Source organism: Tauraco erythrolophus, chromosome Z (assembly GCF_009769465.1).
Source record: "Tauraco erythrolophus isolate bTauEry1 chromosome Z, bTauEry1.pri, whole genome shotgun sequence".
Lineage (NCBI taxonomy): Eukaryota > Metazoa > Chordata > Aves > Musophagiformes > Musophagidae > Tauraco > Tauraco erythrolophus.
In genome coordinates, this window is record NC_141496.1 from 73,475,691 (window position 1) to 73,547,779 (window position 72,089).

Below are 72,089 nucleotides of genomic sequence, written 5' to 3' on the forward strand. Positions count from 1 at the left end.
TCAAGTGTCACATCTACATATCTTTTAAATATCTCCAGGGATGGTGGCTCAACCACTACCCTGTGTAGCCTGTTCCAAAGCTTGATAACCCTTTCGGTGAAGAAATTTTTCCTAACATCCAATTTAAACCTCCCCTGCCACAACTTGAGGTCATATACTCTTGTGCTGTCACTTGTTACTTGAGAGAAGAGACTGACACTCATCTCCCTACAACCTCCTTTTGAGTAGTCGTAGAGAGCAATAAAGTCTCTCCTCGGCCTCCTCTTCTCCAGACTAAACAACCCCAGTTGCCTCAGCCATTTCTCGTAAGCCTTGTTCTCTAGACCCTTCACCAGCTTCATTGCTCTTCCTTGGACATGCTCCAGCACCTCAATGTCATTCTTGTAGTGAAGGGCCCAAAACTGAACAGTATTCAAGGTGCAGCCTCACCAGTGCTGAGTACAGGGGGACGATCACTTCCTTAGTCCTGCTGGCCACATTATTGCTGATACAAGTCAGAATGCTACTGGCCTTCTTGGCCGCCTGGGCACACTGCTGGTCGTATTCAGCCAGCTATTGACCACTATCCCCAGGTCCTTTTCTGCCAGGCAGCTTTCCAGCCACTCTTCCCCAAGCCTGTAGCGTAGCATGGGGTTGTTTTGACCCAACTGTGTGTGACCCAACACTTAGCCTTGTTGAAACTCATACAGTTAGCCTCAGACCATTGATCCAGCCTATCCACATCTTCTGTTATAATTGATAAGAATAATAACAGATGATAGTTTTTATATTTATGTATATGTGTTATGTATATTTATAGTGCTGTAAAATTAATGAAGTTAACATATTAATGGTAAATAACAATAGTTTCTTGTACAATGTGACTTAGTTTCTGTCTGGTAATGGTAAATGAAGGGTTTTTTTGAATGATATTGAGTAAAGCAGTTATAACCCTTTCCCCAGGCACTCAGTCTTTGTGAGCCCTGTAATGATTTATGCCTAAGAGCTGCTGTAAAACCTGAATGGGGTTGTCCGCCCTTTAGAGAGTACAAGATAAATGGATACATTAAAAAATGAAGGACTGCACAGCTATGGGATTTTTTTTTATTTATTTTCAGGTGCAATGCAAGTAGCTTACATAATATTTGAATTTTTAAGGCCTTATGCTCATATGAATTTAAGTTTTTGACTACTTAAGATATCATTTCTCATCCTGCGAGCTGTAATTACCCTTGTAATAGCTGGGCTGTCTTTGTGGACTCTCAGTCCCATGTAAGTGTTGAAGAAAAGAGTAATCCTAGTTCTGAAATTCTGCTTCTTCATTGTTTTCACTGGTGTCTAAATGCTTAGCACAAAAAAACATTTATGCACAGTAATATATTGGCACCCATGAATAGCAGAGTTGAAATCAATGAGTGACTCTTCTGGTTAATGTCGTTCATCTACATTTATCAAGCCACAAGTTTCTTAACCTTCTTCCTTCACAGAGATTTCCTTCAGTATGCCTGAAGGACAATAGGTCAAACACAGTGCAGGGTTTAGTGTGGATATTGATCGGCAAATGGAAAGTCTGTTCTTAATATAGTAATTTATATCGACTATATTGTGTGATGGGTGCTTATACAAATTAATGAAGATGGAAATACTCTGTTTTGCTATGAAGGCTTCTTAATAGTTTAGAAATTCCACACAGTCTTCCTTATAAAATTAAATATTGTTTATGGATTTGTAACACTGCATAGTCACTTTCTCTGTATTTACAGTTCTGCATGACTAATTGACGTTGAATCGCTATATTATGTGTGCATGTGTTGGTGCATGATTTAGTGAGGTATATCTCTGGAGAAAAAGGGAAAAAAAAAATTAAACATGACACTTTTTAGCTCTTTACAACAAAGAGGTTTTGTTTTTTCTGTTCTTCTTTGTTTTTTATAAATGTTATCGGTGTATTTTTTTGAAACAATCATGTTAAATACTGAGCAGTGCTACACTCTCTTCCCATTTCACAGAAAATCAGGTTAAATGCAGTTAGCTACACATTTTCAGAGACAATAACACTCTCCCATGTGTACTGGGACAGACATTAGAGAATGGAGTCAATAGCCTCTCTTCTTCAATCACCTTTATGGTATCTGACATCCCAGAAGCTAGTGAGGATTAAACCCTGTCTTACTCTCCCTATAAATCAACAGCAAACCCCTGCTTGCTCAGAAGCAAGCCCTGGAGTTATGACCGTCATATAAACAATAAGCCAAAAATATTTTCTTAAGCCATTCCCTTCACCAGTAACCAAGTAAAAACTTGGAAACTTTTGGTTCAGAATAATAGAGCCCATAAAGGAAATTACAAGTCAAGAGGCTGTCCAAAGGCAACTGCACTCATATTGCAGGTTTGAGTGAGAAAGCCTGGGCTGAAATCCACTGAAATCTAAAGAGGAAAATCGTACTCTGTGGAATCGGACAATATTTTCTCCAAACTACCAATTCTATCTATAGTCTACAGGAGTGACATGCCTTGCAGTTTTGCTGGAGTAGCTGCTTTCTTTTACTGCAAGCTAAGAGTGAGGCAAAGTTTTATTACAACAATAATTTATTTTTTTAACGTATTTTTAACTTTTGTATGCAACACAATGATACCTTGCAAGGGATGCACTAAAAGACCACAGTTAGCAATACCAGTATTTCATCTATCTACCCACAGGGCCTGAAAATACTGCAGCATAACACGCCCCTCTCCAGGAGAACTGCAGTTTGAACTTTCTCCTCTTTTCACAGAGCAACTCTGGCTGTCGAATGAAGAAGCTTTACTGTTAAAACATATTAGATAAGAATTCGTCTTTCTAGTCCAAATTGAATCAAAAGATAGTCTGGAGTCACTTCAACATAAATGAGAACCTTAATTACACCTAGGAAGAATTTGGACCCCATTATCTCGTGGCATTGGTGAAGACCACTAACTGCCTGATACACTACGTATGAGTTTTAATCACATTTGCTTTATACCTAAGATGTAATTCTACCAGAGACAGACATGTGCTCCAGTGCATTGTAAATCAGCGATGATGCATTTTATCTTAATTGCAAAATTTCAGTAAATAACATGATTATTATATTTTCAAAATTATATGCAGTGGTGACTTGCTAGTTATCTACTGTTTTTGAGTTTTTCAGGTTCAAAGCAATGTGCAGACACTAAAAAGACTGTTAAAATATTGTGCTTCATTCACAAAATGACGGAAATTGCCTAAGACTCGAATGGAGTGCACAAATATAAAATATGTCTTTTATGATAACCTATCCTGTAGCTACAGTCAAATCATATTCACAGGGTAGGAATCTAGTTACTGAACCAAGTACAGGTCGTTAGCAGATACACTGCTGATCATCAGCTGTCCAGGAAAAACACTCTTGGCAATAATTTTTTTCTTCAGATTAATTTCTTCTTATTGGACAAAAACGTCAGGAAATCTTCCTGAAAAAACATTGTATGCCAAGATATTTTGTAATGTCTTACACACTGCTGATGAAGACAGCTCATTAGCTCGTTTTTGAGCACAACTCAGAAATACAGTATGGGAAGATAAAAAGGTATTATCAGAGATTTATGGTAACTATTAGTCGTTTTTAAGGATAGCTGTAAAGAAGAACTAGATTTCTTTAAGACATTGCATAGCTAAGACGGTAGTTTTCCAAGTATGCAAGAGAAGAGGGATATGTTTTAGCCAGGGTATGGTTTAGTGAAAGCGTTCCAGAGAAACAGAGGTTAACAGGAGGAAAACCACCCCAGAAGACAAAACTGAGGTTAGTCTTTGCTCTCTGCTGGCTGCTCTTTGTCAAGACTATGTTCTGCCTTGCAGACAGAAAAATCTTTACAAGTGAACGGCTGTTTTACATCTTTCTTTACAACTTTCACAGGGAAATGGAGGACTTTCTCATTTTTCCATGCTGCGCATGGGCCATGGATCGAATTTTGACTCAGAAGCTGTACTTTCAGCACACCTGCAGTTTTGTGCTAAATGTGCATTCAAGCTTTAGGCAGCTCATATTTTGCTAAGTAAGGAAGTTTCTTTTTCCTTAAATGCCCTCGCTAGCTCGGGACGCAGCGCAAAAACCTAACAATCACGTAGCTTGCCTAAGACCTTTCTTTGTGAGGGAAGCTTGTAACAGAAACGGTCTGGTGGGGCTTTGTGCCCTTTCCCTCTGCGCTTTCCCTTCCACTCAGCAACACGTGAGGCGCACCGATATGTATTTTGGAGTTGCAGAGCGGAGGTCCTTGGTGGCCCTGGGAGAAGGGCAATTCTCTGCGACAGACGCTGTCTGCTTTGCCCCGCATTAACCTCAGTGTTCAGAGCCATGCCACCTCCCTGCAGCTTAGGACAGGAAAGTCTTTACCCTGCTGTGCTGCTGCTGGCCGGCGTGGGACTGACCTGGGTTTAGGTCTGCGGGACCTGCTGCTGAGACCACGTGTGAATAATCTGTACTTACAATGAGGTGAGGCGTGCCTGGGATTTGCAAAGTCTGCCTTGTCTGGCACACCCAGACAACTCTGTTGAAAACATCAGCGTCACAAAACTGCCGCTGAGGGTAGGAACTGCCACGCCAGTTTTCAGCAGAGATAGTAAGGGAAATCCCACGCAAGTGTTCTTTACAGTGTATTACAGTGTGGTGAGCAAGTACCGTGCTTCTGCTCAGAAAAATCTCATGGTGATTTTGATGAGAGAGTGCCCAGGTGGAAGCTGTAGAACTGAACCTTATGTCTGTCAGTGCAGATATGTATCTGTGACCTGTAAATGAAAGATTTCAGTTATTTGGACAGGTAAGGAAAGAATTAGAACAGGCTATACTGATAGTAATTGAAGCAAATTCAGTTTTGGAAAGAATCAGGATTTTGAAAGGGTATGTTCTTAAAAGTTTAAATATCCATTCTGTTGAATAGGGTTCAAGAATTAAAATCTTCCAGACTTATAATGTAAACTGAGTAAGTAAAAGTTGTGGCAAATTAAAACTATAAAGCTCATTGTGTACTTCTTCAATTTTTAAGGAAAATTAAAAGCATATTCACAGTAAGGACACACTCACTGAGGACTAACATCTGTTACTTTTGAAAATTACTGAGCAGCTACATTGTTTGTAACTACAGAAGCACTTTGTAGACTCCTTCAACAAATGGGACCAGATTCTGCGCTCATGCTGTCATGGGGCAGTACCAGCAAAAAGCTCAGGCTAAATCCCTGTGTAGTATTACAAACTTTATAGATTAAGCTTTGCTGTGTTGGAGTAATTATAATATCTTGACTTTCTGGTCTTAGGATACTAATTAATCAGTTTTCCAAGCAGGCAGGATTCAGACATTGTGGAGAAGTAGTGGCAAAACCAGAGGCAGATCTTTGCTGCCAGGCTGTAGAAGCAGGCCTGTGACTGGGAGAGGCATGTGGTTTGATCCACAGCTTGCTGCCTTAGAGCCTGTAGAAGCAGGGGTTGGGATTAATCTGTACCAGAACTACACACTAGTGCAAATTGCTTCCATGGGGCATATTGTTCAGGTCATCACATATCCTAATACACTTGTACTTTTGTAAGAGACAAGTGTAGAGCAGAAACCTTTTTCATTTCTGTGTTCATCAAAATTGTTAACACAAGGAATGACTCTTTTGTGAAAACAAGCTAAAGCAAAGCCATCCTTTACTGAGAGGGGCATTTAACGAATCATACCAGCTGTTGGGAGCTAGCTGCTCGACCTGTGCTTCTCACAGCAGTCACAGCAAGCCTAAAAATTCTACACTTTTCATGCTGCTGTGCCGAGGTGCTGGGTGCCACCTGTCCGCTGCAGCCCAGTGCTCCTCAGGATGAGCACAGGGTCCTTTTATGTCATGACTCAACCCAGCTATGTTTTGAGAGCTTAGAGAAACTATGGTGTTACATAGCTCTGCTACTGTGTTATGATCCCCTCACATCTTCCCTGGGGATTCACAGAGATCCTCTGTACTCGGACTTCATTTCTGCAGTGAGTTCAAACATCTCCAGTGGACTTCGCTTCTAGTTGGAAAGAAAAGCCCTGAGTAGTTCTGGGAGTTGCTTTAGAAATAAACAGCTGAAGAAGACGTTAGATTTTGTCTTCGGATTTTTCACCCAAAAAAAATCACCATTAGAGGTGGAAAAAACAATGTACTTTCTTCACTGATGTTTGCCTATAATACTCAAGAATCCTATTTTACACTTCTGTCAGGAAAAAAAAAAAAAGAAAGTCTTGTCTCTTTCAAATGAGTGAAATTATGAGGATCTGTTTCAGACAAATCATATTTTTATGTCATGTTTTTCATATTAGATATCTACTGTGGTTTTGCTAATAAATATTAGACCTAAGGGTCAAATTTTTCAGTTGGTATAAATTGGCACAGCACCACTGATGTGAATAGGACTATGCTGGTTTATGCCCACCAGGGATTAGCCTCACCGAAGGCTTTGTGAGCTTCTTAAAGTTAAAGGAACAGGCTTGTTCCCTGTTCCTTTTCCACTGAAAGAAAGGGAGAATTATTAGCACAGGTTAATGGGAACTACAGCATTAAACGATAAACGACAGAATATTTGGAAAGCTTAAAGACTTAACTGCAAAAATCTACTACGTTTGTTGAGAAAGCCAGAAAATTGCGCCCTGCATACGTACACTTTTATAGAGATAAAGATATATTCCACAGTTATTCAGTAGGTGGCAGTTAAAAGCCTGGATGAGCTTTGCGGTCGCCATTTAGGCAGTAGCACCAGCAGAGGCTGGAGTCAGTCCATCCGTAAAAGCAGAGGGAAAGCAGAGAGGCTGCAAGCCAGCCCACCAGCGCATTAGCCCCGTCCCGGGCGCTGGGGAGGAGGCGGGAGCGGAGCCGGCAGAGCCGAGCCGGGCATCCAGCCGCCGGGCGAGCGGCGGGCGGCGGCCACCGGCCACCCCGGGGCGCAGGGGAAGGCAGCAGGAGACGGAGCTGCACCCCCAGCCCCCGCCGTGATTCGGACGGGAGCTCCTGGCTGGCCGGGGAAAGCCGGGGCACGGAACCCTCGGGGCTGGTGCGATGACAGGCGGGAACTGAGGAGCGTTTGGAGCTTTCTGATCCTACGCAGGTGAGTTTTGATCCCCGCTGTTTTTCTGCATCAGCACCTACAATAAGCGCGGCTCTGCGTTGAGATCAGAGGTCTTTATTTCCTTTGGCCGAAACCCACAGTCTGAGCTCACTCGGGCAAAATTTCCACTGAAGTCTGCGGAGTTTTGCGTGAGTTACAGCTGTAAGATTTGATCTAAGTGTATATCTTATGGAGAGAACGTGCCGTGCTACAAGCTGGGGCTGATAAGGAAGCCAGAAGCTGGTCATATGCATACCGACCGGTTAAACAACATCATTTTTGTGCGTGTGTGTGCTGGGATGCTAGCGATGGCTTCGTAACCTTTTTTTGTAAACTGTTTTTCAGTAGAACTTCATGTGCTGAATTTTGCCCTACTTTATACTGCTGCCACTGCAGTGGTTTAGGAGAGATTTTTTTTTTTTCTTTTTAAATGAAAGCTATCTTTTAACTTATGGGATGAAAGAATACAAAAATGTTGAGTCTGAATAAAATAACGTCAGCTGTTGCTTTCTTTGAAACAAATACAACTTTGCAGCATTCCACTGACAGGTGGGCAATATTTTATTTGTTTAGTAGATTGTGCCTCTCAATTGAAAGAAAGAAAATAAATCATGAAAGGCCGTTCTCAAATGCCTGTAAGTGACTGAATTCAGGTTTGATAATACTTCCTGTCTTGCTACTTTCCCTGTGAAAAGGTGGAATGCTCTGTATGCTGCAGCACTCAGTCACAGCTGGGTGAGCCCAGAATGGAGCAACAAGATTTAATTTTTTAATTTTTAAAAGCATTTCTGAATGTCTTGTATTCATGAGTACCTAGTCATACATGAATCCATATATGCCTGTTTATAAATGCACACATGTATAGTTATGTGGTGTGTGCATCCGCATACCTTTCCATCTAAATAAAGCTGTTGCAACTGATTGCTGTTATACCTTTGCCAGGGTTTATGGTTTACTGTACCTAGAATGTTTGCAGGTCTCACAATTCTTAATTCTGGGTCCAAGGGCTATTTTGACTTCCTCCACCCCCTCATCCTTTTACTTTTCTGACTGATGGACTTTGCTTGTGTTCAGAAGCTGCCCCCGAGGGTCCAGCTGTGCTTGCTAAATGTAGTAGTGCCTAATTGTCACAGAATGGCATCCGTGTCATCATTTGAGGGCTGTGAAATATGGTATCCCTCCAGGTATCATGCTGTCTCTCATGCAGCACACCACCTATCTGAGGCTTTTGCGTGAAGAACTGTCCAAACATGGAAAAAGTTCAAGCAGCTGCAAATCCATGGCCCCATGGAACTGGGGGAATGATTGCAATGTACAGCATTTATCTTCATCCCTGGGAAGAGAGAAGAACAAATGGGTATAAATGGGTTGTGCATACACTTAGGCTGGAAGGTTTCAAACCATTAGAGCAGCAAGGTTCTGAAATTACATTCTCATTGAAGTTAATAGAAAGAAAAGGCTTTAAATGCTTTTCGGTTGGAACTTGATGGAAGGGTTTATGTGAAATAGTTGCCTGCAATGGCAAAGAATTGGATTTGATAATCCAGGTCACTTTCAGTACTTAATACCATTCTTATTTTCACTGGAAGTTGCCTGCATTAAAAAGTCTCTTTGCAAATGGGTCAAGGTTTTTGGAAACACAGTTTTCCACCTATCTCACATCAAAGCCAAACGAAAGCATATTTCTCTTCTGGGTTGTGCTGCACTGTTTCTAACATCAGCAGAAACATAAGCCCTGATGGTCATCAGACTGAGTAATATCCCCTTCTCACAGTGCAGAGCAGAGCTCTTCGGAAGATGACTGGAGTTCAGAGGCATGCCTCCTTCTGGCCGAGTGGTCAAGATTATGTTACTCTGGCACTGCAGTCCCTGTAGTACCAACAAAAACAGTAGATAATGTACGAACTGGTAATGCTGTTCCTGAAGTTCTTACTAGTGCTGGTTCCAGTTCTCTTTGAGGTCCACCTGATAACTTTCTTTTGTGCAAACCAAAGCACTTGCCTATGCAAAGATACACCACTATCCTGTGTGAAAAAGCAAAGACTCAGACTTTCATTGTGACAGAATGTGTGCTATTGCCTCAAACTTAGCTTATTTTAAAAACCTACAATAAACAGTATTCTGATTCAAAGATGCTTCTACAGAATGACTGCACTCTATTCTGTATTTCCTTTTCCTCTACTGCTTTCTCTTTATAACCTGATCCTTTCCTTGCTTTTTTTTTTGTTTTTTTATATACATACTAACTTGGATTACTTTCAATTTGCAGTGTACCTCAGTAACTATTCTGTAATATACAATAAGCTGCATTTGAATGTTCTGGCTTCCTCACTGCATGTGAGCATCAGACATTGGTACACTTAAACTGAAACAGTATTCACTGTGGGAGTTTGGTATGTAGGGCGGATTCCAAATGTTTGTTACTTTCCCCTTAATACTTTGTATTATTAGGCCTGATTGAGCAATTACCAGTATTACATACAAGAAGAAAAATGTCAATTTTGTGAAACATGAATACATAATATTAGCAATGTTATTCTCCCTTTTAACTGAACAATTTTCTTAAATGTATCAGGAAAAAAAGTACTGAATTTTTTTTTCTGTTTGTTGTTTTTTACTTTCCACCCAAACAAAGGTTTTTAAGCATCAATGAACAGATACTCTCACTGCATTCTTATTGTTGCACCAGAACTAAATTGTGCATTAATTTGTCTTATCTTACTGCTGGAATGACAGTGGAAAAGACCCAGCGAGTGACAATGCAACTGTATGTATGAATAGAAACAGAATGTACTTTATTTTGTCTTTTTGAGAAAACAAATATTGATTTGTTTTCAACTGCAAAAAATTGATTACTATATAATTCTTGAAATGAGTATCAAAGGAAAACAAGAGCAAAATGTCAAATAGGGTGTGTCAACCCTGTAACAAACGCACTTTTCCACTCACACCGAGGTCAGGATTACCTCCTCTCTGGCAAATAAATTTGAGTTGAATGTTAGACTTCTGTGTCTGAGATGAAAATCAGTATTTGATTTCTCTGACTGTGCAGTGCTGCAGTATGCTGTGGCAGCAAAATGCAGTCCCCCTCACCCTGACTGCAGGTAATGGAATTGGGTTTAGTTGAATCTGAATAAGTGTCAATGAAGTTATGACAGCCTTCTAGCATCCTTATTTAAAAATACGTATGCAGTGAAGCATCTGTATGAAAAGAGCAAACCCATTCCTGGACTGCAGTTGTTTCCTTCCCAAAAATCTCTAGCAGTTTGACTTAAAATTAATGTGAAGGTAAGAAAAAGAAACTTACTCTCTTTTATTTATTTTTATTTATTTTTATTTATTTTTATTTATTTTTATTTATTTTTATTTATTTTTTTATTCTTCCCTGAAAATCTAGACTGATGGCTTTTATCTGTTCTGGAAAAGCTAGTAATTTAAATAATTGAATATTAACTATCATCAATAGCTAAAATATTGCTGTAAACTCAACTAAAAAACATTACAGTTTTCCCAATCTGTTCACTCAAAACTTAAAATGCTACCATGTGTTACTAAGAAAATATTTTTTAATGTTCAGAATATAGTTTTTATAATTTTGCCTACTGCTACAAGGGAAAGAAACATGAACTGAGAACAAATTACTCTGAAGCCTAAATTTACCTTTCTTACATCAGAATAGAAAGTACTGAAAGCTGGGGTAGTGATGAATATTAGTATGAAATTGCTTTTCTATTTAAAAATAAATAAAAAAATCAATAAGGAAAGCACTCAGCTTTGTGAAAGTCCTGAGATGCAGATTTACAAACTAATTCTTAAATAAAATAGAGTAAAAAGAAATGCAAATAAATTTTCCCTCTAAACTAGCTTATGATAAATTGCACACCATAGACGGCAAATAGCTTCTTGTGAACATTTAGAAACTCCTATCAGAAAACTGTCATTCCTGTGTCATACTCCACAGTTATACCCTGTTTGCTGGTTTTCAGCACTTCCTGATTCACAGAAAATTTTAAGTGGAAGCTTAGGTTTCTTACTAGTGCCTGGAAGCATATTGACAATGGGATTGCATTACTTAATTACTTTTCAGGGATACTTCTGGGCCCTGGAACCTGCTGCATTAACCTCTTCACTAGCTATTGCCCAGCAAACCAGTTTCAAAATGTATTATATTGGCTGGTGCTGTGTTTTGGAGGACTTGCCATGCACAGCTGGGACAGCAAGACAGTTACTGATAGTTTAAGCCACACAGTTTTGAATGGGTATTATTTGGGCTGTGGAAGAGCATCAGAACTGTTTCAGTGGTCAGGATAGCAATTAAGCTATCCTTTCCAGCCCAGCAAGGAAAAATAATGATAGGAATTATAGTCATAACTCAGAAGCCCTTAAACGTTTAATAATTCTGTTTCTATAGAAGTCTTGTGCAAATAGTCTAAAATTAACCTTAAGGAAATGAGGACTACAGTGGAAAGGCAAAAGGGACATTTGTACAGTTTCATCTGCTGAGTGGAAACCAATCTTCCATGGACGTGTGGTACTTCTCTGTAAATACACACGTATATATGGAACTAGGTTATTTCCTGTGCTGGGATTTTTATCATAAATCTCAGAATATACAGAGTTTAATCTCCAAAGTCTCTAAAGCCAAATGATTATTTGGGAAATTTTCTTTCTTGGTTTGGTATTTTTTAGTGTTTCACATGTTTTTAACCTTCTCCAGTCAGAAAAACTGAAAAGCTACACCTTTTTCCATGAAAGATAGAATAAAAAGTCACCTCTTTCAGCTAGCAGACATCTGAAGAAGTAGAAAATCACTACAGTATGTAAAGTCATAGCTAATTGCCAAAAGGAGTATTCTGCTATTAAAAAACAGAGGGACTGAAAGGTCAGACTGAGTCGCTGATTTATGACAGCGACAAATTCCAGTTCATAACCCTACTGCTCTGCCCAATGGCATAATGTCCTACCTGTTGGAAGGTGAACGTACAACATTGTAAGTTCACCTTTGTATCTTTGCTCAGGCAGATTAAACCTATTGAAAACTGAGCAAAAAACTGTAGTGTTTGGTCGGTTAAGATGGAGAGAAAACTCAAAAAAATCAGTCCAATAGGGAGTTGAATACAATGCGTTAAGTCTTGACATTTTTGTTTCTATATGTGAATTCACAAATACCTAACAACACATACGCAAAGACTTCTGAGTCGTTTCTCACTGAGTTTTGACCCTAGGCACTTTAAGATACTGGTTTACCAAAATGCTTAAATAGATAAATAAATATCAAAGTAGCTTTACTTTAGACTATGTCAATGAAGTATCTAACATACCTAAAGTAAAGCCTGGATTTAAACAGGAACTGAAACATTAAATTATCCCTTTTTTAATTTTATGATTAGCCAATCCTCTAAATAGGAAGTGGCAACCAGTAGGACACCTGTCCACGCTGGGTAAACTTAGCATATTATAGCTGTTTCTACATGAAAGGAAAGTTTTTCCATGTGGTAAGTATGTTCAATGATGCTGAATCTTGTTTTATGGTAATGGTTCATTAGTACATACCTGTTACTCAAGGGTTAGTTCTGAAAGCTCTTGGGCAACAACAGAACAAATGATTTAAGTGCCCTCCTAATTCTAAAGCTCTTTGTTGGATCAGGTCCAGCACCTTCTGCATTTTCTGCATATGAAACCTCAGTAGAGAAGGGAATGGACAGACCCTTCTGCATCATTCATTCTTCCATCACCAGTTTTGCCTTCTTCTTCAAAGCAATGCCACTTTGGTTAAACCGAGTTTCAGAAATCCATGCAACTTATTGACCCTGTAGAAAACACATCTAATTCTCTCCCCTTTCTTTTTCCAGTTCTTTCTTGCCTAGCAAAACTATTTCTTCCACAATCTCTACTGGCTGTATCTTAGCCTGAGCGCTAGTAAAGATTTTCTTACTGTGACAACTATGTGTTTGGTTTTTTCGTTTTAGCAAGGAATGGATTTGATATGATAATTTATAGGGCTTCGAACAATTTTGAAAAAACATTGTCTGGGAATGAGATTTTCAACATTGGTCTGATGAATTAGGACAATTTACTAAAGCATAGCAAAGCATCTGTGACTACAGAACAGTATGGGAGCTGGATTCTACCTCCTTTACATACAAACGTTCCTAGGACAATATCCTACTTTTATAAATACAGAACAAAACTGCAACAAATTGTTCTAAAAGACTCTTGTCCTTTCTACTACTCTTCCGTGTTAGGTCAGCAGAGAATCTGCAAAACCCCCCAGAGAACCTCTCTGAAAAAACTTTCTAAAATTGCTATGCTGACTTAATACCTCAACTGTGTCTGTGATGTAGCATTACTCATTTGTAATAGTGAAGAATCTACCCCAAAATGCAAGAAACACTTTAGCCAATGTTGAAAAAATGGAGCAATTTTTATTTTTCTTCCCTTTTTCTTTTTTAGATGTTTGAAAGCAAACGCTACTATCACCGGGACCAAACTGCCCCAAAGCACGCAGACTGTTTACTGGCATTCTGCTCAATTTTCTATGCAAACTCAAAGAACTCAAACATTGCAGAGAGTCTAGCTCTAAAATGGAAACTGTTTCAGACAAAAAAAAAAAAGAATTTTGGTTTGAATTTGTCCTTAGTATGAATATGTTGAATAAGAAGATTTTGTCTCTTACTTTCAGAAGACCAAGTAAATACTACAAGAAGGACAGTCAGAGAAAAATAGCAGGTTTATGACATGCAACTTTATTTCATTTTTTGTTTCCACAGTAGATGCCATTTTCTCTTAACTCAGTCTGGTCTGCTTCCTTCTCACTGATGATATAAAATATTAAGTTGACATTGCTTTTCTCTCAGACCATCGTTGAGAACAATTCTCTGTCATTTTCTGTCATGACCTATTATGCCATCCGTTATGGTTTTGTATTGGCTCTGAAAATAAATCTGGAACTTCAAAAACTCCTGTTCATTCTGATCTTTTTTGGAACAGACTTGTTAACTTCTACACAGATCTTTAAGTTAGATTATTAAGTTGCATTCAGTGTCCCACAGTTGAATGCTGTTTGGCTAAAATGACCTGTGGTATTGAAAAATCTCCATCTCATTTCTAACTGCTGCATCTACATTGACCTGCCAAAACCTGCTGATTTTCTTAATCTTTCCTCCACTGTAAACAGCCTTTATGCCACATGAGTGCTATATATGCAGACTTTAGAAACAATGTTCAATTAGACCACAATTAAGGCCAGATTAAAAAAAAAAAAAAAACAGATGAGAAGAACGTACACAATTTAAGCACTTTCTTTAGGAAGTAGGAAGTGCTGAACTGGGACCTCCATGTCACATGAACAGAGCCTGTCCTCCTTTTCACGATAACAGTACTTTACATGACACTAACTCAGCTTTCTTTCAGTAAACCAGTAAATTAGTGCTTGGCCATTCAGAGCTGGAAATCTTGAGGTAGATTCAATCTTCACTGATGATGCAATATTGCCATTATTTTGAAACATCATTCTTCACCATCCTCCAGCATTAGTTGAAATCGATGTTAACATTGGACAAGATTCAGTGACCAATTGTGTAAGCTTTGGCTGTGGAGGGACTCCTATCACAAGCTTTTAAACTAATGCAAAAACCAAGCTATTACTATGAAACAACAGAAAAACTGGTGCTGGAGTCTCAAAAGTCTCTGGAAGCAACTAATTTAACTAATTATCAGCATTTCATCAGCAGCAGCATAATCACCTTTCCTAAAGCAATGCTTTTCAGAGAGTTATCATTTGGTACAACAACTGTAGACAAAGAAATCTTTTTTAGGCATAAAACAAGATACTTTTGTTCAAACTGTTCTGGAGACAGTGAAAAAAAACCCAGAGAAATCTTAGGTCAAATGGCTTAATGATCTCTGACACTGCAGAAATACCTTGAGCAAAATACAGCCAATTGCTATCTTTAAATCCCACTTCACACTATTATGTGAAAGACTTTTTTACATGCCAAGACTTCCTGCATTTTCCTAGGGAGAAGTTGTGATCCAAAATATCTGACACACCTCTCTATATTTTTGGCTCGTAAAGGAATCTGAAGTTATGACAATTATGAATATGTAATATTTAGCTTAATATTTGTTATCCAACAGTCTCTGCAAAAGTATCAGAGACTTAAATTCAAGTGCAAGGAAATCACCAATATAGAGATATACAATAGTCACAATAGTCACAATAACTTATCAAACTGGAATTTTGATATTGCAAAGCAAATTCAGAATGCAATTTTAGTCTAAGTGCATAAAATAATTTTAATTAGTACAGTACATTAGTACTGTCAATCCATGCACAACTACTCATGTTGATGTAACTTGGCCAGTTGTCCTATTTTATGGAAATATTAAAAACAAACAGAGGAGATATTTTGAATGGATGCTTATGTCTGGCCAAGGCTTTGTTCAAATATCAATGACACAGGCATTCACAGTATGAGAATATTCTTCTCTGTTGACAAAGATGGTAAGAACGACGCCTGCATAAAAGCCAGAGCTGACATAAATCAAAAGTACTACAGCATTTATGTAGTGAAGGAGTCACAATTTACACTAGCTTATCATCAAGAAGCAGACTTTCAAAGAATATTTTGTTCAGCATGAGAATAAACACAGTGCTTTCTGCATGGACTAGAACCTTATGTTGCAAAAACCCAGTTGGTTTAACTGTTATCATTTTATCTTCAAACATGTCCAAATTTCCACTGATTTGAAAAGACCAAAGCAATGCAAGCAAAGAAAAAGGAAGAAAAAAAATAAAAAAGTGAGTCTTGTCATAAAAGGCGAAGACACGGGAAGTAGAAAAATCCTCATTCTTAAAGTCTGTGTTCATTGGCAGACATGGTGAAAATACTCCCTGAGAAATGCCTGTTTATATACCTGATGGACAAATAAAAACTCCTTGCAGAGCTCTCTTTCCCTCTTGAGTGTAAATAATGTGTACCTTTTTAACCTTTGATATGGTGAAATAGCCGTGGACCTTACAACCATGCTGAAATCCATTTTATCTATAACTACATTTGGTATTATTATTCGCCTTGCACCTTGTATTTTTGCATAGTGGTGTCATCGTCAGATAGCCTGATGAACTGTTAATCTAAATTCATGCAAGCTTTTGAACTAAATGCATTGCTTGTACTTTATTGGATTTTCCTCATAACAATGACAGTATAAACAGAGACATCTCCTTAGACTTTTAAAAAAAATAAAAATCAGGGGCTGACATGAGATAATTTTACCTGAGGAAAAAGAACTTCCAGGAAATTAATATACAGCATCTGACAATTACTGTATTGCATATTAGACTGACATCTCAGTAGGACATTGTAAAACATCAAGAAATGGATCAGTTAAGATGCAATCAAAGCCTCTGACTTGAGACAGCAAAGGTAGTATCAGATTGTTTTATAAAACAAATACTACCCTAAAAGACACCATCTAGACAGACAATTTCTAAGAAATTTTACAACCTGTAAAATTTCATGGAAGTCTAATAATGCAAACATGATGAAAATCCTTTGCAACAAAACCAAAATTGTGGAAAGACTGGAGAATGAGCAATTTTTTCTATACTCACTTTCAAGTATAAACTGGAAGGGCTCACCAACTGCGAGATTCTGATCTCATGTTACTCTAAGGGTAAGTATTCAAGTAGATTAATTTTCAAAAGTTACTTTTCAGCCTCCCTGTACATTTTGCGTATGTTATTCATGGCTTAAATGCAAATATAAGAGGTAAGTCATAAATACTATTGATGGAAAAGTTAGACCATAAAAAACAATTAAAGATAAGAGATAACTATGGAGATCCAACAGCTAAATACAGGATCAGTGACATCGATTTAGTAAATGCTAACACATTCACACATAATTAGTCACTCAAAGAACATTAAGAGTTTGAATGATCACATGCAAAATCTGTAATGCAGGGTACTTTGTTTAAACATTTTTAAATGCATCTTTTTGTTATCATTATATAACAAAATAACTGATTTTATATCAAAATGACTTAGTCTTTAAACTGAGTCCCATCAGAACAACCCTGCAGTTCTTTTACGTGGCACGTCAGAAAAAGCCAGAGAAAGAAGGCAGACCAACGTAAGGGTCTGTAGTTGAGTTGGAACTGGAGGCAGCCTTTTGTCCCAGTGAACAGCCCATTGAGATCACCCACAGCAGTTGAGCTAGAGCAACTCAAGCCTTGTGCTAGTGGAGCATCTGCGGAAAGCAGAGCTAAGTCAGCAGAGATATGTGGAAACACACTAACTTGCTGAACTTTGCAACCAAACAACTGAAAAACAAAGGGTATGGATGTATGTTATGAAAAGTGCTGTATGTTTTTAAGTGAAGTAGTTTCATTAAACATGATACTTGAGAGAATGATAGTGAATTTTCACTGATATAATTTGTGAAAGTAGCAAAGGCAGCAAATGAGGCTTTATTGCACATAGATTCCAGAATAAGTCAGTTTTAAAGTGTAAAAAGTGACTGCTGTTTTCTGTGTGCAGATTATGAAACAGAGAGGTTCTTGAAGTATGAATCAGAGAGGATATTGTACATCTGAATAGTCAGACTTCTTTCAAGTTAATTTTTCCATTGGCCAGAATACTGAATCCTGACGAATCAATGTGGCACTTTATTTTGTTCTGTTGTGTGTTTTAGTTAATGTATTTTAAGTCAAAGAAAAATCAATATATCAATAGGATGATATGAAAAACATTAACAAATGCTCAATTGCGTGCAAGCACGCCACAGTCACACGGAATGATTTTTCACTGCAGGAGAATCTCTGACCAGAAATACAGCGACATGGTAAAAATTATGTAGGGAAGCTTTTCTCGAGTGTCCTGGGCTGTATGAACGCAAGAATGGCCAATTGGTCAAGGGAGGTGATAATCTCCCTCTGTTCAGCACTCACAAGACAACTTCTGCATATTTTGTCCAGTTTTGACAGGACTAATAGAGGAGACACATCAATAAAACGGAGCAAGTTCAGCTGGGGGCACGAAGGTGCCCAGGGCTGCAATGTTGTCCTGCCCTGCAGGCTGAGGTACCAGGGCTGGTTCAGCCTGGAGAAGGCACAGGTTGGAGAGGAACCAAACAACAGTCCCCCAAAACCTACAGGAAAGCCACCAAGAAGATGGACTCAAACTCTTCATAGCAATGGATTGTGGGAGGAGGAGAGACAACCGGTATGAGTTGAAACACAATAGAATAGATATAAGGGGGAAAAAAATCACACTGAGGGTAATTTAGTCATGGAACAGGTTTCCCAGGGAGGCTGTGGAGGTTTTCAAACTCTAACAGGACAGAACAATGTTGTCTAGTCTCATGGCTGACCCTGCTGTGATCAGAAGGTTGGACCAGAGACCTCCTCAGGTGCCTTGCAGCCTGAATTAGCCTGTGATAATTATCCTATATGATTCTATGGTCATTTCTAAAGACAGTCTGAAAAATCTCACTTCTTGTTGTCCAACGTGAATCTATTCTACAATGCCAGTCCATTAATTCCACTTTTTTCAACTGCGGATGCACACTCTCCCTCTTGGAAACAACTTACTATGTATTTGAAGACTATTACCATGCCATTTCAGGCTCTCTTAGAAGCTTTTCAGGTGCTTAATACTTCATGCCATTAAGTGTCACATTTCAATTTGTTCTAACAAACAACAGAATTATGGTTTTGGGCAACCATATGTGCCAGTTTTCCTGGAAATTTCTGGCTATGCTTAAAGCATGAAGTTTAACATAGCAGGAGTACAGTCAGCTGGCTTTTAAAATTTTATTTCTCTGCTCTGTATTTCACCGGTTTTCATAGTAAAAAATTTCATAGTGCATTTTTTCTCATCATTCCATAATTCCTAGGCTACGAAGTATCTGATTTTGCAACGCTTAGAATGCTTCTGAGGCAAAATAGCCTTGTTCTTTTCTTGCCCTTTTGCTCATAAAAATCATTAAGCTATAATTCTTATGGTAGGTCGTTCTCTGCAGTCCCTCATGACTCTAAGCTCTATGACTGTTCTGAATTTACATGTTTGCTCTTAGGTACAAGTTTATTTTCAGTGAAACAGAATCCTGCTACCATCCTCTGTTCTCTTTTCTTGCCAGGTACTCTGATTTGGTTGTTTTCTCAACAGCATGAGCTGCTTGCCCATTTTCCTTGTTCCTCAGAGGTTTTTCCCTCTTGTATAAACACACACACCAGTGTTTTCTGAGACTACTCTTCTTTCCATTCCTTGAATTCTGCTGTCAGAGAGAAATAATTTTGCTTCAGTGCCTCAGGATGAACACCCTTAATTAGCAATCTTTCCTATATTTAAACAGATCTCTGAGAGTGACAGTGGCTGCAGCGTAGGAGAGATAGAAGGGATGAAGCTGCTTTCTGCCTGAAGCCAGGCTGGATAGGCAGAGCTGTGACAGCTCTCCACTTTGCCTCAGGATCAGTATCCACTATTGCTCTGGTTATATTGCCTACGGTGTGGCAGATGAGGAAGTACAACTCCTTCATCCAACACATTATGTAAAGACAGATGTTTTCAGCTTACTCAGACGTTAGAATTAGGACAGAATAACATGCCCTGGACAAGAAGGATAACAAAATCAGGGTATGCTTGAACAGCAAAATGAAGACATTAGTGCAGCATGGATAGCCATAGCTTTAATCTAACTGGCACAGCAAGCAACAGCATCAAAGATGTAGAAGCAAAAAATTCCGTGTGGGCTGGAATCTGGGATAAAGTCATGGGAGCTCCTCTTACATCCATAGCTCTATAGCGTCACTGCTATTCTCCCCTTGCTAGACAGGTAAAGGGTAACTTAAAATCCTGCCCCACAGTGCAATCACTCCTTCTGCTGCAGTGAAGAAATAACTTAGGATTTCCTTATTTAGTAAGAAATTCCTTTGTGTTGTTCTGGAATAGCTGCTACCCAGGTAACATCGCAACAGGCAAACTCAATAACGTGGCACGGTTAGGGCGCTTGGACAAGGTTCCCTATTGAATCAGCCTATTTTCCTAAGAACAAATGTAGGTGCAGCAAATTTTGCAGTTGGTTCCACATGCACTTTTTATATATCTAGCTTTGGTCTGAAAAGTGATAATGTCCTAGACTCTCTTCAACTCTTAGGGTTCGATTTTCTAGTGTTTATTTGCTTAAATCTCACTAAATATAAAAAGAGACTTGTACATGCTGTGTACCTAATTAGTGGCTACTGATGGGAGGACAAATTAATCCTCACATTTATTTCAATGAATTCTAAAACAACTGCAGCTTACAATGCTGTGAAAGCTTTGTCATTTCTGTTACTTAATGAAAAGGACAATATTTGTGGCCCTAATGTTTACAGACAGGTTTTGTCAAGGCGAACCGACTTCAGACATCACAGGGTTTTGTGACCTTTGACATAGACATTTGCCAGCCTTGACAATACAAGTCACTTCAAAATGTTGTGGAGATGCCTGCACAACATTTCTGTTAAGTGTTACTTGTCTCCAGTCAAATATCATCTGCTGTGAAATAAAGATTAGAATGAAAAGGCAGCTGTAACATGAACAATCTCAGTTTGCCAAAATGTGCTCTTTGACCCAAAATGCAAGTGGAAAAGCACCTCAAAGTGGGGCACATGCTCCCAGAGGATTAGAAACAGAGTATACTCAGTGTTGTTGCTGAATAAACTACAAATACGTCTTAAATGTCGCTCAGGAGTGTTGTCCAGTTTTAGTGGAGATAAATTCCCTAACTACTGAAGAGATGGCATGTTTAGAGCAATAGACTGTGATACGCATGTGTGTCAATAATGATTTGAGGAGACTTGTTTTAGAGACAGAAGAGTAATTCATTTTCTACAATATGTTTGGGCCTTGGACTGGCTGAAATATCATTTACCAAATGCCACATTTTATTTCCAGGGTTATTAGTCCAGTAGGAATAATAAGTAAACTCACAACATAAATTTAAAATAAGTCATGAATTGATGAAGATAGTCTTTTGTTAGCAGTCTAAGATGGATCGCAAATCCTAGATTTATTAATGAAATAAGTAATTCCGTAACCCACCACAAGTCTTCTGAAATTATTACAACTATTATGCCATCTATGCATACCAACTATGTGCCATTATGTCACACTGATTTATCTTATTGGGAAAGATAACACAAAGTCCACTCTCCACATGTACCTGTATTAATGTCTGTCTGGTTGTTTTTCTCATTTTCTTTCCTAGATCTTCCCCTCTAGCTGAGCAACAAATACACCGAGAAACATGCCTGAGCAAAGCAATGATTACAGGGTGGTTGTGTTCGGAGCTGGAGGAGTGGGTAAAAGTTCTTTGGTCTTGAGGTTTGTGAAGGGCACTTTCAGAGAGAGCTACATCCCTACCATTGAAGACACCTATCGGCAGGTGATCAGCTGTGATAAGAGCATATGCACTTTGCAGATAACCGACACTACAGGGAGCCATCAATTTCCAGCCATGCAACGTCTTTCTATTTCTAAAGGACATGCTTTCATTTTGGTTTACTCTATCACCAGCCGACAGTCCTTGGAGGAACTCAAACCGATCTACGAACAAATATGTCAGATTAAAGGCGACATAGAAAGCATTCCAATAATGCTGGTGGGGAACAAAAACGACGAGAATCAAAATCGAGAGGTAGACAGCAGTGAAGGAGAAGCCATGGCTAAGAAGTGGAAATGTGCCTTCATGGAGACCTCTGCCAAGCTGAACCACAACGTGAAAGAGTTATTCCAAGAATTGCTAAACCTAGAGAAACGCAGGACTGTGAGTTTACAAATCGATGGCAAAAAAAGCAAGCAGCAGAAAAGGAAAGAAAAGCTGAAAGGCAAATGCGTGGTGATGTGAAATTGTACTGTCAGGAGTCAATCACGCAGTCTCACCTGTCTGATGATACTCATGTGAAACCTGTAGACAGCAAACAACTATACAAGACCCTATCTATTAGTACCTGTTTTAAAAGAAATATGTGGAATTTGAAAAAATTAGTTCCTGTGGTTACTATGAAAAAAACCTCAACAATTAAAGAATCATGTACTCTAGCTATTAGCAAAAAAAAAAAAAAAAAAAAAAAAAAAATCAAGAAGTAAAAGAAAAATGGACCAGAACATCTAATTTCGTAGTTTACAGAAGAAAAGAAATTTCATCCTTAGTGTAATGTGAAAATCTGGGAAGTCACCTTCATATTATTTACACTGCATATAACTGCAAGAGAAGGCAATGTATAGTGTTAGAAGAAAAACAAAGAAATGGCTGTGAAGAAACCTAGAATGTAAAAACGCATGCTGGATGGCGTTACCACACCCTTTAAGAACGCTATGGACAAACAATTCTTTGCAATTTTTGTTACTGACTGGTGGGTCAGTGTGCATACAGTAGTCTTGGATCTGACAAATAAGTGAACTATTTCACACTGAAAGGAAGTGTGGGGGTAGCACAGTTAACAGGAATGGGTATTCTTTCTACCCTCCTAGCATGAGATTTCTTTCTAGCATGATGCAGTGTTTGAACCGAAGGATGAGGAAAACCCAGACCCTGTACGAGAGATGGAGGTCCTCTCCTTTTCTGGATGCATCGCTTCAAGAATGACCTGTGTTCCTGGCCCCAGTATATTTCAGAAGAGCAGATGTTTGCCTGTGGAGAATGTCAGACTGTTTAAAAATGGTGTAAATATACAAACAGAAAGCTTCCCCAGGAGGGACTAGCTGGGGAGTCCCCTACAAAAGCCCATATGGGAAGAGCTTAGCTCAAATGCTGCTGATGGTTAAATGAACATGCAGTGTGATTAGTGAATGAACGGAAAGTCTGTTGAACTGGTGGTACCCTTGGAGAGGGGTTGCTGTAGTATTCAAAGTTTTTATTCAAATTACCAGACTAGCTGACATTCTTTACATTGCTACGTTCGAATTAGAATGGTTTTGCATTCATGCACTACTAGATCTATTGCCTTTATATCGCCTGAAGGGTTTTATATTTACCATTTAAACTCATGATTTGAACTGCTGTGACTATTTATAGAACCAAATCCTGTATCTGGCGTTAGGGCCCACACAGCCTCTAAGACAAGATTTATGGGGATAAGTACTACAGGATTTGGCATATTAAGACTTGCAATCCATACCGCGTTACAATGCAATACAAAGTTCAGAATAGAAAAAAACTGGTTCAAACCACTCTGTCAGGGGAAACTGCTCTCGCAACCTTTGGAAGGGGAAAAAGTGTACAAAACGAGAGCTTTTCTGGATCTCTCCAAAGCTTTTTTAAAAACTAACATGAATGAGTAAAGTATGTATCCTATGGTAACAAAGACCATCTAAGATAAATGAAGCACATACATTTTTTAAAGGACACTTCAAAATTGTATAAGCTACAGTTTGCACTTTAGGAACTGCTTTGAAATAACAAAAACAAACCACCATATTTTTGGTAAATGTTTATGTCAAAATCATACTATGGGAAAATGCAGTCAAGTACTAGTAATATTAGTATGCATGCTGTTGCGTTATAAGTATCTTCTAGAAGCTGTTCAGATGCAGTATTTACACTAAAAAATTGTTACCTTGTTAATTTCAGAGCTATCGCTTGCTTACCTTCCACCTTCCAAACAAAAGTGCAGACATTTTTCAGGTAGGGTGATAGTATACATTTCTTTGAGAAATAATTGCTATCGTCAGTGTCTAGAAAGGAGCACAACTTTTGTCATTCACTCAGAAGAAATTCTGGCACCATTAAAATCAAGTGTAAAAATCCTACTGATTTCAAAGGAGACAGGATTTTTTGAGTTTACGTTCTTGCATTAGAGGAGAAAATGGGAGAGAACATGAAAAAAAGCTGAGGCTCTTCCTTAGCAATAAATTCCTGACTTTTATATGATGTTTTTTCTCCATAAACCTCAAAGCACTTTACAAAAAGGACAGCATCATCATCTTAACTTTGCTGGTGGTCAAACGGAGACAGGAAGAGAGGAAGCACCTGCACACAAGTTACCCAGCAGGCCAGCAGCAGACCCAGAAACAAAAGAAGATCTTCTCAGTCCCAGTCCAGTGCTCGCTCTGCGTTTGGTCAGACTGCCTCGTCAAGTTCTCAAAGAGTTTCTAAAACACATAAAGTAATCTGGTATGGTTTATACAGCTAAGTGCATCTTTTTCTTGTCAGTCTGTCAATAGATCAAACAGTATTTCCAGATCAGGGATGAAAAACATCTAAAAGCACTACGTTTAGTAAGACTTTTATACATGTTTATACATCTACTCTGTTTGTAAGCAAATAGTTGAAGATACTCACCTTCACATCATTGGATTCCAGTAACAAAACTGGAAAATCAGAAGATTGATTGCACTTCACGAGTAATGGATCACGTACAGAGGTCAACAGTACAAAGGTTTCCTGCTGATGCTGTCACGCCAGTGCCAAAGGTCATCATGCATGGCACACGGTTAAGCAGTCAGCATGGAATAATGGCAGAAACTCAAAGGAAAAAGGCCATATAAAGACAAAGATACTTTAAACATTATTACTTTAACTGGAGGAATTGTTTATGTAGTAAAGAATCTTGCAGGAGTAGAATATAGGGGATCTGACTTAGACTCAGAAGATTATGACTGCAAGGATATTACAGGCTGAAATTTGGCCCTGGACTTTTTCTGAATGTGCAATTTCTCATAGCAAGAGAAGAGTAGTTGTATGGCAAAGGTGGAAATAAAATAAGTAGCTTACAGTTGTTAGGATTGAGGATCATTTTCTTTAACTCCCAGCTGACTCCTCACCTGTCACATAATAAGCCATGAATTATTTCATGGACTTGCATGTATCAAAGCAAGGCCAGTACAGAAGCAATATTACTCATGGACCACAGACTCGAAAGAGAACGTATTTTATACCCTTGCATTGCCATCCTAGTTTATACTACTAGATTTTACATAACATACTTGTGAGCTGGTTTAAAACATTTGTTTTGCTATTACTTATACAATTTTTTTTTTTGATACATGGAAAAACTCTAAGGTAAATAAAGAAAATATACAGCTTTATTACATTTTGTGTTTTCTTTGGGAATGTGATATCAGTATAATAAACTCTTTAAAATGTAGAGGAAACATATGACATATTTTAAACATGTAATATCTACATTGAATTTTAGCACCCAGAAGAAATGATCTAGATAAAATAACTCCTTACAACGCATGACTTTTATATGTATATATGAAGTATTAAGATATATAGTTATCATGAAAATGTGTTGTTGCAATTTCATTAGCAAATATTTTATTCAAAAATTCTGGTTATGAAGTCATTTGTGCCTACGAGTTTCTATGTTTCTGGTGATGTTCTGAACATACAAAATAAAGTTTTAAATGGAAACACAAGTTTGGAAGAAGCCTTGTTGGTGCCTGCATTGCGCTTGTTTCATAAATATATTAAGTACGTATTTTTTAAAAGTTGTAAAGGCAATTCATAGATTCATAGATTCATAGATTTCTAGGTTGGAAAAGACCTTAGATATCATCGAGTCCAACCGTCCCTAATCCCCATTAAACCATATCGCTAAGTAGATCATCCACCCTATTCTTAAACACATCCAGGGATGGGGACTCAACCACCGCCCTGGGCAGCCTATTCCAGTGGCTGACAACCCTTTCAGAGAAGAAATACTTTCTAACATCCAACCTGAATCTCTCCTGACTAAGCTTATACCCATTTCCTCTTGTTCTATCACCCAACACTAATGTAAAGAGCCCTTCCCCTACCTCCTCACCATCTTTTCTCGAGTATTTGTAGGCTGTAATCAGGTCTCCCCTCCTCTTCTCCAGGCTAAACAGCCCCAACTCCCTCAGCCGCTCCCCATAAGTTTTATTTCCAGCCCCTTGACCAGTTTAGTCGCCCTTCTCTGGACTCGCTCCAGGAGCTCAATATCTCTCTTAAAGCGAGGGGCCCAAAACTGGACACAATATTCCAGGTGCGGCCTCACCAGTGCCGAGTACAGGGGCAGGATCACTTCCCTGCTCCTGCTGGTCACACTATTCTTGATACACGCCAGTATCCCGTTGGCCTTTTTGGCCACCTGGACACACTGCTGGCTCATATCAAGCCGGTAGTCAACCAACACCCCCAGGTCCTTCTCTGCCAGGCAGCTCTCCAGCCACTCTTCCCCGAGCCTATAGCGATGCTTGGGGTTTCTATACCCCAAGTGAAGGACTCTGCACTTGGCCTTATTAAAGCTCATGCCATTGGCCTCAGCCCAACGATCCAGTCTGTTCAAATCCCTCTGAAGGGTCTCCCTACCCTTGAGCAGATCGACACAGCCTCCCAGCTTGGTGTCATTTATTATTTAAATTCTTTAAATCAAAATAGACTCTTATATCTCAGGCAGTGTCCTAAAGTCTTCAACTACACAAATCAGACTGCTGAAAAGTCCTGAGAGAACTGGAGTAGTATTATCTATGTAACATTTATCTTTCTTTTATTATACTGTGGCAAACACCTACAATTTCAAAGCAATTTGCCTTCATAAAGCATAGATTATCAGTGACTGTTTCTTTTGGCAATCAGACAGCAAAACACTTCTGGAAGCTAGTCTGTATTTTATTATTTACTTTAAAATATGAGAGAGAAAACTTGGTGCGTGCACAAAATTGAAACTTACTGTACGGATCCTGTTATTCCTTCTCATTTCTACCAAATTCCTGATGTTTTTTTTTTTTCAAAATTTCCTACTACTGCATATTATATTACCACCTGTTGTAAAAATCATGAAATATAATACTTTAACACGTCTTGAAATTTAGAAGATGTAGTAACAGTTGTTCAGTTAAATGATCATTTCTGTGTGTAAGCAATAACTCGTACTCAATAGAGGGAGAGATCAGGAAACAAGATGAATACTTAGGCATGTTGGAAGGCATTTGAACCAGTGATGAAATAGTGGGTAATGAATGCAAATTTCATATCACTGTGAAGTAATTGGACATGGTAGTCTGCGAAGCTTTTTATTTTTAGTAGAAGACATTCTAGAAGACCTAATGATTTCCACTCTTCATTTTTTTTTCTTCTAACACACCATCACTTACTATGCTTGGTTGTGATTCTGACACAGCCTGCTATGGAATAGTGGATGTGCCAAGTCAGTGCCCTGGAGTTCGCACAATACAGTCAGTAACTGTTTTACAGATAGAATCATAGAATCATAGAATCATAGAATCATAGAGTGATTTGGGTTGGAAGGGACCTCAAAGATCATCTAGTTCCAGCCCCCCTGCCATGGGCAGGGACACCCTTCACTACACCAGGTTGCCCAAAGCCTCATCCAGCCTGGCCTTGAACACTTCCAGGGATGGGGCATCCACAACTTCTCTAGGCAACCTGTTCCAGTGACTCACCACCCTCAGAGTGAAGAATTTCTTCCTTATATCCAATCTAAATTTCCCCTCTTTCAGTTTAAAGCCATTGCCCCTTGTCCTATCACTACACGCCCTTGTAAAAAGTCCCTCTCCATCTTTCCTGTAGGCAAAAGATGTTTGCCCTATCATATTCCACAGAAGCACCATGAGCATTACAAAATTTGTCTGCCTCTAAGTTTTTTGTCATTGCTCACTACTCCTGTTTCCCACTGGAAAATATTTTCATTGTCAATGCATACCCTCATTCAAAGTTGTGAACAGATACTTGTCAGATTTAGTTCACTGACATTTTAGCTGGCATTTTAACTGGCACATCCCACCCACCTTCAATGTACATTTTCTAATTAATCCACAAATTTATTTCATGTAGTCAACGGTCTCTAGTCCAACGCCACTAAAACTGCAAAGAGAGGGAGAGCAGAGCTTGAGCATCTTTGAAAGTATATATCTGATGGTCTTTGTGAAGGATACAGACTCTTTAAATTAACCAGAGGAATATGGGGTTTAGAGAAAGCATGAAGCCTCCTCTGTTTCATATAGTTTACCTTCGTCAAGCATTACTTATTTTAATGAGTCATAGCAGACCTGTTGAAAATCATACAGGGACTGAAGCACAAAGGAGCATTTGTTGTTCGGTCAGATGTATCAATTCCTCATTCAGACACTAAGAAATGGCCTACAATGGCTCCTACAAGTGCATCTCTATCCAGACGTTCTGAAAGCTGTGGATGAGTGTCTGTCACATGGAAGCTGCCATTGTATTTGTATTCATTTCAGTAGAAAAAGAAGGACATAAAGAAGCAGAAGAGGGGTTTTTCCATAAAGAGTGCATGGCAATATTTTTTTTCCCTATATATAAGAGGACAAGGATCATTTTTCATCAGCTTTCAGAGAGAGATGAGGAGACCGCTGAGGTGTCAATCACTCTAACATATATCTGCTTTACAGCAGCTTTTGCTCAGTGCTATTGTAAAAATCCTCTGTCTCTGGTATTTCCCTTCCGTGTTTTGTTCAGTTCCTGCTACTGGTCAGCCTGGTCCTTAAAAATAGACTGTCAGCCTATTTAGTGATTTATTCAAGGTTAGGCACTCTTAATGTCACCATACAAAGGCATTGTATGGTTAGGCATATTAATTTACTTGCAGATTCTACCTGTGGGCCACCTGTACCCCGCATAGTTCATTATAATAAAGAGATAGGAGGAATATAACTTGGGGAGGGGGAGGGGGGGGGCAGAAACGGAAGGAGGGGAATGGAATGTTGGAAGATTTAACATGAATTTAGTATTTCTCAGGAAATTCTGAGATCAGTGAGGACTTAGAAATGTATTTTCAAAGGAAAAAACATTCAGTGGTCATGCTGAGCTAAACTAATGAACGCTGCTGTTATGGACAACAGTAAGTTACACAAGGAGAGCAATTGCTGCTCACTCAGCGACCTAGGCAAATCTGTAACTCCTTATAAAAACAACTCTACATTGGATGGTTAATTTATACATCTGTGTAGAAGAACACAGTCTCTAGCCACAGAATTTTAGCTCACTTTTCTTTCCTTTTTAGTCCAGGGAGTGTCTCAGTTCTTCAAAAGCAGAAATTTCTGGTGGATGTTCAACAACACCATCCAGCCCTTCCCTGAGTTAAGCAGAGAGCTGACTGTGGAAAGCATCTGCAAAAAGTAGGAAAGTCACTAAGGAGTTTCGTCAGCTGAGAAGCAGGCAGCAGGGAGGAGAAGGGTGAGTGTGGTCCTCTTCCCCACAGCATAGGAAGAGGCAGATGTTCTCCTCAATGACAGGAGATGACCTCTGCAGCCATGACCACCCTTCAGCACAAACACCAGGTCCTTTCCTTCCACAAACCTCACGGTAATCAAGGCTTGTATTTTGCAATGAAATTAAAAACTGACTGGAACAACAAAGTCTAGTATGGCTGCAGGCGAGAGCAAGGGAGAGTTTTATAGAAGCACATCCAACATTGAAATAATGATCTCTTTATATATGGCTTTGTGAAGAGCGTGTTCACCTACCAAGAAAGAGTGAAGGACTCTGTTAGAAGAAAGAAGCAGTATTCTGGACCGTGGTTTGTCTGGGGGTGTTGAATATGGAGGGAAGATGAATATATATAATTTTAGTGGTAATATTTAGGAAGGATGACATAAAGCAAGATAAAAGTCAGCCGCATATACTTGGAGTTATCCTAATAATAAAATCTATAAGGTCACAGAACAATCACTCAGAGCAACTAGTGGTCTGTACAAATGTTAAAAAGTGGCATTAAGAGAAAGAATCTCAAAGTCTGCCCTCCCTTTTTGCTGTGAAAACCATATTTGTCCATGGTTGCTCTCCTGTTTCTTTACAAACCCAAATCTGTATTTAAGGTTGACTTCATTCTGCAAGTTTGAACAACATCGAACAATTTCACAGTCTTTTGCTTATCTGGTGGCCAAAGCTGAATACTATTTTACAAAAACCAAGTAATCCCACTATGGTAGAGGACCATTTTAGCTGATTAGTTACTCACTAACAAACAGTTCCAAATAGTTTTATAAGTCCAGTAACCAAAGGGATACAGTAACTCTGTTAAATCATTCCCCTGCAGAAAATAAAAAAAAAAAACAAACAACCCGTTGGTTATGTAACAGCACTTAATGTGTGCCCAGATTGCAGAACTGGAAAATACCATCAAAGCCAGATGGATGTACACATAAAATTTTATTCCTAGGAAGGTGGGGAAGAGAAGCAACAGCACCTCTGTTTGGCTGCTTTCCCTGCCTCTCCTCTGCCCAGGAAGAACAGCCAACCAGGTTGCCTTTGCTGCAGTCAAAGCACTCTCTTGTCTGCTGGAAATGGTTTATAGAGCACAGAAAAAATAAGTGCACTGCTTGGCCAGAGGCACTAGTGTGCTTTCTCCCCTACTCTAGAAGCAGGTGATGCTACATGGGCAGCCTTGTCTGAGAAAGGGAGGAGGAGCAGACCCCAGGGCCAGCACTGCCCCTAGACGTGCAGCAGAGCTTGAAGTTTCCTTCTGTGTGGTAATTGGGAATGGGGACAAGGAGCATGGGTAATCATTTCTGCCCTGGCAGACACTACCCATGCTGTGATGGTCATAGCAGAAGTTGTAACACTGAAAATTTCTGGTTGACATTTATAGCCCAGCTATAAATTTGTGGAAACACAGTTTAACAGGAACCTCAACAGATGCAGATGCAAATGCCTCACACAGAAGTAATGTAGCAGCTATTAAAAACAACAGAAACACACCTGGTCAACAATTAACAAGTAAAAAATATGTATTTACTTAAATGAAATATTTCCTGAGTACAAAAAGCACTTCTAGTATTCATTGATTAAATCAGTGGATCCACAGCTCCATTGCTTCTCCCACTTCTCCACCGGACTCTAGTCCAGACCAGGTCAAAATCTGTAGAGCTGATGATGTGAGATAGGTATATATGGTATGTCAGTCCACGTGTATAAATAAGTGAGATTTGTATGTTATGGGCTAGTATGGTGATATGAGGAGATTCAGAAAAGTTGCGACTAAAAAGTAATAAATTCTACCTTTAACATACGGCTTCTATTGGCTGTGTTCTTAGCTACAGGTCTCCATCTCTAGGAGTTACCATACTTCAAACAATGTTGGGTCATTTAGGTTATGCAGCACTGCTTTAAACTTCTTACGGAAGTTAGATTATTTAATTTACAAAATCAATGTTGCATTGCAGTCAAGAAAGCATGTTATTCTGTACTATACAGATGTATGAGATAATGTATTTTTAAATGCAAGCTAGTACTTATAGCTGTGTTCTGTTTATTGTTGTGATTTCTTTAGTCTGTAAATTGTGTTTTCCTCAGAAACTTGAAATCAGTGCTTCTACTGGGTCTTTTAATTTGAGCTAGTTTAGGAAAAGAAACTTTCATATTAGGACTATTTTCAGCAAGAGTTTTTAATGTGCATTCAATGGCAATTAGAATTTGTAGCTCAACAGAAAAAAATTAACAGTCGTTTGTAGAGACAGTATTAGTCATCCATTTCCCACACAAATATGTTTTATGATTTGAAATGTCACTAAAATTGGTGGTTTAGAACACAAGCCAGAAACTTGAATAGGAACAGCTTGAGCTTCTTTTATTTAAACTTTGAAATACTTGTAAGTATATGAAAGTTCAGGTTTTTTCTGAATGTCAGAGACTAAACTCATTCTTGGTTTAGTTTGCAATAGATTCGTCCTGCTTGTTTACAGGAACACCGTATTGCATGTGGTAACAATGGACTTGCTGTGGTAACAACTAGCATTTTTTTTTTGACCCTTAAGGTGTTACACCAGTTATTTATTCGATATGGGGAACTACCAAACCAAGAGAAAGGTAAACCAGTAAGTAAGTTACAAAAGGGGAGTTTTAGGCAATGTTTTCCTTTTTCTAACTCAAACTGTTTGATCTGTAGCAAAATGACTAATACTCATGTGTCCAAATTCCTTATGTATAAAACTGAAACAACTTATTTCTTCTCGAAGATACAGGAAACTTCTGGAACATACAAAGCAAAAAAATTTCATTTCTCTATGTTCTTTTAATACTCTTTTATAAAATAGCTACCAATTTTTCAAAAACCTATCATCTCTTCCAAACTTACAACACAGGGTGAAAATCTATTCCCTCTGGATGCATCAGAATTTACCCCCTTGGGTCTCATGCTCTCATTTCTAAGTACTCCAGTGTCAAAATGAAACAACTCTCTCCATCCAGCTCCATTTGCTAAGCCCCTCAGCTGTTGATAATGACTGTAGCTGCACCATGGTGGTGATATCACCACAGAGAAACCCACAGGAGATGCAGTAGGAGTGTGGAAAGGCTGTACTCATAGTCCTCTGCATTTGCTTGGGTAGAAATCTGCAGTACCTCCTCAGCTCCTCTGCATTTGATTACTTGTAGGTCACATATGCCAGGCTCCAGCACAGACTCCTACACAAGCACAGGCAGTTAGCTGGCATCTTACACTGAGCGTGTCAGGCACTGAAACGTGTACCAGAGCTGGCATGGAGATCATTCCCATCCTAGACAGAAGATGTCTCCGACCACTGTCTTCACCCTAACATCCACCACACAATATCACCCGATCGCTGTCTTGGAGGATGTAAGCATCTTCCTTTTCACAAGCCTAAGGTAATGGGACTCACCACACTGTGTATCAGTGCAGACAGCCGTTAGAAAAACTCTTTTTTTGGCTATGGACATTAAGTTTTATTTAGTCTGTAAGGTATGACATAATTTATATATTCTTGGCAAGAAATTTTATTTTTAAAAGAAAAGTTCTCTGGTGGTTGGTTTTATATTTGAAATTTAAGGAGGAAAGGCCATGTTAGATGAAAACTTTCTTGAGCATTCATTTAAAACCAGCTTTTTTGTGAAATAAATTTGAAGTATTCACCTCAGTCTCGAAAGGAGCAATAATTCGGTACATAAAACTATAGACTTTTGCTTTCACTGACATGATTGTCTTTGCTTTCTGGAAGCAAGACTAAAATGACAAAAGATCTTAATTGCATTATAGTGGGAGAAAGAGAGCAAGTAATTTAAGAGCAAAAGTTACATGCGGGGGATGACGGTGTGTCTGTTGATTTTAATCCCCCATCTGTGGGACTAGAGAGAGTATTCCCATTAGCATCTTTGAATTGCAAAGAATAGATGTTCAGTCCTTGAGAGAATTTAGGGGGGAAATAGAGCAACCTAAGTTCAGTAGGCTCTGTTTTAGATTTGTTCATTCACTGGGCATGTGCACCGATTGACCAGTAGCTCATTTGGTCTTTGATGAAGACTGACTATTTTGAAATTAATAAATGTATAGGTATCATTCCACTTCTGCTATCCTATGACTTTGGCAAGGGTTAGAAATAGAAATCAATGGGAAGAGTTCAGCTTGTCTGATTTCTGGAATATCATATTTCCAACCAGCAAAAGTAGAATTTCCCAGATCTACTGGGAAAGCTTTCAGTTTTAACACATCCAGACAGCTTTCAAAGAGGGACAACGAATTAATCTGGATGGGTGATCTTTCTGAGAATAACGGTGATCAATGACATTCAATAAAAATTGGATTCTGAACTTCTTTCCTTGATATTCTTCTTTTTGAATAAAAGCATCAGATATGATGGCATTAGGCTGAGAGAGTTGGGGTTGTTCAGCCTGGAGAAGAGAAGGCTCCAGGGAGATCTTATAGCAGTCTTCCAGTATCTGAAGGGGCCTCCAAGAAAGCTGGAGACGGGCTTTTTACAAGGACATGTAGTGAAGGACAAGGGGTAATGGATTTAAACTGAAAGAGGGTAGATTTAGATTAGATGTAAAGAAGAAATTTTTTACAATGAGGGTGGTGAAACACTGGAATAGGTTGCCCAGAGGAGTTGTGGATGCCCCATCCCTGGAAGTGGTCAAGGCCAGGCTGGATGGGGCATTGTGCAACCTGATCTAGTGGAAGATGTCCCTGCCAGTGACAGGGAGGGCGGAACTACATGATGTCTATGGTCCCTTCCAACCCAAATCATTCTGTGATTTTATGATTTTATGATACAAGCAATTTCATATAGTTGAACAAGGTATGTACAGCACAATACTTTTATATGACTTCTTACATCAACAGACCAACAAGAAACTTTGTGCAAGAGAAGGTGCATCTGTTCTTGCTCAAGTCTGTGACACTGTTCTGGATTTTCACAGGTTAAAGTAGAACAAAATATGACCTAGGAATTAACACTGGTTGAAACATATTTAATATTAAGTGGAATTGTCCATATTTGATGGCATTAGTTTTAAACATTTTGTGAATTTGTGGAATGTGAATTAAAGCAGAGAGGTGTTTTCTGAATATGACATTTTAAAATGAACTTTCTGGAACTGAATGCTGGCTGAGGGGACTGGGTTTGAAATGCAGGGAACTTTACCTGTAAATCATGTGGATTTGAAAGTTGGAAGTACGTCATGACTTCTAGTTGTTAGTAGTGTATATGGACTGAGCAGAAGACACCAGTCTAGTTCAAACAGCAAACAGTTGTCTACATTTCAAGAGCTGTGCTATTTTCATTGGCTTTTTGACTTGCATGAATTCTCTTCACCAATTAACTCAGTTTTTGAAAATCCTGGAAAATTATAACCCACTTAAAAGTAAATACTGCCTGTAGAAGAGCAGTGATTTTATGTATACTAATCTCTCTTAATCTGATATTCATATTCATTCATCTTCTCTTTAATAATAATTTTTAAAAAAAATGAGATAATTCTCTGGCATTTGTGCAGATGGGATGCAAAATAAAGATTCAATTAGCGCAAAATGGAGAACAAAATTGAAGCTTACAGTTTCTTAAATCTTTTCTCTTTACAACTGACTGCTTTATTTCGAAATGAAAGAATATATGGAGGATTTATCACACGCATTTTGAGATATGTTGACCAACGTTACTCTTCCTATATGTTAGAATTCTGTAATTGGTAAGCATGCATTTTTTGTTTTGTTTTAATTTAGCTGTGAGTATTAATAATTTATAAATGCAAGAATATCTTTAAACAGATACTACATTAAAATAAGACTCCTTTTTAGTCACTTTGAGTAATTTTAGACCTCTTCAGTTAAAGAATGAGGTGGGACAATAAGGAGAAAGGTGTTTTTAAACTTGAATATTATAATGGGATTGTCTACAGCAGATATAGGAGACCTTAGCAACCCAAAGGCTAGCTGAGAAAAAAATACAGCAAGATACTTCAGTCCAGCAAGTCTTTGTAAGGATTGGTAGCAAATTCTCTTTCTATTTATAAAGCAGAAAACACAAAAAATTACAGCAAAGGGAGTATTTATTACCTTCTGTAGTTACTGTCAATCAATAGGGAAGAAATGATGGAAAGTAGGATAGCAGAAGACAGTACGAGTGAAAGTGATTGTGAAATATAAAGAAGGAAGATCAGCAAAATAAAGACAAAGTATATCTAGGCAAAGAAGACAAAAAAACTTCAGCCAACTAGTGAAACTTCAAAGTATTATCTCCAGCTTCAGGTCCAGATTAAGAAACGTGCAGACCATTTGAAGAGATCCAGAGAAGAGCAATGGGAGGAACAGGACATCTAGAAATCCTGATCTATGCCGAATAGATGAAAAAATGGTTTATGCTAGTACAGAATATCCATCTGGAAAGAGCCGTAATAGACTTCAACTATGCTAGTAAGTGCTGAAGAAGAGAATAAGCTGTTGTACATCTGCTTCTGTAAATATTTCAGTATTCTGAGCAGGGAATCACCCAAAATGAGATCAAGTAAGGAGACTGACTGAGGGATCTGTATCCTTTTATGCTCATCATAGGTGGTGGGTGGGAGAAAACACCCACCGATGCATACTAATGACTTTGCTGATATGGCCCTCAGACGCGTCCTGTTTTCTGTTGCTTCTGTGATCCATCACAGCCACTGAGGATAACTCATAGACATCCTTGCACAGATACAAACTAATACTATCCCTTTCAAGCATTGCTTTACAATAGGAGTACTGTTACACTAATACTACTACTAGTAGGAAAAATGGTGGTGGTGAAATGCATCCACTATGGTAATGCATGACATAAAAAGTAGTTGCAATAGGACACAGTAGCAGGTGTACGAAGCAGCAGAAGACACCATCCGGATGATTAGCTGATTTTAAAACAATGTGACGCAGTCACTGAAGAGTACATTAACTCCAGGTGTTGTGGTCAGCGATTATGTCTTAGATTATAATCCTGAGGATATGTATGTTTTTAGTTAAAGGTTGCTACCTTTACATGTTGTATATGCTATTTTGATGAGGAATGTCATTATAAATAATGAGCTTAAGATAGGCACTGAGTATTTTAGCTTCTTTTCTTCTTTCACAAATGCTTACCTAAACCGCCGGGGGCATTGTCTCTCAGTAGAGTTTAGATATTGCTAAATATAAAATAGAGAAAGACAGAAAGGTGGCCCTGAGGCTGGTATTTTTAATACTCTTTTTTCTTTAAAACAATTTGCATGTTGCATAGTTTTTGCCCTTTTGTATTCCTCTCAACTAAAGAGAAATCTGTTTTTTTCCTGGGAGATCCTTGTAACAGCTCTTAATTCTTTTCCTTCTTTCTTCATCCATTCCTACAGCTAAACATTCTGGGAAAAAATAATACAGACAAGGTTGCTTTCTTCAGGCGTTATAGTTTCCCTGTTACTATTGCTTTATATTTGACAGAAATAGTCTACCATTTTCTCATGGGTTTTTGTGTTTTATCAAATAAAGTTAGCACCCTAAATATTATTTCTTTTACTTCTCCTGCTAAAAATATATCTTCCAACAAGAATAACTATAATCACTATGTAATCATTAATATAACATATTCACTCTTATCCTAGCAATTTTTATCTAAATGTTGACATAAAAACATATTCTAGAAAGCCAAAATATTAAAATTTGGACATTATAATACTAGGGGTTTTTTTGTTCTTTTCTGTGAGCTCTACTTCTAAAAAAGTACATCAGCCTGTTACAAACATTAGCATATATACTTGAAATTTCAGTTCAGTCTGGTTAAGGACTTTTCTGGCATTTGCACATAGTTGCTGTGATGTAAGAGAAAAATCCCCACCTGGCAACAGAGGTTCCTACTTTGACAGCAGTGTGGGCAGGAAGAATCATGTTTCACTGTACGCTTTACCCTTCATTTCATCATCTGCACAGAGAAGTGTATCTGGCACAGGATTACTTCTCAGGATTTTTTTGTTATCTTTTATATTTCCAGATGTGAGGAAAAATAAGCTAGCTTTAGTCATTTTACAAAACACAAATATGTTTGCCAGCAAAAATGATGGCAGATTTATTTTAGGAGAAATCTGAAGCATGGTCGAATAAGAATCTTAGTACTCTATAAATTACTTTAATGCCATATGGACAGTATGATTACTATAGCAAGCAATCTCAAAGGGAGATTAATCATGATAGATTCATTGAAAAACACTCAACCCAGAAAAAACAACAAAACACCCTATCTAGAGACCTGATCGTCTGTCAAGATGGTTGATAGCTGGGTGGCTTAGACTACTCCTAAAGTACTTTTTGTTTATAATTTTGTTTCTTACCATCTTTGAAACATTTTGGAAAGGGAAATATGCCTGCAGGGAAGATCACAATGGAATTCAAAGACATTAATCTTACTTTTTTAAATTCTGTTTTATTTCTGTTGACTGGCAAAATAAAGATTTTATTAAACTGGCTGGTTTTACACTGGTTCTTCTCTCCTTTATAGAAAAATTTTTGGTGAACTTGAAAAGTGAAAATCGTAAATGTAATGCATTTGGTTCAACACTATACATGTCTTCTATATTTGAATTAACATATGGATTCAAACACATACTGTGATACTTTCAGATGTATACTACTCCACTGAAGAGCATACTAAACAATTCAGCATATAGTATTGCACATTAAAGACTGTCAATTTTGTGAAGAATTTTCTTTTTTTTTTAGCGAGTGATAAAACCTAGAATACATAAATTTGTTGTCCTTTCCTATTAAAATTCATTTTCTGTGGCCTATATGTAATTACAGTGCAGTATTAAATATAATTATCTACCATCTTTGAGAGTCAGTTTGCCATGAAAAAGTAATGTTTCTATTAGAAAGACATTTTTTTATGTAGTGTTTTAAATGTACTGTCTAAGACTTTAGAAGAAAGCAAGAGCTGTATCATCGTTCCCTCAACGTACATGAAACACTGGCAATCTGCTCTGTGTTTTACATGGGGTGTGATCACTACCTAAAGAGACAGAATAATATTTATATCAATATTTTCTTTAACTTCTATGTGATTTCTTTTCAGAAGAGTTATACTTGTTTTCTAACATCCACAGTGTTCTTACGCATATCTAAAGGATACATGATCAAATCATATTCTAAATTCATGTAACTACAAAGCTGAGAAGTTTTGCAGAGCTCAGGACCAGGAAGATAAATGTGCAGAACGTTCTCTGAGAGTTCAAAGGTTCTTGCTTTCTTAGTCACTGCTACTTGAGTGCTTGGGAAAAAGAAAATTACTTTTTCCAAGTTTGGTAATATGTGACTTTGTTGAAATAACTACTGCGTGGGATGTCACCTTCAAGTATAATTCAAACCTATCATTTAACTCAGACTTTCTGGTCAATGATTTGGACTGCAAAACAATAAAACATCCAACTACAACTCTTCTAAAAACAGTATTTTTTGAGTATTTGGGGAAAAAATACCTGCAAAATATTTTAAAATTAACTGAGGAGTTGTTTTACAAATATTTTTCTAGAGGACTTTAATTGATAGTCAAGAACAATATTGATAACTTAGGTGGCAATTTTCTCCCTAAGTTAATATGATTTTGATGTTCTAGCTTTGATGCAGCACAGTAGTATTGCTAGAACTGTTCTCAAGATACTACGCAAAAAATTCACAAAATCAGAAAAAAAATAAAACCACCCTGTGACACTTTACAGAAAATGAGATTTTTGCACTGGTTAGTTAGGGACATACAATAGATGGAGTAATTTTATATGACTGGATAAATTGTCTTCCCAAATTTGGATTCTTCTTTCTGCCCAGCGTGATATGTAGTTGACACGTTCCACCACATGGAAGCATGTCATTTTTATATGGGGTGAATAAACCAAGTCAACAGTATCGTGTTCTGGGATCATTCTCAGTGACAGAACATATACTGCTAACAACTGTCACTGCTCTTGGAAGAATTCTATTTTGAAACCCTTTAAAATATTGGTTTTAGCAGAGATTGACACACAAACCCCAATGCAACACATAGTATCACACCAACCCAATCTTGGTAAGAAGGAAGCGAGTATTTGTATTGTTTATCACCCTGCTTAAACATGTCAGTGATGTTACTTTATGTTAGTTACTCGGCAGATTTCCTTCACAGTCTGAGATGAAGCCATTTTTCCTGTTCTGAGTGCCCCTACCTGAATTCCTTCGTGTGTCCTGGGGATGTATTGAATAGGAAGTCAAGGCATCACACAGTGGGTGCCAGGTTTCACTTGAGGGTCTAAGTTTCTCCACATAAGGGACATCTGCTTTTCAAAATTGAGGAAAAATGTGAAGACTATGAGCCAATTGCTCTCCAGATGTCCTTAACAAGATACAGTTGATCTTGAGAACACAGCCAAAGGAAGGTGAGAAGTTGAGGGATGCCTGCAGCAATTACCAGGGCAGCAAGTCCTTGCTGGAGCGTGAAGTAGCCATGGCTCTGGTACAAGAGGCTTTACAAAGACTTCAGCTAGGAAACCATCATATAGCCTGAGCTGTGCATGGTGATGTCTTCAGGAAAGGAGGATAAAAGAGAGGCAGATGCACTAGAAATCAGACTTAAAGTATTCACAATATGTGAAAACTTTATATCTAGTTATTTTATAAGAGCCCATTTACTGACAGATAAATAAATACATTTATAAAAAACTTTGGCTGAAAACTACTAACATTTCCGGTCATGTCCGATTTGATTACATGTCATCAAATCAAGTGGAGAGCTGACAACCTCTGACATATGCAGAAGGTTGTGGCCAGCAAAGCATAATGCTAAATGTCAGGAAAAAGATGTGTTAAATCTGAAATCTGTTGTATCACACAGAAAGGCAATACCAACACTCAAGAACATCCAGTTAGTTATTCCAAAATCTTTGGGAAATATACTGTGTTAACAAAACTGCTATAACCCACCTAAGTTTATTTTTATAGATTTATTTTTACCCAACTGCTTTTAGTTGGTTGAGGTGACCTGAGAGAATGCAATTATTCCTAATACCTTCCCTTTAATTTATATCTGCGTTTCCCATGTCCAAAGCAAAATAGCAGCGTCTGCTGTTCTTGAAAGGCAGCAGCAGCTACTGCTGTGTGGCAAAGCAGGCAGTTAGTTAAAATATTTTCTTTGTCATAAACAACAGAGTGAAACAGTTGAAGTTGATGATGGACATTACATGAAACATTGTGAGCTACACCACAAAATCTATAACTTTCATCATTGCCTTACTATATTACTAAGGGTGCAATTCTTGCTCCTCAGTCAATGGACTTACACACTGATGTTGTCAGGGAGATGAAGTTTTGTGATTAGTTTCAGGAATAACTTCACACATGAAATTGTGTGTAGAAATCTCAGCATAAATATTAAAAATGCAAATGTTGAACACAGATATTGGAAACGTTGGTATTGGAAAGATCTTCTCATCGGTAAGAGGGGACTTGATTAGTACCTTTAGTTCTCACTGTGAACTTTCCCCAATTTTTTCACTTCACCTGAGCAGTTAGAAAACTGCTAGCAGCACTTTTCATGTATGATGGAAAAAGTTCAGTTTGCTTTCTCAGGTTGAATTATATTGATTTGTGTTTTTTCTGCTAATATCTTGAAGAATTTTTCCATTAACTACGAACTTTAAAATCAAAAGCAAATTAACAATGTGAAGAAACGCAAAAGGATCATTTCATTTAGACAGTATTTGCAAAATGTTCATTTTACGATGAATAAATTTATATATAATCAAGTTAACTAGAATGAATAAGGACATTCTAGAGACTATTTGAGGTAGTAAAATATTTGTGTCTAAAAATCTGAAAACAAATCAACTCATTAAAAGTTCACTTAGGTATACAGTATTCCTCCTGTGCTCAAAGGATCAGTCTAAATGTTGTCAGTACTTAAACGTGAGTTTAGTAAAAGACAAGTTTAATTTCAGTTTTCACACTGATACTGACCAATTTATGTCATCCTCTTAACAGCATCATTGTAAATGAGACACAAGAATCTAGCAGCAAAATTAATTTCCATAGCCAGCTAGCCTGTTGGATAATCCAACGTAAGTATAATCCTAGATTATTGATGATTGCAGACTTCAGGATTTTACATAAAATGAAGAAAAAGTCAGCAGAAAAACTTTGTATTAATAATACTATTCTGTATGTGCCAATAAACACATTTAAAAGTTATTATGACAGATAAACTTCAAAGATTTTAATTTTACAATCACCTTTTACCACTGCTTCAAGGCCAGCCTAATAAACTCCTCTTATACTTGAAATGGGTGACTTACTGCCTTACTTTGCAGATTGTTTTTATAAAAATACTGTAAAACCCACAGTAAAACCCACAGTAAGAAATCACATGATCATCAGTCTAGTTTGTATTTTTGTCATATTTCAGAATAGCTTATTTCTGTATGCTTAATACAGATGATAAGGTTTCATTTTTGAAACTAAATAAATCAGCTAGATCTTTAATAAAAACCAGTTGCAGATTGATTTTTTCCTCTTAAAGGTCTTTGAGGTTAAAATACGTTAGCATACGTGACAGTACCATTTGTTCATACTATTGACTGTCCAGGGACAGTCTTAAAACTACAGTAATGTAGGTAAAGATTTTGACATAGAATCTGGAAGTGTGTAATGAATATTGCCAGTAAACTTCTAGTGTTGAATCACCACAAGATGACAAGCATTGTGCAAGAATTACCAATTGAAGAAAAATCCAAGCAGTCTAATAGAACCAGAATATATTTTAGAAACATAGTGCTTTTCAGATAAAAACTACAACTTTATAGGGAAGTATTTTGTGTGTGTGCGTGTGTAGTGTTAAATCTTTTTCCCACCTTTCTGTTTATTTTTTTTTCACGTTGTATATCATCTTTAAATGTCTGGAACAGAGATCAGAGAATTAATCTGCAGTAAAATAAAACCAGATTTTGGATTTAATTCTGAAAAGAGAAAATAAAGACTCTAAAATCAAACTTGGATACTTGCAGAAAAAAAAATAATTTAGTAAGCATATTAGCAAAAAAAGCGAGTGTATATATACTAAAGATATATACATTGCATGCTACTACCGTATCCCTCTCATCTTTTAACACTTTTTTCTGCATGTAAACTGGGTAGAGGAATCCTATTATCCTTCCTCATAGTTATGAAGAGCAGAGGACCAGATAACACCGAAAATCTGTAGCAGAGGAAGGACTTTTATTGATGTTAATGTAGCTGCTGTACTACTGCTGTGAACACTGAACTTGTTTTTACCAGGCTATAGGAAAAGATAGAAGAATATTACTGCCCAGCTCTAGCTCTGAGTGGACTATGGTACCACAAACATCTTATCTCCCCACAAATGTGACAGCTGGAGGTAGACTACTTTGAGCTGTGTTTTTGAGGTGCACTTACAAACTTCATTAGCCAGAACTTTAGAGATCGCTAATTCTGCGCAAGCTGCCTGGGTCATGCATAACCTGCCCTTCCATACCTGTTGACAGGTCGAGGAAAGGAAGAAGGTTAGAAAAATTAATTAGGGCTAAGACAAAAGAGCAAGTAAACTGCAATTGCAATTCAAGGTACAATTTACAGGTAAATGAAGACTCCTATTTTTCAGAGGTTTTTTGGTTTTAAGCCTGGAAGTTCACATAGTTGTTAGAGTGTCCACTCAGAAGTGGTTATCCTCTGCTAGGTGGAAGAGAAGGACAATATACTGGGCAGATAATGTCTTCAGCTGTATATGGAACCTGCCAAATAACAATATTTATGGCCCTGTCTGTATGTGAGAACTAGCTCTTGGCTGGTAGGAGCAGCTGTTTGCAGTTGCAGTGCTGAAGCAGGTAGGCAGCAGCATGCAAGAGGTAATGGCACATGGGCTGTGAAAGTCAGTGAGACGGAGATGGTGGATGGAGAGGCGGAAATCCTGATACTATCAGAATTTTCGTCCATGCAGGCAGCCACCCACTGACACCAGGAGTGTGGTTGGAGGGTGCTGCAGTGCAAAATAACAGAAAACATAGTTTGGAAGTTGCCTTTGGAGGTCATCCAGTCTCACCTCCTCCTAAAATCAAGGAAAAATACCAAGGTATATCATGTTGCTCAAAACATTTTTTGATCAAATTCTCCACATCTCCTAGGTTAAAATTTCCCTGTGGGACCTGACACAGTGTATAATATTTTTTTTCTATTATATGACTGAAAATTCTCTTGCTGCATCTTAAGCCTCCTACATTTCATTCTGTTGCTGTGTTCAGCTGTCTCCTGGCGAGTCTGGCTTTACATCCTTCCACACAGTAGTTTAAGATAGTAAGAAGATCACTCTGTTAACTTTCTCTTCTTAAGACTGGACAAACCGGGTTCTCTCAGCCTCTCCTAGTAAGTCCTGTGCTCCAGTTCTCCAGCCATCTTGGTGAACATCTTACGGTTTATCAATACCTTGTTTGTACTAGGAGACCTGAGGGATTAGGAATACTGAATAGAAGAAAATATTCAGTATTATTTTATATATTCTTCTTATATAGAAGAAAATATTCAGTACTTAAACCTGCTTCCTGCGCTTTGCCAACGCAGCTCAGCATGCAGTTAGCCTTCATTAATTCAAGGACATTGTGCTGACACATATTCAACTTGTCCATTAAGACCCTCCAAACGTTTTCTTCAAAGTCCCTTTCTAGCAGTCAGTCTGGAACGCTGAGTTTGTCCATTCCATGGGCATGACTCTGCATGTCACTTTATTGAATTTCATTAGATTCCTCTCTGCCCATTTCTTCAGGTTAGAGGTTCCTTTGACCTCACTTGGTCTCTTTGAGCAGCACTGCTCCCCAGTTTATCAACCACTTCCCTCAGCTTAGTCTCATTTGTGAACTTGCCAAGGAACTACGTTGCATCATGTGAGCTGTTAAAGATATTTAAAGATATTAAACAATATTGAATTTAGGATCAGCCCCTGAGGAATGCCACTAGTAAATGGCATTCTGGCTGTTGGCATTGTCCTTTGACTGTGACAATCTAGCCAGTTTGGACTTCCCCAACTTGGCTATGAGGATGTTATGAAAGACCATACTGAAAGCCTGGCTAAAGTGAAGGTGAACAATATCTGCTGCTCTCCACTCACTGATGGAGAGGGGAACCAGGTTGGTCAGGCACAGCTTACCCTTCATAAATCTAGGTTGGCTCTTTCCAGTCTTCCAACCTTGAGCAGTGAAGGTTCACCCACTGGGCCAAGCAGACCCACATTGGTTAATACACTCACAGAATCACAGAATCACAGAATCACAGAATCACAGAATATTAGGGATTAGAAGGGACCTCAAAGGATCATCTAGTCCAATCCCCCTGCCTGAGCAGGTATGTATGACAAAGGAGTACTTGTTTCAATTTAGGTAGAAACAGCACTCTTAAAAGTTACTTGGCTTGACTCTTGCAAACAGGATTAAGGCTACCAATCATGAAAGCCTGGGCTGCATCAAGAGGAGGGTGGCCAGCAGGTCAAGGGAGGTGATTCTCCCCCTCTACTCTGCCCTCGTGAGACCTCACTTGGAGTATTGCGTCCAGTTCTGGAGCCCCCAACATAAGAAGGACATGGACCAGTTGGAGAGGGTCCAGAGGAGGGCCACGAAGATGATAAGAGGGCTGGAGCACCTTTCCTATGAGGACAGGCTGAAAGAGTTGCGGCTGTTCAGCCTGGAGAAGAGGAGGCTCCGGGGTGACCTTATAGCGGTCTTCCAGTACCTCAAGGGGGCCTACAAGAAAGATGGGGAGAGGCTGTTCAGGAGGGCCAGTTGTGATAGGACAAGGGGTAATGGTTTTAAAATAGAGGGAGGTAGATTCAGGTTGGATATTAGGAAAAAATTTTTTACCATGAGAGTTGTAGAACACTGGAACAGGTTGCCCAGAGAGGTGGTGGATGCTCCATCCCTGGAGACGTTCAAGGCTCGGTTGGATGAGGCCCTGAGCAACCTGATCTAGTTGGAGATATCCCTGTTCCTTGCAGGGGGGTTGGACTAGATGACCTTTGAAGGTCCCTTCCAGCCCTAACGATTCTATGATTCTATGATTCTATGATTTGGGTTTTGAATTTAAATGCTGGAAAGAATTGTACTGTCTCACTCTTCATTAGAACATATCAATAGTTATTCTGATATTCTTATCTTGTACCACTCCAGTTGCCTCAAAGAGTGTATCGTTTTTATTTGTCCATGTGGAAGTTTCATAAGGAGAGGGATCTACATTCTGTACATGTTACTTTTTTTTTTTACCTCCTGACTGTTGGATGGTTTATTTTCAGCACAGAATTCAAAGCAAGACACACCATGTAGATGAGAACAACATTTACAAAGCATGTAGTCATTTTTAGACTTTCTTAAATTGCTCTTGGAGCCCAGCCCAATGCCTGAAAAAATAGGAAAAAAAATTCAAAATTAGATTCAATGCACAGATTTTTATTTCTTCTCAAATAATGCTGGTTTTCCCATACTTGGTCCAAATGGGGTGCCTTGCAGTAATACTCCATAATTCTAAATCTGGACTACCACTGCCCTCAGATTAGTTACAAAATTGTTTACACTGATCGATTTTGCTCAATTAGACTATGCTGTTGGCAAATATGTTTCACATTTTGTTGGAATAATTGGGTTAGAATGTTTTGCAGGGTTAATGGCTGTCATTGTTACATAGAGCATTACTTTCCCTATCTGCAATCTGTAACAGCTCACTAGAAAAACAGAAATTGAATTTCATCTAGCAGTGTGACAACCCATCCATTAAAATATTTTTCCTAGAGACAGAATTAGATGAAATGTGGGGTTTCTAGTTTGCAAGGTATTTATTTCAGTATTTTGCAATTTTGTTTGATTCATTTTGGCAGAAAATGGTCTTTTGTTTTGTTTTGTTTTATGGAATCCAGTTCAGGGAATTTCAGAAAGGAAGCTCTATCTGAGGAACCCAAGTCTTCTCGTTCTGCAAGAGGGATCCAGGTCGTTCAGGACTTCCAGATAGCTCACTGTAGCTCCAGGAGTCAAAACCCTGAAAACCAGGAAGGGCTTCAAGGAGGCCAGGGAATTCCCGCTACAGTCCTTGGCTCTTGGGCGCAGCCAGGAGTTCAAAGGCTTCTAGGGATTTCAGCCTGCTTGGTCCATGGCTGGAAGCCTTTGCATGCAGAAGTGCCATGGAGCCATCAGAAAAAATAGATAGGATAATTTTCTGCTGTTTGATAACTGACCTAATATATTTCTGAGAAATATCCTGGGTTTGTCCAATAATTGTTTTTTAATAAATCCCTCTAATAGTGTAAAATTCCCGAAGTGGCTCAGCCTGTAGCATCAAGTAAGTCTAAGACTGTTGTCCTTTCATCTAGTTGAGCCTTCCAAATTTGTAGTTAACTCTATTCAATGCTGGTTTTAGGCTAGAACTTTGCCACTGTTATAGTTGGTTTGTACTTTTCACATTTTGAGACTGTTTCCCCAAAGTGTATCTGTCTTTCCATTCACATCTCTGTTCACATCACCATCTGTCAGATGATTGCCACCTTGACTAATTGATTTATTATTAATGAATGTAAATATACTTCCAGATTTTATCTAGGTCTCTGTATCAAAAGAACAAAATATCACATAACGGGATTGTGCTTATGGTATGCGAGGGAAACAGGATCTTTTCAGCTAATCCTATGATTCTAGTGATGTGCACATCTCAGTATTAACTGACCACATGCTCTTAATGTATGCACCAAATTTTAACTATTCTTAAACCGCTTTTTGGAAGTGATGGCCATCATAAAATACTGACTCAAAAAACCCCTAACCAACCGCACAGTTAATTCTGGGACTCATAAAAACATATTCTCTACTAAATAGCTAAGTCTAAATATTTATGCTTTGTATTAAGGTCCCTATCAACAATCATGAAAATTATATATCAGTGTTCGCATTAGCATAATGTTGTCTGCATTTGCTAACAAAATTTTTACTGGAGACAGGAGTCCAATAAGACAATACCGATTTTACTGAGGCAGCAATGTTAGGGGGATCATAGCAGCTCGATGAACAACACGATAAGCTTTGCCATATGCACCATACGTTTCACAAATGAGTCATCCAAACCAGTCAATTATAGAGCAGGAGCAGGCTAAAAAAGAGAAAGAAAGGGATGTAGCCAAATACAACAGTCAGGTAATCTTCTGCCAAATTACTACTGAAGTCCTCTGTCAATAAGCAACGAAATTTTATTCTTAAAGATTTCATTTTTTGCGTAAGACTGTATACTGAAATGCAGAGAGACATTTCCATTCTATGGGGGCAACAGTTAGCATAATGAAGTGTGAGAGAAGTACTGTAAATATCCATTTAAGTCAACGAAAGAAATAATGAATAAGTGAATGTAAGATTACAGGATATTAGAATTATCTTCTCCAGGCTGAACAGCCCCAAGTCTCTCAGCCTGTCTTCATAGGAGAGATGCTCCAGCCCTTGAGTATTCTTCGTGGCCCTCCTCTGGACTCTCTCCTCTGGACAGATATTTCTTTTCTCAGAGTGCTATTTATTAATTAAATTGGAAAGAAAGTATTCAACTTCTTGAAAAAAAAAGTCTTCCTCAATTGCAAGAAAAAAAAAAGGCAAAATTTGAAAAGAAGAAAGTGGAAGAGGGAAACTAGAAGTATTGATAAATAGAAAGGATTTTTTTTGAAATATTTTTGATAGAAATTCACACAAAAATCTTGTATAAGAACAATAAAAATTACTTAAAATAAAACAAAATTTAATACCTTCTCTCCTTATACTTCCCTCTGCTCTGAAACTCTGCATTTCCTTGTTTCAGTGCCATCACTACAATTAGTTATACTTTATAAACACGAGTTAACTCAGAATATGTAACAAATCTGGACACTCTTCTGTGAAAGAGCTATAGAAAATGACCTGCATAAAAGGCTGGAAAAATTCATTAAAAATAAATAAACTATCTCCTGCTGAGAAGATGCAAAGCTTTCAGACTAGAATTGTGAAAAATAATCATCCAGCTTCATTAACTGCAGTCTTTTCTTTTGTATTTTTAAGGAGTTTCACAAGCTAATGGATAATTCTGGCTGAAGCTTTCTAGCTATTTTCCTTTCTTATACTGCAAAATTAAAATACTGTATAAATCTTAATGATTATTTTTTCGCTCTAGGAAGTACAGAGAATGTAGACATATGACATCCACGTAGAAATGTTAGCTTTGAGGTAGAGTGCTTGTGGTTCTTTCGTGCAACTTTTCATCTTAGTATGAGTAGCATTGTTGCTCAATGACTATAAGAAAAGCACTTTAAGTGTGATGGTTATAGCAGGATTCAATGCCTACTGATGACAATTCTGTGTGGTTTAGAGATAATGAGGCCAAGTATAATTTTCCCAGAAAAAGGAATTCTAATGTCGTATTTTTGAGATAGACATGTTCACTAACTGTTGGTAGTAATCTATATAGGTGCAAAACTACCTTATAAATGTAAGGAAATACCATGATTAATGCAATATTTACTTACGAGCTATTAGATACAGTTGATTTAGAGCTGAATACAGTTTAATTATATAGTATAGTAGAATAATATTATAGTATTAAAATGTACATTTTATTCCAATTTCTTTACGACTTTAATAAAATGAAATTAAAACTATTACCACCAGTCATAGAATACTTATTCTATTTGCATTTGGAGTTGGGTTAAGCTGCAACTGTTTTGCATCAAAGAGGAAAAAGGAATAGAAAAAAAAATATTCTCTTGTAGCATATTTTCATTTCAAGCATGAATCATTTGATAACAAACTGTTCTGAGACAATTAGTCATGAATCACTACCCACTAGGACACTTCAGCATAATCTTTTCAACTCTAAGTCCATTTGTCATTGTACAGTAAACTCAGAAATGACATCTGCATGCATCAGAAGATTTTTATTTGTGGATATTAAATCATATTTCTTAATTACAGTGGTCTGAATTGGAAACCCTTTAAAAGTTGGGCTTCCCACCAACTCTGACTATTCCTTAAAATATCTTGTTTATAAGTAACTGAAATACTGAACACTTCAGAAGGATTTGTGGAGAATGTTTTTAGCTTACTAATCAAATACTTCTCACTGAGAAGGGTGAGCATCAGGGAAATACAAGCATTTCCTTGAAATGCAAATTGCAGTTTTATCTGCAAATGTCATGCCAATCACTTTCAGTAAGCCTCTCTTTTGTCAAAAGAGTAAGCTGATGTCTGTCCTAATGTTTAGGATAGCAGTCTTTTGTACAAGTGGGACTCCTGGAATAAAAAACCCAACTGCATATGCTCAAAGTCATTCTTCAGGAGCTGACATGCCCAGCCCCAGGGGGCCAGAGAGGCTGGATCAGGCTAAACCCCTTAGAGAACGTGGCAAGGAATCCTGATGGCAAAAAATGCCTCCGTCACACGCAACGCCTCTGTCAGGCCAGTCCAACAACTCCAGTGGGTCATGAGCAAAGGGGTCACATCCAAACACTGGACTGTCACTGGATGATTGGACTCATAGCCCAAAACCACACATTGGATTGAGTTTGATCACAGCCTAAACATTATTTTCAGTTTGGCTTTCTGGGCATATGATTTCTTTGTCAGATTTATGGTGAAATCTTAGAAATGCTGAGACTCTGGATTCCCCTCAGAATTTACCATTACCTGATTCATGTTTACTAGCCTGAGAACCACTTTATATGAAGCTCCCATATCTCAGACTTTGCCTCAGATCTTTCATCACTCTAAGAACTCTTTTAGATTTGGTCATATTGGGTCCTCCAGGGATCTCATGACTTCTTTTTTCTCCAAGACCTTCTGTCCTTCCAACAACTGCCTCTTGGAGACTCCAAGTTACCAAAATGCCTTCCTAGGTAAGCTACCACCAAGACTCCTGGCAGAATCATCGTTCTCAGCTTGGTGACAACCTTTAAACATATGCTCATAGAATCCCTTTCAGAGAACGGTCATTGAGAGAACAATGACAACATGAATGCAAGCACAGCATTCACGCTGTATACTGCTGGGCATAGTGTCCACTTTCCTATTGTGTACTGGAAATGACTGCAAAAGCTGAAGTGAATTGTAATTTCGAAGTTGTAACATCATTTAGAAAGAGAGAGAAAAAGAAACATTGACTCATTGAGAGGATTCTGCTCGGCAATTAAGATATTTGGCATATGCAAAGCCAATTTAAATCTTTGTTTATTGGGCTAATTTCATAACGGTATTTTCAAATGGTAAATGGTTTGAGGGTAGGCATCAAAATGCCAGGCATCTCAAGGACAAATCCTTTCCCTGCGAATAAAGAAGTTTTTTGTCCAGTCTACTGAATAAATCAGATTGAAGATGCTGCAAGGCATTATAAATTTTCCTAGTTGTGCTGTTTTTTTCATTAAGGTATTTAGATTGGTGGGATCAAAGAAACTTTTCCTTAGTTCCACTTCAAAGAAACAGTGTAAAATGTAAAACATAAAATGCAAACAGGCTTTTTTGTCTCCTCTTCCTCTCAAATCCTTCTCCCTTTTTGCATGACAAGCAGTGCTCTGAAAGGAGGCTGTTCTTCGAGCTTTTATATTTAGTGACTGTGTACACCCTTGTCATCTAACACTTCTAACAAGTTATAGGTGCTGCCTTTGGGTTGACACAGTTAATTAGGCTTTCTGAGTTAAACAGTGCTAGTCTGAGCCCCTGAACAGTTAAGATCCAAAAATATGATAAGGGATAAACTGGAACATAAAATCTGAAAAGGTCATGATAGAGAATACTGTCACATAAAGTCACATCTCAGCGACAAATTCTAGCAAGATTAATTCATTGAAACCACAGTAGCCGTACAGCAAAGGCATTATTGGAAAGCTAATTCTGCTCGACTTTGTCTTCTGTACAGATCAACTCTGTGATTATTTTTTTTTCACAGCTCTGGTGAAGAAAATATTTTAGAAAAGTCTGGTCATGCAGAAGGCTTTGGCAATACAAAAGAGGCAGCATAGGCCTTTTACTGTGTAAGAGAGAGTGAAGATTTCTCTTTAGCACAAGAAAGAGGTCTAACTGTTCTTCCTCACACAAGTTTTACATTGAAGCAATGTCACTGAAGTCAGCTGGAGTCAAATCTACGAAGCATTGATTTATATGATGGAGTGAAATCTCTGGACACAGTTTTTAAAATACAGAAAAACCTACAGATGGGGAGCTGGTATTCTATTAGAGAAGAGAAAGGAAGGAAAAGAAAAGAAATATTGAAATATTATCACACTGTTACAAGATATAGCTCTATAAATCTAGGCATAGGTGTATTAAAGGATAGGCAATCTTGGATATAATTAACAACCCTACCCTATGACTCAGATTCAAAACTGATCATATGTGATCATTTCAGTTATCATATCTATATCATAACTGAAAAAGTGCAGTTAACTTTTATTCCCTATTAATTTTCATTTTTTAAGCATCCCCAATTCTGGAATTTGGCCAGGCCCAGCAGGGAAATCCCACAGTATCTCAACAGATTCTTATCAGAACATCTCCAGATTAAATGACTGGACAGATAAAAACAATAAAAAAGCCTTTGCTTTTGTCTGACACAATACTTGCCTTTCATGGGTCTGTGTACCTCTGCTGAATCCATGAGATCTTGAGAAGATGGGAGATGTGCCCTATCCCAGCTCTGAGTGCTGCTGCTTTACGATCAACTTCAGTAACAGTCAGTGCAAACATCCTTGCTTGTTCCTTTGAAACTCTTGACTGAGGTCAGCTTTACAGCTTGTGGTCAAAACTAATTGCAAATGAATGACCAAACCATCTCCTCTGCCCCTTGTTGGAAACACAGATCACACCCACCAGCGTTTTCACACCCTGTGGAGTGTCTTGTTAAAAAGTAACAGGGACTGCCGGAATCACAGTAAGGTGGAGGCTCTTCCCCATGAGTTCTATTCCAAAAGAAGCAACTAGAGAACTCTGAAATCTTAGTTGCCTGGACATGCCCATATAGTTTTACAAGACTGACTCTTTCAAAACCAATTTTTCAAGGATTTTCCTCTCTCCTAAGACACTGTCCTTACAACTTCAGAGATGTATCATTTTTTCGCATGAGTTAGGGAAGCAGAATTAAATGATCAGACCAACTACACAGTGTGCAGGTTGTTCATTCCCAAATGTAAAAACATAGCTCTTTTTTTCAAAAATGTAATGTGTTGTCCTTTAAAATATATTGATGTGCATACAATTCAAACTGCTTCTAAAAGTTCACGTGCTCTGCAGAGGAGATGACACAATCCTTTGCCATATTTTCATCATAAAGAATGTCATCTTATTTGTATAATACCAGATAATCTTTTCTTTCCTAGTCTTTCATAAAATCCTACTTTTTAAAAATGAAAGCCAGTTTTACCATTGACTCTGATCTACTTCAGATCCAACCCTGTATAAAACTTCAGCCATACATTAATTTGTTCATTCTTTTCTCCTAAATTACAGGAATCTTTTTGTTTGTTTGTTTATCCTATATTTACTGAATTGATGGTTATAATAAGACAACCACAAAATGCAACTCAAGACTTTTCTTTTTCTAAGATTTTTTGCTGACTTACTAAAACAGTCACTAAAAGGGTCAGTAAATGACAAATATAAGACAAAATACGCATCATGACAACCAAAGTTTTTAGTAGATGGTGTGCCTCATCACTTCTATTTGTGACACTGTCATTACATTGTCTCATAAATAAGAACAGTCAGACCTATTGAACCAATCTCGCTAAATCCTCTCCAGGAAGGGACATCTTCCTCTCACTATGGCTCAGATTTCACACCAGAAACAGAACGAGATCTCAAAGGGTAACAGGGAGTTTCAGGAGATCACCTCTAATCCTACTGACTATTCTCATGTATCAGATCTGTCACATCTCATATGGCCTTAATTCTGCTGCCATCAGCTTGGGACACCAACAACTCTGTAACTTGAGGATGACTATTACCAGACAAGAGAAGAAAGTGACCTTAAACTGGGTGTTTTAGTGAAAGCTTCTGTTTCACCATACCTGTTTGATTTTTCTCCCCTCTGATTAAACCTGCAGTGCCTCAGGATCAACTGATCAGTGAAAATCCATGCATAAAGGCATATCTGTGGCTCTGACCTTTCTTTAAATTTTGCATTGTGCATAAGAAAAAACAAATACATAGGCAAAATTCACTCGAACTTTACACAAACTAGCATGACAGAGTACTTTCCGAATTATCTTTTCCATGGAAAAGGACATTACCAAGATTTCAGAGACATATGTGAGCTTATTTTCCTAAAAGAAATCAAACAAATGTCCAGAAAGCTTAGGGTAGATGCATGCACAAAGACATATGTCTATCTAAAGGAAACATATGGAAAACAATCTTTTCTTTTCTGTAAAAGAGGGGTGTGTGTCGGGGTGTGTGTGGTTTTTTTTCTCTCACAAAACCTTTACATATCAATAGAACTTGATTGAAGAATAAATCCATCGAAGCTTCTCAGATTGAACTCCAATATTCTTCAGTTTACAGACTCAGCCTTTCTATCACCCTTTGGAATCAATTTCCTTTCATAGAGGGTATTGAAAGAAACTGTCAACTTTATAGGAGAAAGCTTATGGAAAGAAGTAGGAGAGGGAGGACTTATTCCAGCAGAACTGGAAAAAAAAAAAGTTTTGCCATAGCAAGTGTGAATCTTGAGTGAAGGAAGGAACTTACTTAAGTGGAAAAAGTTATGTGTGGAATTTTAAGTTTAAAATAAGTTTCTCCAAAAGAACATGTCCACATCTTTTCATGTTTGGAAGGACTTCTCAAGCACAAGCTTAGGTTATGTCAAAACTCTGAAACTCAAAGTATAGTGAGAATGCCCTTGTTTTTTCCTGTGGTTATCTAACATATGTACTTTGGGCAAACAGTGACAGTGAAGACATGACGTGCAGAACCCAGCACAAGCTAGCTGACCATACATATACCCAGAGTGTGTTCCAGGGTTGCTTAGCTATGGTAAAACCAGAGCTGTGAAGCCTTTCACCACTATGGTGCCCTACCTAGTCAAATCTAATGCGTACATCTGTCTCTTACAGTCATAACCTCAGTAGCAGCATAGATATGTCCTTAATCATCAAATATGCCTTTATTTTTTTTTTAAGTAATGAAATACAATCATTTACTCTTAAATTATTTTTATATCAGATGTATCTGTATGCAATTCGCCAATTGTTTAAGCATCCGTGGGAAGAAGAAGTTTGTGTCCAGTCACTTCTTAGCACATAGCAAGGAAGAAGCCAGACCTTTCTGTTGAAGGAGCCCTAAACTTCTCCCTCAACAATGAATTGCAATTAAAATCATTAAAGGTGCTATAAATGTTCTCTATTTTAAGTTTTAATATTTTATTAAATTCTAATATAGTTAGATTAATAAAATCTAATTAAAATTTGGATACATCTAAAATTGAAAAGAAACACTGAAAAGAATATTTGAAAGTCAAACTAGGTCTGACGTACAGCTATAGACCATAGCAACTTTATTTCTTGCATTTCAGCTATACCTCTGAATCTCTGTGGTTGCTGGTCCCTACAGTGTAGGCTCAGCATCCTCCTTCATAGTCCTGGTTTTGTTGCTGTCTGTGATGAAATTTGGCTAGAAACTTACTAATTTCTCCCAGGTTAAACTCAGACACTATGTGTCTGCAATCGATTTCTATTAGTTCATGTTCGAAAGAGGTGGAAGGAAGAAAAGTATTCTTTACTGAAAACAGCTGAGGCGGAACATCCTGAAGACTACGAGGATGCCTCTGGGAAAGGAAGATGGAAATGGCATTTAGCAAAGGGTCGTAACTGAAGCAGATGGCAGTTTCCATATGAGAGGCTGGACACTGAATTTTTATACTTTTTTTTTATCTGTGCAGAAGTGATGCCTCCCTGAGACCTCATAGGCCTGGATAGTTACATCCTAGGATTAGGCTGTCGTCCCTGGAGTTATTTGGAGTGGACTATTCGGCAGCATCTCCAGAACCAACTTTTGAGCAATGTTGTTTTCTTTTATTAGCAGAAGTTGAAGTGCAGGCTTTCTAACCTGGTCCCTCAGAAAAACATGCTAACAGATTCAGTCAGTATCAAAGCGGAAGTCCTTTAGTGGTGCTAATTTTCTAACACAGAAGCTGAACCAATTAGCTGAATACAGCCACTGAGTTGAACATAGCTGTTTAGAAGCACCTTCATTTTCTTCTTCTTGTCGCTCTTCCTGAGGACATTGCTAAAATCTTATACGCTATGACACTGTAGGCAGCAGTGTAAACTTTTCTTTGTCATACGTAGTCACTACCTTCTGAAAGGTACAGTCTCTTATTCGAAAGAGAAAGGCCTTTTTGTCACCGCTTGCAACATCTAATAGCCAGCATTTTGTACAGAACACCAACACCAGCTTCTTGAGGTTGCATATTCAAACCAATCCTTTTCAGTTTAAGCGCCTTCCATTGATTGAATTCCTCTGAGTAAGCCTTAAATAATTGGATTCTGCAGGGATTATTCATTTTATTTCTCATTAAGTTAGAAAGAGGTAGTATACATATTTGTTGTGCTGCTTAGAAACATATGCAAGGATATTACTGGTTCTGAAAAATAGCGCCAAGCGAAACGTAAAGAAGCCGTTAACAAAACAAGATATAATGTTAATAATATAACGTTAATAAGGAGTACATTCCTTATTCCTGTAGCTGAGACTTTAGTAAGCAAGAAATGTGGTAATTGGCCTAGAGGCTAGCGCTTTGTCCAGGATCACTCAGAAATTTAGAGCAAGGAACTGAACCATTTTTATTTAAATATATAATAATTTGATACCACATCTGTTAACATCCTCTCTTACATCTTAAATTTTTTGAAAATAAGCACAAGAAGGGCTTTGCTAAAAAATAAGCAAAACAAACTGCTGCATAAATTTATTTTATAAACAGTACATTTAAAGAAAAATCACTCTGCAGGAATATGGCACTAGCACGGTTACACTTGCAGAAGCACTGAACAGCATGTGCTACCTACTTCTCATATCCACATATTTGTTTGTTTTCTGCTGTTTTCAAGCACAATATACTTCTCAAGCTTGGAAATCTCATAGGTCTTGCTGCTCAGAATTTAACAAAAGCTATTCTCAGCTGCTTGAATACAAATGAAAGAGACATTAGATAAGACGATTAAATAACAACTGGAGCAGAGGCTGGAAATCAGGTCTCCTTTCTTCCGGGTCAGTACCTTATCACTAGGCAAGATAATCATGTTCACTCCTATTTTTGTTCTCTGACTACAGGCTATTTGGCAGTTATATCCAACACGGAAGGGATGCCAGCAGAAGAACAACCTCTAACTTGTTGGTACAGACACTCACTCCTAGAAAGGAAGATGATGCTCAAGTCCCCTCAGGCTCTAGGGTGAACTGGCCGTAGGACTTCCACACCCTGGATGAGCCTTCTAGTTACTGAATTTTTGAAGAAAAGAGGAACCAGGCATGGAAATGATGTGGGAGGAATAAGAATTGACATCTACTCTTGTCACGTTCAATGAGATGCTTGGTTTATGTCTGCTCCTCTGTTGTCACAGACAAATAACTTTGGATTTGGTAAGGTTAAAAAGCAAGGCAGGTGCTAAGACATTCAGAAGTATCAGGATTGGGATGCTCCGGGCACTCTCAGAACAGAACTTCACTGTAAATAACAGACAGATGTGGAGGTTCAAGTCCCATTTCTGACCTTGCCCAGAATAGTACCATATAGGTTTCCACGTTCCTCGTTCAGTATTGACTTTAGTGCTAGGAAAAATAAAGCAGTCATGGGAAAGGTACCTAGGGAAGAGGACAGTGACTCTAATTGGTTTTAAGGCCTTTAGTTCTTATGGTCTTAATTCAAGCTCCTTGCATAGTAAATGAATTCTCAAGACAGTGATTCAGGTTACCCAAGTTAACTGCTTACAGCAAGACGTTGTGTATATCAACCCTAAAGTGAGAAGTAGGAAGGAACTAAGTGTGTAATTATTTATAAATTTGTAATCTTCAGCTGCCATTGAAATAAGATGTCCAAATAGCTGTATACTTCTTTCATTGACGTTTTCAAGAAGAGTCCCAATATTGTGAAGGAAGAAAGGAGAAATAATTGTACTTTACCTCTATTCAAAACCTTACTATCAAATTGGTGCTAAAGAAGGGCCTAAAAAATCGAACTCTTGCTAAAACTATTTCTCTTCAGATGCTTGTTGTTACAGTCTATTAGAACAGAGTTATTTGTCACTCAGCCTTTCCTAGGGTAGCTCATGGCCAAAATATAGACGAGATTTCTATAGAAAACTGCAAAACGACTTTCGTGGTATTTGAAGAAAAGTTGAAGCCATTTGAACTCCAAAAAGAAAACAGAAGAATTTACTATTACGAACAACATACTGGGCCTTCTTGATCTGTCAAGTGAAAACTATCTCTTAATACCAGGGATTTTTGTGTCACAGGAAGCTTTCCTCATTTCTTCAGAAAACATACAAGTTATAGTATATAACTTATGTATTATATAGTATATAAGTAATAGTATATAATGTAATATATATAATACTTATAGTATATAATGTAAGAGTATATTGGATTATTTTTATCATCTTTACTAAACTAAAATCAATTTTTTAAAGTCTGTTAGGAAAAAAAAAACCCAACACTCAAACCCATATTTTCATTTGTGACTGATGTAGAATTGCAGTTTGTATAATAAGAGAAAAACATCCTAATCATGGCTACATTTACCTGTCCAGAACTTTTATTTAGCTCTGGTTTAAAGAGGCGAATTGAACGTTTCTATAAAATTACAATGATTATATCCTGGTAAAATTCATGCGTAAGTTCAGTAAAAGTAGAAAGCTAGTAGGGATATCTAGTAATTTAAGCCAAAATTTAAGACTCAGTCAACTAGGATGCAGTTTGGCATTTAAATAGTTGACCTAATTTTGATATAAGCTGTATGCATGTAATATCCATAAAGTTTAATGATTTTATAAATAAGCTTTCTGTAAAGAATGTTTATTGTTATTTAGCATGCTCAAATTCTTTCTCAAATGGATTCAGTACACTAGAGTAAGCATAAAAATATTACAAGCAGACAAAAAAGTCAGTTTCAGAAAAATGAACAGCTCTGAAAACCTGCATCAGGCCAACACAGGGAGATCACTCAGGCCACTAAGGAGAAAAACGTGTCTGGGTCCCCTCAGCTGTCAGCAGTAGCATGAAAGCTTGAAATCCAGCTCTTCCTCTGCATCTTTTCTGATTCGTCATACATCAGCCAGACAGAATTCAGCTTAATAAAAGCCAGTTGAAGGATAATACCAATTTCTTTTAAAAAAATACCATGGCCAGTTGGCCAGGACTATAAAAGAATAGCAATTTACAATTTTTTTCCCAGCTGTGCACAACTGTCTATCAGAAGCCAACATATAAATCATGCAGGTGTCTGACCATAGCTCTCGAGACTCTGATGGCATTAAATTAGAAACTTCAGTTTCTAGAACAAGCACCAATCTGTGTCCTGTGATTGCAGACACAACCATGCAAGCATTATTTTCAGTTCCAAGTGCTACAGCGAGGCCACTTAAGTCTCAACACAGTTTGTAAATATCTCTATTTCTGAGAGCACTTGTCTGCCCACACACGCTGTTATTTCCAGTGCTGCAGATAGGGATATCGCACTCCTTGAAAAATGATGTGGACTGGATTTATCCCAGTTGCAGACACAGATATATAAGAGAACATGTAGACTGTTGGGTATCTGGGAACCTTTCCTTCTTCGTGCTTATGCAGGGAGAAAAACGGGTATCTGTTGTAACTCCTGAAGCCTGTGTGAGGAGGAGGATCCCTTTCTCTTTGTCTTGGGTAACAAGTGGATTGTAAAACCTTTCATCTCATGCTTGTCCTGAAAAATAATTACCTAGAAGCATAAATCCACAGAAAGTTAAATGAGAGGTCTAACTAAGAAGATCATCTCAGAAAATGGTGTATCCAGACTTTTAATCATTGCATAGGAACAACCTCAGGAATTGTTTCCTTCCAAGAAATTATATTAAATAAAAAGTGAAAGTATAGCAACTGCCAACAATACCAAGGAGGACCACAGTCTTTCCTCAATAGTTTTTCAGTGAAATCTGCCTCTGAGAAAAAGAACTATCTATGCTAAATTTTTGGTATAGTTTAAGAATTGTTTTATATATTACTTCTGCTGGACTGTTGCTCATCTGCAACTCACCCTACTGGCTACCCAGCACTTTTCTGAGGTTTTCTACAAATATCTGGAATGGTGTTGGCAACATTTGAAGAGATAAAAATATGAAGATTTTTATAGCACATAATATAGCACACTCAATGACCTTCCCACGGCAAGGTGGGGTCAGCACAGTGGAGGTCATATGGGCAGCTAACACCCTTTGCAGTTTGGAAGAGACCTGCTATTGTTCCCAATGAAATCTTGATAAAAAGGCTCTCTTAGGGTTAATCTAAGTGAAATCAAGTCCCTGACCATTCCCCACTCCAATGTCAGGCTGACAATTGACAGTGTTCCTAGAGGATGACAAAGCTGTGATGTAACAGCTGAAGTCTGAAGAAACAGGTCCAGGAAAATTGAAGGAAAAAAAGAAGTGTCGCAGAAAGTAGAATGTAAAGTACAATCATTAAACTGCATCCAGGAACATAAAAGGGAAAGAAGAGGAAAAGGAATCCCAGTTACTCTGTATTTTCAGAAGAAATACACTTCTGCCGCCTTCAGCCTGTGGAAGAGAACACTGCATAAACATCCTTATAAAGCTGTTTCTTGTCAAAACATCGCATCTAGTCAAGTGCTACAGTCTGCTGTTTCACAGCTGCTAGTTGTAAGTCTGTGGGACAATACAGGCATTTTTTGTTTCACTACGAAAGTGCACTGGTAGCTATACTGCTCTCAGGGTAGAAAAACCTATCCATACAGAGTTTACAGAAATGTACATGTGTACGAACAGGAACAAGACCTGATCTACAGACATGTGGCAAAAACAGTCTATGGAAAAAAAATTCTTGTCGTTGTGATTGCTCCCCCCTCACTCCTCCCTGTACCCAGGAAGAAAAAAATGTTTTCTGAGCTAGCCACAAGGAATTTAGTTTTATCTATGCTTCTAGTAAATAACCACAATGACCTTGTGCTCCACATGTGGGTGTTTTAAAGCAGTCAGATGACAACACCGATAGCATTAATCTCTCTGGTAATTACAGTGATCAAAGAAACAAGGAAAAATTGAAGGTTTCAATGGGAGAAACTGCTGGTTAATTTGTTTACTCCCTAGGATGTGTTGAGGGATTAATTAGCTAAATCATGGTGGTTTTTGAAGTTCTTTGTGTTTCTAGAAAATAATTAGTTGTTTCCTTAAAAAATAATGAAGTACTAGGTAGATGGACGTGTAACACTACAAATGTATGGACATGGCGATCTCAGGTTCTTGGTTTACTTATTAATTTATTTTTAAATGCTGTGACTTTCTGCAGATACATTCACATGATTATCATGAACAGCAGAGTAAAGTCTGCAGCACTGCTCACTTTTCACTTGCTGTCTCCCACTGCAATGTATTCTGTACACTAAGGATGCCAATACATCTGGAATTGCATTGGATTCTGCTTACACTCTACTTCTGGTCTCTTCTCAAAGTTCAGCTTTGCTCCCAGTTAATACCAGGGTCCAAATCATGTGGCCCTTTCCTGCTGGAAATTCTTGAACCACACCTGGCAGCTGTCTGGGAGAATTTCTGAGGGTACAAGCCAAAAACACACCAGTGTCACTCCAAAAATTTAATGTTGTGAGCAAGCTCACTGCCCAAGGTCAATGTCGACAAACACATGCTCAGAACTGTTCAATTTGCTTGTATTGATGTAATTTAGGGGTTTAGGTGCATTGAGTTTCGTCCATACATACAGTTTGGTACCACCTACTAAGTCTCTGGCTACTGGAAGGTTTCTTTGCTGGTGAACATTGTTGCTGTTATTGTTTTTACATTTTGTATTTAGAGATGATTAATGTTTTAGAAAATGGGAAAACAAATTTCAGTGATGCGCTGTTACAGATATAATCTGTGGAGGTTAATCTGCAAACAGTGGTCCTCTGCTCTCACAGAGGCATGCTCAGTCCTGGTGAGGAGCACAAAAAGGCAGTAGTATAGCCGCAAGGAACATGCATATGACATACGTAAATAAAATATCAACTCATGATTGCTGCAGAATGGTGATAACCATAAATGAAAAGTGGTGGATGAGGTGAACAGGATGCAGAAAGCTAGCATCCAGCTAGCCAAAAGAATGAATAGACATAATAACTTTCGTTTCAGAGTGCAACTCAAACCCAGGACATAAAATACAGACATTAACACATCTCTTAAAAATTAAAGAAAACCTTTACGGATCTCTGAAGAAGGCACAAGTAGACTGATGCTAACAGTAAGAATAATTTCTTTCTTGCAGCTGTTGATTGCATTTGGACTTGTTTCTTACTGAAAATGATTTCTAACTGGGCAGTTGTTAAAGATAACTATGCTCCTTCTGTATATGTGAAATGTTTGGCTATATGTGCAGAAAGAAATTGTACGAAAGGAGTCCACCCTCACATGAAGTATGGTGAAATTCATATTGAAGCCCACAGTGAGAATTAATAATTATGTTCCTGAATTTAGGCAGTAAGACGACTGGTAAAGAACTCAGATGTCATTCTATTTTGCATTAAGTATCTAGATAGAGGAAAAGAAAGCTAAAGTTCTAACCTGTTTTTTTTTGACACAGATACAGGATATGGACTGCAGGGAACCAGAGTAAAATCAAGTCTGGGTGACTTGAATGGCCTCAGTTCTTCATGATCAGCTCTGACAGGTCAGGAAACTAGTGCCTGACACTGTAAAATTGTGTAAAAATGTGTAAAGAATGGTCAACTGGAAGATACAAACAACACAGGGAAAGAAAATGGAAGAATGTTGTTAAAAAACTCAAAAAATTCTGTAGGAAAGAGTTAAAGATGTGCACATATCCGTTTTATTGTACCTCCTTATCTCTTCACTAAATAAATAGGAGTAGTTGGGTGACAGAAATATCAGGATATCCTGGGATAGTGTGGGTGTTCTTGATTATTTCAACTGATCTATTTTTCACTTCGGTAAGTATTTCTGCATCAGCTATCACATGCAATATCCTTAAAACATTTTAGGTTATCCAGATCAGAATATACAATACATTTTTTTATAGGATAGAAACTAGTTTATAGAGTTAGCACCCACTACTTCTCAAAAGCACATGTACCAAGATTAGATATAGATTGGTATTAGACCTACCAATCAGATATATCATTATACAGTACTTCAGTCAAAAGTCCTGTTCCTGACATCTTCCTCTTTTTCATATTTGCTTTTTTCCTCTTTTTTTCCCCTCTGGAAGTGTATTTTTTGTGGTGGTGTTTGGGTGTTTTTGTTTTGGGTGGGGTTTTTTTTTCTGTTTAGTTAGTCTCAGCTGTATGTGATTACTTTAGATAACATGAAATGTAGATGCTTTCCTCCGAAAATCTGATCTAGGACCTTTAAACCTTTTGAGATACTATCCACAAAGAGTTCAGGTGTTTAAGTATTTCTTTCCCACAGTGAGTTTTGTTTACCCTGCCATTATGTGATATAACTCACAATGTCAAAACATCATGGAATGTTTGTTAATTTCTTGCTGACACTGTTTTATGTACAGAAAAAGAATACGGTTGCTGACAGCTTTAGTGGACTATTCAATACATCAGGAAATGTACTCTACATTGCAGAGCCTGTGGCCGGGATTGCAAAACCCAATTTGGGGGAGAGGGCATAGGGAATAGAAACTTGCTCAGAACAGCAGTGAAAAAAAATAATTAAAAGAAAAAGAAGGTGGGGAAGCTTAACCAAGTCTTGGTCTATATGAAGATTTTAAGCCTTTTATTAGGATCTGGTCCTACAAAGTGAGTTAATGTCATTTTCCAAGGAAATGCTGTGAAATGTCAGTTGATTTGGAATGTGCTTTAAAATGATACAACTGCCACAAGTCTTGAAAAAGGTGTCTAAATAGAGTTTTTGAGAATTTGTACTTGGGGGTACCAGTGAGATTCTCTTTAGGATGTAGCAGCTTCTAAGACAAAAAGGGCAGTGGTCTGGTTTCGTAGCATCAGTTGGCAACACAGGTGCACATAAGTATGTCTCTAGTGTTGCTGGGTCTCTGCATAGGTTTGCCCGTGATGGTACAGGAAGACTTGAGAAGCAGTGGAGAGTTGCATGGCCATGTCTTATCCCAGTACGGATCTAGAACTCCCCTGGACCTGACCTATTTCTTATTCCCAGCAATAGCTCATACTGTAGACGCACAGCAGCTGTGAACAAATCAATCTCATTTTTCCCATTTGCTTCTGCAAAAATGACTTTAAATACTTTAAATCACTACCCAGGCAAGTATCCTTTCCCTTTTAAATAAAGAAGGCTGTTTATTTGGGCCAATTTGTAAGACCACACTACAGAACAGTACATGGTGAAAAATGCCAGAGATGACTGCAAAAACATTTATGAGGGAAACTGTGAGAGTGTAACAAATGCCAAGTATTCACGGTGCATTGAAGTTGCTGCTTTACACCTGTACCAGACTACTGCTACTTCTTCCCTTCAGTAAGACTTGCATTCATTAAAGTATGAAAGCAACTGATAATTAGCACTTATATGACGTCTGCTCATAATTTGCTGGCTCTGCAAGAGTCGCTCTATGCTGTGCTGCAGGATCAGGCCTATCTGAATTGTGCCTCTTAATTACACTGCCTACAGGGAAAGCAGGAGGTGCACAAAGCTGAGTTAGCAGGTTTTATCCACCATGAGCTCCTTACGGCAGGACAGTATTGACTTCAGGGGGATATTTTTAGATAAATTACATCCCCACACCAACATGTTAAAAGGTTACTGCAGTGGATACTGCCTAAATGTTTGAGAAATGCGCAGATGATATAATTTTTAGAATCTCAGAGTAAATATTATTTTCTTTCCCAACTAAGGTAAAGCTCTAGTTTCATTAGCTGGAAAAACAAACAAACAAAAAAAACCCCCCCCCCCCACACACACACACAAAAAAAAAACAGAACAGATGCTGGTCTTTTTCCTAGTGAAAAGCTAAATGAGCTTTACAGCAGTTAACCAGAAGAGAGGAGCTGGCTCCAAAAGCGCACTAGGAGTGTGTCATTGTACACACTTTAGCAGAGCTGTCCATATTTTACCAATCTTCTGCTTTACATACTCACATCTAAAGCAAACAAGATTCTGCTGGAAAGAACTTAAGTCTTAAACCTCGCTCTCTAGCATGCAGGTAAAACTATAGCATCTGGACAGACATCCACAATCCCCCAGGGATGATTCATAGCCCCAGGCAATTGCCCTAATTTGCAAGCTGAAATCTGGCAACATAGCAGGCTGCTGCTGCTAAAATAATTACTGGAGCTGAATAGAGACATGCATTTTCAAGCCAAACCATTTGGACATGTTAACGCTTGAAGAGAAAACCCAAACAGACATTTAACATTGATTTTAAAACTGTTTGTAATTCATTTAAAATGCATATGTTTGTTAAGTTATTTATGTGTGTTGCAGACAAGAACGAATGCTTTCAAATACTTGAGCTTTTTTTGTTCGGAATTAAGGCTTTTTAGAAAATATTCAAAGGTCTTTCCTCCCAGGCAATTGGTTTAAGTAAACGGCTGGACTCGGTGTGTCGTGAACTTCAGTGGAGTAGATGATCATAAGAGATTGCCTATGTAGTTTAAAGAACCAGATTAGAGCTTCAGCAAGTGCTGGGAAACCCATTAGAATTCAGTTTCATAAAAACACAATTCATATCGACATGTGAAGTAATACTGTGTTTACCTATAACATATCAACCGTACTGCATAACTGACAATTGTTGGAAGCAATGTGAAAGGTCTGCTACAAGGACACTGCTTTATAAAGGATGGATATGACACAAACATGAGTTAGTTTTTCAGGTTTAGAGTAACAGTAGTGGTTTCAAATTTTTTTTCCTCTATTGAGCTTTACCTACATTCTTTGTATGATGTGGGAAAGGGGGACTGATGTTTGTTACATACATTTATTATGGCCAACTGTGACACTTGTAGGAAAACACAGGAGGTGACTGTAGCAACAAGGAAACTGTGCAGCTCTGCTATATCAGAAGGCTGCTGACTTGCGGGGGGAGAGAATTAAATAAAAACAAATAAAGATGCTCACCCTGGATTTTCTTCATCCCTTCATTCTACTGTCAGAAGGGATTAAGACTAGAAAGCCAGGTAGCCATTTGCATGAGATAATGCTATCCCATAGAAACTCACAGCAAATTAACATGCTTGTTCCATTTCCAAGGCTTACCTAGAAGGTAAGACAATTCCTCACAGAAAAATGCTGTGCACATTTTTACTGGTGCAAATCAAGATTCATTGTCAAAAAAACGTGGCTCTGTATGCATACGCAAAAAACACCTGCAGGAAAACCCTTCGTGTTTTGGGAGGTTGGGGGAAGGGGAGGTGTCTTCTGCTTGATCTTCTCTGTCTGTGGAAAAGCAGCAGCTTGAACGAATGCTGCGGAAGTGTTCTGCATCCTCACAACTCAGCAAGGCAAGAGAATGTAAAATCTATCCTCAAGCGTGGCATGTTCTGTGGCAGCTGCTGTAGTGTGCACCGGCTTGCAAGATCAAACATTTTTGCAGGAGTAACTGGCAACATGCAGGTTGACAATAGACATATATCCAGAGTGAGAGGTATAATAATAATGTGAATTGAAAACACATTAGAAAACAGAAGTTTCTTGGTTCCAACAGCTATCTACCAAGAACGTTAAATGTCATTGCAAATATTTCTTATTTGAAACAACAAAGAGAGATCTGGAGGAATTTGCCCTTTTTCAAATAATATGATGATTATATTTTCCACTCAGCTACAGCTGGTAAAATATGTTGCATGTTACTGCAACAGCCAATTGAGTTCTTACCCAGCCTTAAAAATTGATTCATTTTTATCATTTTTTTAAATCGTTCAAAGTGGTCATTCCAAACAAAAACATGCTTGTAGTGAAATTTCAGTGTTAGAAAATCAGAAACTACTGAGATGGCGAAGCTAAAGTTGGTGTTGTTAGCAGAAATGCCAACAGTTTTCTAGCACGTTCAATGAGGTCTAAAATAATGAAACAACATTAGTAGATCTGTAATAATTAACAATAAGTTATCCAGTCTCAGCATTAACATGATCCATTCTATCAACCCTAGCAGGCATGGGAAGCAAAAAGGCAAAATCTGAATTTGTCACCAGTGTAAAAGGAAGGCTAACTCTGAAATTACTTCCAGACCTTCAGAGTCAACATTTATTTAGCTGACTTTGACTTAGATTTCAGTATTAAAGCATAACAGCACCTTGCGAATGGCAGAGAGCTTAACCTTGTACAATCCTACTCAAGCAAAACAAAAGAAACTGAATGACCTGCCAAGGACAGAAAGGAAGACAGACGGGTCAGCAACAGCACCCTCTCATCCTAAATCACACTCTGGTATATGCAATAAAAGGAAAGGTAACGCCTGTTCTTATTTTATTAGACGAAAGACTCTTCTTTTCTGGTAGATTATTTACACTAACAGTCACTTCCAATGACTGCAATATCAACTTCATTTCCAAAACCAAGGAGGGTATAAAAATATCAGCTTGTTTTATTCAAGTCCTCCAAGTCCAGCGTGAAGCTGAGCAATGGATTTTGGATTAATTTTATTCCAACTTTCTGCCCTGATGCTTTCAGTCTTCCAGTGAAAACATTCAAAGAGAAAAAAAACACCAAACTTGGTAAAGTATTAATATTTCATAAGAGAAAGAGAAATGAAAGATAATCGTCTTACAAAGAGGTAGCACTTGGGGATATGCTATAAAATAGTCTGTTTAAACATAAGCCATGAGATTTTGTTTACAACAGGCTTCTTCCCTGGTGCCTCACAATCTGTTTGAAATACTATAAAAGCTGAAGTTCTTTTGGTAACTGGATAATTCATGGAATAGATTAAGACTCTCCTAAGAGGATGAAAATTCCTTTAAATAACAAAGATATGCTTTTGTTAAAATACATTTTTTAAAGGGATCTCTCAAAGGGCTAGCCACATTTTTTGAATATTTTTCAGTAGTGAGATGAGGGAGATTGATAATGAATGAGCATGAATATGTTGAATACATTTATGACTGCTTTAGAAGAGGCTATGGATATTTCCCATTTTGGGCTGCCGTTATGTAGTTTGCTCATGATCTGCAATTTCCTTGCTATTATTCCTTGGACAACAATTTCTAACCAACCAGAAGTAATCATTATTAGGGTAAACATGATGAAAGTAGAAAACAGTAAATAGTTGTTGATGAATTTGTTACATAATTGCAGTTGCTTTCTTTTGAGTGAAAAAAACTTCAGTCAAAAAAATCCCTAAATTTTAAGGTATTAAGTTGACAAGCCCTTCTGTAGCTGGTTCTAATCGTATCACAGCCTTCATTTAGAGACCCCATTCTCCCATTTCTCATGTAGACGTTCACGCAATGTGAATGAAAAGTGGAAATAAAACATTAGCAGTGACACCACAGCGTACCCACTTCTTGCTCACTTGACCTAATTCCAGAGACTGGAGAATTAGGAAGGATGAACTGCATTGGAAAGGCTGACAGTGATGCAGCTGTAAGGCCCAGGAAGGTTCCCTTTATTTTTAGATCCTCTCTTGGAAATTGCTTGCACCTTAGCATGGACTTCTTTGCAAAAGGTCTTACTCCTCCCTCTGATAATGAATTAGCATCTGCTGGAAACAAGACCAGAAGAAATCCAGGAGCACAGCTTGTCAAAGAGAAGCAAAAACAGTCGACACACACGCTTAATGTTACAGGTTCTACAGGCCATGAAAGAAAGAATAAAAGCTTCTTACATGAGTAGAGCTGTATGACTAAATCAAGAGTAAAAGGAAAAAAATTCCCCGATGTGGGCATGTGCTCTGGTCTTTCACCACAAAGTCCCCCCCAAAAAAAAAACGTTTCTACAGAATTTCCTGGCTTCTCTTGTCCCAGATCCCAGGTTATTATTCCAATGATGTCTGGAAGATAAGGCCAGACTCCTAGACTTTTGGAAGAGCCTTCATCCAAATTATTATTCTGTAAGTTTTTGTATAACTTTCATCTGAAGAAGTTAATTTCTCAGTGCTCCCATTACTGGCACTTACAGGCCCCTTGGTCTGGAACCTAATCACTGTATTCTATATGTGTCCCTTTTATTCAAATCCTAAAGAAAAGAGAAAAGAAAAAAGAATGCCCTGAAAACACAGATGAAAGCTGAAGTTTTCAAAATGAAAAGCAATTCTTTTCTAATTCTTGCTTCTCTTGTTTTGCAGGACAAACTCTTTCTCTGTATTTCTGCTACTTTTATTTGCTGATGAAATAGGACTACAGAGCAATGCTGAAAATTATAGTGAAGAATGACTTCAAACAAAAAGTGAAGAAAAATATAATAGGAATAATTCCTCTACTAGTTAAAAGTAATTATTACAAGGGTTAGATTTTGCAACCTACCATTGTACTTGGTATTCTATGAAGAGAATTACTAAATTCCTCCTTATAAATTAACTAAAACTGTGACATGAATAAGAAATCACTTACTATGAGGAAGCAGGGCAGCTTTAGTCCTATATTTGCCATAATAATCTTGTGCTTTTGGATATATGCTAACCACATAGCAACAAGAATGGGATATTTTTGTTTGTTTTTGAAAGACTGACGTCATTAAATTGCAGATAAGTTTTTTTCAGGCTGTTTCATTTAGTGCTGTGCTTTGTTAAACACTGATCACAACAAACTGAGCACGTTTTACAGACACATAGGTTAAGAAAACACTTATTTTTCATATAAGAACAGTGGGCATCCTATTTGAACAAAGAAATTTCCACATGGCAGGAAATTTCAGCTCAGGAATCATCATTCAAAATCTCACATATCTTTTCAGCAAGATTCACCGCTGTGAGGACAGAGGCAGCACCAGGGGCCACCCACCACTCTCCCAGAAGTCAGGGAAGAAATGCATTAGTCTGATCAAAGCCAATGCAATTCTGTCCCCCCACGGTGTTCTGCAGCCTTCCCTCCCCTCTCAGGTACAGTGGTCTTAGTTCAAGTGGGACATCTGCACAGCAGAAATCCATCCTGATCTCTGCACCGTTATTTGCTGATTGGAAAATGCATTACAAGTAGCAAGGATGCCTTTAGGAAAAACAGTTTCTAGTAGCTCTTACAACAGTCTGTCCACTCCACCTGACCCTTTCCCGCAGGTCACTGCTGCCAGAGTATCTCTTGAGTTGTTTCTGTATAAAGGATCTTCTGTGGTGCAAAGTGGTCTGCAACCCTTCCTCATCAAACACCTTCCTTTGCTTATTTAGCAGCTCAGTTTTAGCACTTCACCAATCCCTTTCCAGTGTTGGAGTTTGTTTTTGTGAAGGGTTTTTATTTGATTGGACTTTCTATTTTATTTTCCGTCTAAAAGTCAATTTCTGGATGTACATTAGAGTTAATGAAAGTACTGCTAAAAACCACAGAAGATGAAAATCCCCTACACCCACAGTCAACTCCCCTGGCCCCCCAGTCAAAGCATATTAGTCTGCATTCCTCCAGAGGGAAAGCATGTGGCGATAAAGAGAAAAGAGGTTCTGACAACAGAGGAAATAAAAACTGGCAGGTGAAATCTGAAGGCTTGGAGCCACCAATGACATATTCATCCGGACCCAAGGGAAGCATCATGTGAGCCATAACAGTGGAGTGATGCGTGCCACCACCCAAAATATATAGGATGTTTCGCTCCTTCATTCACACTGTTTCACTCAACATATCCTGTGTATCAAACCAAGAGGGAAAAAGACAAACATTTACAGTTCATCATGTTGCTAATATTGTGGTTTCTGGAAGAGTCATAGAATCATAGAATCGTTAGGGTTGGAAGGGACCTTCAAAGGTCATCTAGTCCAACCCCCCTGCAAGGAACAGGGATATCTCCAACTAGATCAGGTTGCTCAGGGCCTCATCCAACCGGGCCTTGAACATCTCCAGGGATGGAGCATCCACCACCTCTCTGGGCAACCTGTTCCAGTGTTCTACAACTCTCATGGTAAAAAATTTTTTCCTAATATCCAACCTGAATCTACCTCCCTCTATTTTAAAACCATTACCCCTTGTCCTATCACAACTGGCCCTCCTGAACAGCCTCTCCCCATCTTTCTTGTAGGCCCCCTTGAGGTACTGGAAGACCGCTATAAGGTCACCCCGGAGCCTCCTCTTCTCCAGGCTGAACAGCCCCAACTCTTTCAGCCTGTCCTCATAGGAAAGGTGCTCCAGCCCTCTTATCATCTTCGTGGCCCTCCTCTGGACCCTCTCCAACTGGTCCATGTCCTTCTTATGTTGGGGGCTCCAGAACTGGACGCAATACTCCAAGTGAGGTCTCACGAGGGCAGAGTAGAGCGGGAGAATCACCTCCCTTGACCTGCTGGCCACGCTCCTCTTGATGCAGCCCAGGACGCGGTTGGCCTTCTGGGCCGCAAGAGCACATTGCCGGCTCATATTGAGCTTCTCGTCCACCAGTACTCCCAAGTCCTTCTCCTCAGGGCTGCTCTCGAGTCTGTCACTGTCTGAGAGTCCATGAGGAAGTTAACTACAGATACACTTTGAAATTCAGAGTTTTGTTATTTTAAAATATTTCTATTACATTCAAATAATTTTATTAGTGTTATTCAACTGATCATAGTTACACTATGCAAAGTCACTGAACGAGAAAGTTAACGAGCTGCAAAGTTACTGAACTCTCAGGCAGAACATCATAAATATGGGAACTAATTTTCTAGAAGAGAAAAACATTTGAATATGTGGCTAATCAGAAACATTGAATGTTACCCTAACCTCTCTGACTTCAGTGCAAGGACAACTATTCCACAGTTAACACCTTGGACACCTCTCCTGAAGTACACTGTATATATTCATGACACTAAAACCCAAAGCACTTAAACACAAAAGAAATGCAAACACAGGGAAATCAAATTTCACGCACAGCTTCACACTGTGATTTTTTATTATTGTGTGAATTTCTTCATGTCTTTGGCATGAAGGATGGAAATGTGCCCTATTTATTATAAATTCCCCCATGAAATCACTGACTAAAGCCGAGGAGAGTAGACAAGCGAGGCAGTGCTGAGGCCACCAGCTGCCTCTGTGAAACCCAGAGCAGGGCTAAAGCAGGCGAGCAGGTGGCCACCTCTCAACAGCAGCTTCAGGAGAGGACTCCGCTTCTGGTGTGTTGCTTCACCACCGGGTCAAGCAGCTTTCACCCCTCTGAATGCTCAGTATCCTGCAGCTGGATTCGCAGCCTTGTCTGCAGGAGTGCTTCTCCAGGGCTAGCTTTGAAAGTAGCTCGTGGGATACCAACACCTGACTTTTCCTCTTCTTGCTAAATACGTTTATTACATGTGTGTTGCTCACCAGCCTGGGCTGCGGCACCAAGGACGCTGTTGCATCTTCCGCAGCCAAGAGGAAATGGCCTGCCTCTTGTAGGCAGGGTTGGTACCTTGAGCTGATTAGTAATTAGTTCATTATCTCTACTCAGTCCAGCTGGGTAATAATGATTGGTTGCCATAATTCTCCCTTTTTGTTTTACCATTTTTTTTT

General features: G+C 38.3%; 1 protein-coding gene across 1 annotated transcript; it reads left to right on the forward strand.

The window, feature by feature from the left end:
- Window positions 1–21,379: 21,379 nt before the first annotated feature.
- Window positions 21,380–21,979, forward strand: DIRAS2 (DIRAS family GTPase 2). The gene has a single exon (XM_009980621.2). The coding sequence runs from the start codon at window positions 21,380–21,382 to the stop codon at window positions 21,977–21,979; it is 600 nt and encodes a 199-aa protein (XP_009978923.1).
- The last annotated feature ends 50,110 nt before the right edge of the window (window positions 21,980–72,089 follow it).

What these genes read in the sequence shown, in the direction of transcription:
- DIRAS2 (XM_009980621.2), top strand. Translation starts at nt 21,380, where the DNA reads ATGCCTGAGCAAAGCAATGATTACAGGGTGGTTGTGTTCGGAGCTGGA.